General features: G+C 36.6%; 1 protein-coding gene across 2 annotated transcripts; it reads left to right on the forward strand.

The window, feature by feature from the left end:
• Nucleotides 1-1,414: 1,414 nt before the first annotated feature.
• HSDL2 (hydroxysteroid dehydrogenase like 2) lies at nt 1,415-55,682 on the forward strand. 2 transcript variants are annotated; one of them, XM_031677414.2, is made up of 11 exons: nt 1,415-1,540; nt 10,817-10,980; nt 12,313-12,411; nt 16,986-17,100; nt 21,568-21,671; nt 22,649-22,747; nt 32,128-32,322; nt 44,004-44,072; nt 45,083-45,232; nt 48,118-48,246; nt 54,549-54,740. In XM_031677414.2, the coding sequence occupies exons 1-11, from the start codon at nt 1,524-1,526 to the stop codon at nt 54,566-54,568; spliced, it is 1,161 nt and encodes a 386-aa protein (XP_031533274.1). In that variant the 5' UTR covers nt 1,415-1,523; the 3' UTR covers nt 54,569-54,740. The 2 variants fall into 2 exon arrangements, with proteins under 2 accessions (XP_031533274.1, XP_006214852.1); XM_006214790.4 differs by lacking the exon at nt 54,549-54,740 and adding an exon at nt 55,396-55,682 and having other exon boundaries at nt 1,416-1,540.
• Nucleotides 55,683-60,288: the final 4,606 nt, after the last annotated feature.

Genomic DNA, 60,288 nt, shown 5'->3' on the forward strand with positions numbered 1-60,288 from the left:
TTTCCCTAATAAGGAAGGCTGTTGGGCATCTCTTCATGTGCTTGTTAGCTGTTTGTACCCCTTCTTGGGGAAAATGTCTATTGAGGTCCTTTGCTCGTTTTTAAATTGGGAGTTGTTCATCTTTTTGTTGCTGAGTTGTGAGAGTTCTTTATATATTCCGGATACTAGACCTTATCAGATATATGATTTGCAAATATTTTCTCTCATTTTGTAGGTTGTCTTCACTTTCTTGAGTGGATTTTTTTTCATCTAATAGTCCCTATCAACACTCTTTCTATAACACCTAATATTTTTAACAGTCTAAAAAATGGTGGTTACTCCTCATTCCTCCTACGTAGGTAGAGACCTTGCCTTTTTTTTTTTTTTTTTTTTTTTGGTTCTTCTGTGTGACGAGCACACAGTTGGTGTTAATATTTCTTGAGTAAGTGAATTCCTCTGGAGTCTCTAAAGACCGTATCACAGATTGCAAATTCAGATGCCTGAGACTGGAAAGTAATAAAAATCAGTAAATGGAGACATAGGGCTTGAAATAAAAGGGAGAGTATGTACCCCATTTTCAGGCTAGTTTCATTAACTAGTCCTCACATAGCCACCTCATCATCCTGCTCTACCTCCTCAAAATAGTTTCTTCATGTCTCCCTAAAAATACGCCAGTCTTTATTTAGTTCATTAGGGTAGCTGAATTAGGTCCAAGGTATACTATCAAAACCAATTCATCTTATTCCAGCACTGAGTTTGGGAATTTCCTCGCTGAGAAACTGGCTAAGAGTTGAAAATTCAGCGTTCACCCTTTTGAGTTCTCTGGCGCGACTGTTGCAGCGCACTGATCCACAAGCTGCTCCTACCACAGAGCTACCTGTAGTTCAGATTCGGTGGGAGAGTCGAATTGCGACCCTTGACGACTTCTGGGAGAAAGTGCGTATCTGCCAAGGAAAAGCATTCCTAAGGGGAGCCTCCGAGGGCGCTCGTGCAGCGGGGCAGGCGCCCAGGTGCCACCGTGAGGGAGAGAAGACAGAGAACCAAAGCACTCCTGGCCAGAGTCGGCTGCGAAGCCCTCAAGGTTTCTAGTGCACGACTCAAACGGCCATGCCCCTGGCAAAGGGACACATCCGCTACGGCGAGGAACTCTTCACAGGCCTGCGGAAGGCGTACACAGCGGCTGACGCGCCCGGTCCTCTAGACGCTGGCAGGAGACCGATTGTCACCGCAAAGCCCCGCAAGAGGGGAGGGGCGCAGTTGTCTCTCACGGCGCTTGCGCACGGAGCCGGTTTCCAGGGGCCAGGCAGGAAGGAGGCAGAAACCGAGCGCCCGGGAGGACCACTGCGTGCGCAGGCGCACTCAGCCACCGGCTTCTTCGAGCGCCCAACTCCCCCTCAGGCCTCGGGGCGGGGCCCGGGAGGCGGGGTCTGGGGCGGGGCCCGGGAGGCGGGGTATGGGGCGGGGCTAAATGCAGAGGGGACGTCAGCCCCACAGTTTCCGCCAGTTGCGGCTGTTGTCCCCACCGACTGTGGTCTACCGAGGTCATGTTGCCCAACACCGGGTAAGGGGATGCGGGCGCCGCGGGGAAGAGACTCAGCTGGGCGGAGTGCGGGGCTAGGTGGGGCCGGAGTGGATGGCCCTCATGGCCTGGCCCCCGCGGTGGGAGGATTAATAAATCTGCCCTTTGTGATCTGGAACGTTGGTCCACACTGGACGCAGTGTTCCTAGAGTCTGCGGTAACTCGTGAAAAGTAACGCAAAGTGTGTGATTCGGGGTGGCAGCAAAGTTAAAATCTCTTCCACGGGGAAAGGATCCACAGAGTGGGTTACCCCGCCGCCTCCAAGGCGCGTTCCACCCTGGGTTTAGCTATAGCTGCGTGTCTTGCCGAAGACCTACGAGTTCTAGGTGAAAGGTCACTGGAGCACTCGGGCACCTAATAAGTCTCCACCTTTTCGGAGCTCTCAAATCTGGAAGAATAAAATAATGGGGTGTTTAAAAAGTGATTTAAAATTACTAACAAACAAGTATGAGTATCTTTGGGGGGCATTTTTTCACTTTAAAAAGACGTTTAGTTGTAAAATACAGGTAACATAAAATTTGCCATCTTAATCCTTTTTATGTGTACAGATAATTAGTGTTAAGTATGTCCGGATTGTTGTGAAGCCAATCTCTGGAACTTTTTCAACTTGAGCAGCAAGTTGTTACTAGCAATATTTGTTAAACGACTCCCTTTTCCCCGTCCCGTTCTACTTTCTGTTCCTATGCAGTATGGGAGTGTTTTGATCTCAGTGACATGTCCAAACATATAGGCACATGGGCAAAACACTTAAACAGCTGGAAAGAGTGTACGGTAAAACGTGAGTTTCCTCGTCCTTAACTTTCAGTCCCCGCACTTACTCTCTGATATGCATGGAATATCTCTGGTTTCCAAAGATATTCTACACATTTATAAACTTGTATGGTACACCACCCTAAACACACACAAACACCTCACTTTAAAAAATAGTAGCAAAGTACCTTCTGGGCCTTGCTGTTTTTACCTAATATGTCTTGGGGGACACATTTTCAGCACATGTAGATCTTCCTCCCTTTTAATAGTTACATAATATTCTATCAGCGTACCATAATTTATTTCACTAGCCCCTATCATTGGATACCAGATCATTTCTAGTTTTTTGTTATTCCATCTTTGCTGTAATGATTATCTTTGTATTCACTTGTTTGCAAATATTTGAGTGTATCTATATGGGAAATTCTTGAAAGTGGACCTTGCTGGTTCAGAGTATAAGCACTTTTGATTTTGATAGCTAATACCAACAGCCCTCCAGAGAGGTTGCCCACCCAAAAGGAAAAATGAGATTTCCTAATCCAGCATTTTGGCAAGCAGCAAAATGTGTGATATCAAAAATGCTTATTTTGGTAATAAAAATCTGACTAGAGAGAAAAATTTATGGTTATAGTTAAAATTTGCATCAAAGAGTGAGGATGAGGATCTTTTTAAATGTTTAAAGCAGTAGTCCTCATCAAGGAGCAATTTTGATGCCCATAGGACATTTGGAAATACCTGGAAACAATTTTGATTGTTACAACTGGGGTGGGGGATGCTACTGACCTCTAACAGGTGGAGTTTAGGGATTCTGATAAACATCCTATAATGCACAGAATAGCCCCCTACAAAAAAGAATCACCTTGTCCAAAATGTCAATAGAGTAGAGATTGAGAAATCCTGGTTTAAAGCCCTCTGTGTATCTTTTTCTTTGCCTGTCTTACACAGTTATGTTTTTGATTGATCTCTGAGATCTCTAGCGTAAAAACACTTGTTCTGTGGCATGTATATTACAAATGTTTTTCTCATTGCATCTTGAGTTTGATTACACTATTTGTTTATCATGTAGAAACGTGCTTTTATTGAGTCACAGTTATCAATCTGTTCTTTTAAGGCTTTTGTGTTTTTGTGACAGAGCTAAAAGGATGAGGCCATGTTAAACTAACATTTTGTTTTAATTGGTAAATATTCTTCTAGTATTTTTGTGGGGGTTTTTTTTCCACTCAGATTTTTATCTGTCTAAGATGAAGTACTATTTTCCATACGAGTCTGGAGAACCCACTTCATTTTGTTTCAGATGGCTGGCTGTGCAGTTGTCCCAGCATCACTGACTGACTAGTTATTTTTTTCTTTCTGTTAGAAGTTCGACTTCTATCATATGCTAAATTCTTGTATGTGTAGGGGTCTGTTTCTTGACTTGTTTATTCTATTATTTTGATCATGTACAAGTACCAAACTATTTTAATTGCTCTAGTTTTATAAAATATTGTAGTATCTTGAAAGGCTAGTTCCTGCCTCATTTGGCTTTTTTTTTCTTTTTCAGAATTTTCCTGGTTATTTTTTGATGTTTACTTTTCTAAATAAATTATAGCTTGTATAGTTTTTTTTTAAGTGATTTTTTTTCTTTTTTAAAAGTTTCATTACATTTACCATGATTTTGAGGTACCAGAGAATTTTGGTAAATTGTAGTGTAGGTTAGCTCTGCGTTAGCGAGTTTCAGCCATCTACCAGTGGTATGGAGAAATTTGCAACCTTTTTTCTTTCTCACCTTATATACTCTGGTTCTAATGCTTTAGAGATGGTGGAGTTCTTTAGTAGTACAGACCCGGTCTTCAGGTTAAGAGGAGAAATTGACTTCACCTTTCTTTCTGCCAATGCCTGAGGCTTTGAGCAGGAAAATGTCCTTTATCCTACTGGGAATCAATCCAACTAGACCAAAGGTAAAGGGATAGGGCTTTTTAGAGCAGTAATTGGGACATTTTCATCTAAATACTTAACATTTAAAAAATCACTTTAATACTCTGTGTATACTACCTTTTGTATAAGAAAGGGGGAAATTACACACAAACGTATTTATATGTATGTGTGTGCATATTTTTGAAAAAAGAAATATAAGAAGGATAAGCTGGAGATTAAGATATCTTGTTACCTACAGGCAAGGGATTAAAATTCTTTGAGTGTACATGTTTATAAGATTTTGACATTTAAACTATGTATGTGTTTCACACCATCCCTCATCAAAGATGAGAAAGAGGTAAAATAAAATGGATGCCAACATAAACAAAGGAACTTAACTGTTATGCCAAATTTATTACATAAACATACAGAGAAAAAGAGTTAATTTTTAGCATGGTGACTTATACGCTTTTAGAGGGATTTATCCTAAAGACAAAAAAGAATACAAAGAAATCTTGAACTTAGTAGATTGATTATTGGTAGTGGTGTTAGTGTAGTAATTCGAATACTATTATGTGTTATAGTGTATACCTACCTCTTGTTGGTTTGCTTCTTGAACAGAACAGATGAGGATCCTTACTCTCCCCTCTGCCATGGGCAAGAGTGTGTTAGTGGAGTCTTTTTTCTATCCTCTTACCTCATGAGGCCCTTTTTCTTCCAGAAAGCCATGTCTTGATCCAATTCCCATTCTTGTCCCAAAAAGTGTTAAGGTCTGGGATTTCTATTTATTGTGTTTAACGTAGAAATTTTAACATGTATGTAAATTACCAATGTCTAAAGTAAATAAAATTTTATCATTTTCCCAAACAATACAAGGACCTACAAAAGTTAAACTTCAGTCACTCCATTTTTAACTTATTATTATAGCAATATATTTTAATTCTTTTTTAATCCACAAAATTATTTGTTATATTATTTATATTATTACTAATTATCATTATAAATATTTATTTTTTAGATTTCTGTACTTAATTTACCAATATCTTTCATTTTTATTTCTCCTTGCACCTCAGATCTTCTATCTGGGAACTCTTTTCTTCTTTCTTTAGTAAATAAGGCATGAGAAAGAGAGAAAAAATACTTGGATGGGAATGAAACAGTGCTGTTGTGTTTGCAGAAGATATGATTATCTATGTAGAAAGCCAAAGTAATGTATTACTAAATTATTAGATTTAATAAGAGTTTGACAAATTTTCAGGAAATAAAAGTCAGTGAGGAAAATTAGATTTCTCCACCCAAGCAAAAATCAGTAAGAGATACAATTCAATGGCAATAAAAATGAGAAGTTCAGAATGAGTTTGGGATGTATTACAGGACAAATGATCTATATTCTTCAGCAAATAAATGGCATAAAGAAGGTGGAAGGGGAGCTGTTCTAGATTAAAAGAAACTTATGAGATATACAGACATACCTCACTTTATTGTCCGACACCTTTAGTGCACTTGGCAAATAGTGTGTTTTACAAACTGAAGATTTGTGGCAATCCTGCTTTGTCAGATGATGGTTAACATTTTTTAGCAATAGGGTATCTTTTAGTTAAGGTAAGTACATTTTTTTAAGATAGTGCTATTACACAATTAATAGACTACAGTGTAGTGTAAATATAAGTTTTACATGCACTGAGAAACTGAAAACTTTGCGTGGCTTGCTTTATTTCGATATTTACTTTAGTGTAGTAGTCTGTAATCGAATCTACAATACCCCTGAGGTATATCTGTAACAACTGAATGCAACATGAGGTCCTTATAAAGAGCCTGATTTGATCACATCAACTGTAAAAAGACATTTTTGAGATAGTTATGAAACTTTGCATATGGTTAGGTACTAGTTGATACTGAGGAATCATTGGTATTTTTCTTAGTTGTAATGATAACACTGTTATGTAAAAAGTTAGACATGCATCCTGAAGCATTTATAGGTGAAATTATATGACTTCTGAGATTAGCTTTCTGATAATCATTTTCAAAATTTTGAAATATTGAATTGTTAAGCATAAGAGCTTATTTTAATTTAAATATTTTCTCTATTTTTGAATATATTTGAACATTGCATAATAAAAATTTAAAAATGAACTTTAACTACATTTGCACTGATTGTTTGTTAGTTGCAAGGGAAAGAACAGTAATTACACAGTGGAAAAATCTGATTAGCACCATCATTGGATGGTTAAAATTAACATTAGCTTTTGATAACAGAGAGACATTGTGTGCTTCCCGGTGTGAAATAAATAGTGATACCATGTTCATGGATCAGAGCACTCAGTGTCACAAAGATGTCATTTCTTCCCATACTGAATTGTAGATTTATTACAATTTCTACCAAAATCCCGACTGGTTTTGCTTGTGCTGTTAAATAAGGTGATTCTAAAAGACATGTGGAAAAGCAAAGGGCCAGGTATAGCCAAGAAACTCTTGAGGAAGAACAGATTGGAAATATTTGCTTTATCAGTTATTAAGACTGATAAAGCTTTATAATTAGGACAGTACAATTCATGTAGCTGAATGGAAGAGTAGAGAGCAGGGAAACAGATCTATATAGTTATGGAGAGTCAGTCTATGACAAAGCTGGCATTCAAGAACTGTAGGAAATATGGGCTTTTCAGACTGGGACAGTTGGTTATACATATGGGGAAAATGTAATTGGATCCCTACCTCAATTCATACACAAAAATTAATTCTAGGTAGATTAAAGACTAAAACTTAAAGGATAAACCATAACATTTTTGAAAGGTAAAACTAATGTAATTGTGATTAGGGAAGAATTTCTTAACCCCAAAAACATTGGCTGTAAAGGAAAAGATTCATAAATTCTGCTACATGAAAATAATTTCTGCTCATCAAAATATACTGTAATGATTGTGAAAGGCAAGCCATAAATGAAAAAATACTTTAAATCTATAGAGTTTGTAGACTTTTATGAGTCATTAGGGAAAAAGTTAACTATGTAGAAAGATGAGGAAAACAAATTAATAGGAATTACACAGAAGAACATAGGGACTATTAATGTATGAAAATATATTCAGCCTTTTTAGTAATCAGGGAAATGCAAAATAATACCACACTGATATACCATATCATATTTACCAGATTGGCAGAATTTTTAAATGTCTGACAACTGTTGGGGAAGTGTGGAGCAGTGGGACTCTCATACTCAGATATTGCTGCTGGTAGTAATATTAACCACTTTTGAAAGAGGTTTGGCATTATTTGGGAAAGAACTTTGGTGTGTATTTCAGTTCTCTATTGCTGTAACAAGTTGCTCCAAAACTTAATGATTTGAAACAACAGTGGTTTATTATTATCCACAGTTCTTTGGGTTGACTGGGTTCTTCCACTCTACATATTATAAATTGAAGTCTTTCATATGGCTGCTTGTAGCTGGGTTCTTGGCTGCGGCTAAAATGTCCTAAGTGACCTCTCACCCTCTTGGGCCTCTCTCCCATGGCCTCTCATCATTTGATAATCTGTTTATCTTCTTTGCAGCATGCCACCTGTCTTCCAGGAGAAAGTGGAAGCTGCAGGCCATTTTATAGCATGGGCTTGAAAATCCCAGATTATCACTTTCATCACATTCTATTGTTCAAAACAGTCATAAGGTTAACCCAGACTCAAAGGGAAGGAGAAGGTACACTCCTCCTCTTAATGGAAGGAATGCCAAAGGATTTGTGGCCATATTTAATCTCCAGCAATGTCCTGTAATCCAGCAGTTTTACCCATATGTATATGCCCTAGAGAAACTTTTGCACATGTGATTGGAAGATGTATGCAAGATTATTTTTAGCACCATTGTTCATAATAGGAAAAAAACAACCTGGAGACCATCCCCAAAGTCCATAAACAGTAGAATGAATAAGTAATTTATAGTATGTTCATATGTGAAATATTGTATATTAATTAGTATGTTCATATGTGAAATATTGTATATTAATTAAAATAAGTGTAACTGTTTGCACCAATGTAAATCAATCTCCAAACAATCTTTGTGAAGGAAGCAAATCATATAATAACATATACTGTATGAATCTGTTATATATATAAAGTTCAGCATTAGGCAAAAATTACACAGTGTATTGTTTAGATCATGGTTAGGCAAACTTTTTCTGTAAAGGGCCAGATAGTAAATATTTTAGATTTCAGGCAAGAGGCAAAATTGGAGAGCATTTGTAGATGTAAGAGATGTATATATAACATCACCTATATGAGATGTATGTATAACAAGAGAGAAAACTAATATCCACAGTATTTTTATTGGTGCAATTCAATACTACATTTTCTGGTAATAAAGATGTACTCGTGAGAAAAATTAAACTTTTGGGGACAAGGAGAGGTGTATTTGTTTCCTAGGGCTGCTGCAACAAAGTACCAGCAATTGAGTGGCTTCAAACAGAAACTTATTTTCTTATAGTTCTGGAGGTTAGAACTGTGAAGTCAAGGTGTCAGCAGGGACATGCTTCCTCTGAAATTCTGAGTCGAATCCTTCCTTGCTTCTCCCGAGCTTCTGGTGATAGCTGGCAGTGCTTGGCATTCTTAGCTGGTAGCGCATCACTCCAGTCTCCGCCTCTGTCATCACATGGTCTTCTCCCTGTGTGTCTGTCTTCACATAGTCTTCCCTCCTCTTATAAAGACACCAGCCACATTGGATTATGGGTCCACCTCACTCCATTATGACCTCATCATAGCTAATTACATGTGCAACAACCGTTTCCAAATAAGGTCACATTCTGAGGTACTGGACGTTAGGACTTCAACATGTCCTAATATTTTGGTAGATACAGTTCAGTCCATAATAGGGATTATAGAGATAATGTTTCACTTAATTGGGATTAAAAATCAGTGTTCTTTATCATCAAATTAATCATAAATGTTAATCTGTGAAAACCATTCTTGGCTCTAGTTCTATATACAGATAGATCGAGGATTGGATTTGGCCCCTCCTTAGGCATAGATATATAGCTATTAGGAATAGTTAAAAAACAAAACAAAACAAGGGAATGAGTAATAATATTTGAAGTAGTTGTTAGTTTGTAGGGTAAGGGAGGAAGAGGCAGAACTGAGGACTAGACAGGTGACTTCTGGGGTGGGGGTAATACTCTATTTCTATTTCTTGACATTTTATTTCCTTTAAACTGTACATATTAGTTTATATCCTTTCTGTATTTTTGCCATTTTTCACTAAAAACAGTGAAAGATCACTAAAAGACCACCTCTGTCTCTTCCTTACTTTTCCACTTCCTTTTGTTTTAGAGAAACCAGTTCCTTATTTTAAAGCCCTTTTCCCACTTTTACCTCCGAACTTGCTTCTGGAGGGTAATTCTCTGATCTTGGCAAGGACCTTAGTTTTCTTTTTTTTTTTTGCTAACAAGCCTGCTTATCTATTACCCTCGTCTCTGGTTACTGTCCCTCTTTCTCTTTGTCGTTGTCACTTTTGCTGTCCTCTCATCATTCTCCTTAGACAAGCTTTTTTATTTGCTTCAAGAAGTAAACAAGAAAGTGGATTTCCTTCTTTGTTATCTGACTTTATTTCAGATCTTTTCTTCTCATCTAGCAAGTGAATAAGTAGAAAGTTTAAAGATGGATGGACATGAAAAATGAGCGGGCACAGCTTTCCTCAGTACATTTGGATCAGAGGATCTTTCGATCCATACCCTGAGTTCTTTACTAGCTTTCTAGGTTTGTTTGATTAACAGCTTTATTGAGATATAAATCATATGCCATACACCACACAATTTACTCATTTAAAATTCAGTGGCTTCTAGTATGTTCACCGAGTTGTGCAACTGTCACTACAATCAATTTTAAAAGTTTTCATTGTCCTGAAAGGAGCACCCCTCAGCTGTCAACCCCCAACCTCCCCACCCCCCTGCCCTCGGCAACCACTAATCCTTGTGTCTTATAGATTTACCTGTTCTGGACATTTCATATAAATGGAAGCGCACAATATGTGGTCCTTTCTGACTGGCTTCTTTCCCTTAGCATAATGTTTTCAAGCTTCATGCATGTAGTGCAAATTGGTACTTCATTCCTTTTTATTGCTGAATGTACCCTGTTGCATGTGTATACATTTTATTTGATGGACATTTATGTTGTTTCCACTCAGCTTTTATAAACAATGATGAGCATCCATTAAGCAGTTATTTGCTTTTAGATATTTTTAAGTGGTATGTATTCACTGTAGAAAATTTGAAAAATTTTGAAGATGATATTTATTCATAATGCAAGTACTCAAAAATAAGCTTTAACATTTTTACTGTGGGAAAAAACTTGTTTATGTATAGTTTATTCATTCCTCATTTTTCTTTAAGATTTATTTCTCATTTGAGCAGATTTACTTGCCAAATCAGCAAGACTGGCCACTGCTGTTGTGATATATAATTTGTAAATCGTTGTAAAATGGGAGTAGAGTTATTAGCTATTAGATGGGGAGGGAGAAGGGTTTAGAGAAAGTTTGACAGAGGAGGAAACATATATGTTGTGAAAATGTGTATGAATTCCTGATACTGGTAAGTAAATAAAAACACTGAGATTTCTAATAAGGTCACATTTTTTCTATTGCAGGAAGCTAGCAGGATGTACAATTTTTATAACAGGTGCCAGCCGTGGCATTGGCAAAGCTATTGCATTGAAAGCAGCAAAGGATGGAGCAAATGTTGTCATTGCTGCAAAGACAACCCAGGCACACCCCAAACTTCCAGGCACAATCTATACTGCTGCTGAAGAAAGTGAGTGTGACAATGACATTTTGTGAAATGTCCTCTCTCTGATTTCAATATACAGAGAATTTGCTGGAGAATTTAATTATATCTGTTTGAAGTCTACCCTAAAAATAATTTTGTCTGGTTAAGGAATTGTTTTATCACCTTAGAGCAGTGATTGGGAACCATTTTTCTCCCTAGCACTTTTGAACGATATGAAAGACTCACATTAAAAATCATGTCTTAAGTGGGAGGGTATAGCTCGTACATGCTTAGCATACACAAGGTCCTGGGTTCAATCCCCAGCACTTCCTCTAAAAATAAAACAAATAAGTAAACCTAATTACCACCCCTGCAAAAAACAAAATTAAAAAAAAAAAATCATGTCTCATGAGGGCAGTGGTTCTGGGATGGGAGCACCAAGTAGAAGAGTGGAAGTAGAGAAAGAATTTGAGAGGTGGGTGATGTGAACCCTTTGAAAACACTCTCCATGTTAGTTATTCTCTGCACAATTCACAAATCATTATTTTAATACTTTCAGTTCACAAATAGTTATTCAGTGCTTATGTTCAATGCATTGTGCCAGGAGGAAGGGCTTAAATATTCAACTTCAGTTCATATTACTAATTTGGCTAGTTACATTAGTTCCATTTTGTTTATGTTAGAGGGATATATATGAAGTAATTGTGAGTGCAATGATTCCTGGGATTTGCTTTAAAATACACCAGCAAAACAACAGGATTATACTGTCAAGCACAGGGAACCATAGTCAATATCTTGTAGTAACCTATGGTGAAAAAGAATACAAAAGTGAGTATATGTATGTTCCTGTGTGACTGAAGTATTGTACTATACACCAGACATTGACACAACATTGTAAACTGACTATACTTTGATAAAAATATATTTAAAAAAAAAAAACCACCAGCAAAAAACAAAACAGGATTGGGAGTACATAAATTAAACAAACAACTGGCAAAACATTAATCATTAAAGGTAGCTGATGGATTCATGGTAATTCATTGTAGTATTTTTTAATATTTTTGTAAATTTTTAGGAATTTTCCGTAATGAAGTTCTGTTAAATTTCCTTCTCTTTTTTTCCCTATTTTTAATAACATTAAAAAAATTACTGTCCTTTTTTTTTATAGAGTTGGACAAGCTAGTCTGCAGCTGGATATGGGTTTGTCAGTCTGTCCTACTGTAGGGCAGAATCACTAGCAGTTATAAGACATAGTAATTTATATTGATGTTCCGAAAATAGGATACTTTTTTCTTTTGACTCCTGTGTCAGAAGTTTGATCCTGATGAAAGGTTTAATATTTGAACGCTTTAATGCGTCTTTGTTTATCCTTTGTAGTCAAAGCAGCTGGAGGAAAGGCCTTGCCATGTGTTGTTGACGTGAGAGATGAACAGCAAATCAACAATGCAGTGGAGAAAGCAGTCGAGAAATTTGGAGGTAGTGCTTTAATTCTGAAATAATTATTGATTCTTGGTAAAATACAGGTTGTAACTATCATTTTCATTTTTAACTTTCTTTTGATTATTATTTTACTTTCTCAGTCTTTGGTGTATAACCAGAAATGAGTATTTGTTCATACACAAACACAGCTTAAAACCATCTGATGACTATTTGAATAATTGTTTAAAAATTATATTGAATAGTATTATAAATTTACCATCCAAAATAAAGTTAGGACCTTGACAATAACATACATCTAACCAAGTAGTTCCCCAGGTCCCATCCACTTGTCTCTCCCCAACTCGTGTAACCATCTTTTAATGACCTTTTTATATTTATTGGATAAAGTACAGATAAACTATTGGCATTTGAGATATTTCACATTCTGATCTTAACAGACTTTTTGATTCTGTCTTTCTACTATACCTCTATGTAAACTCTCTATACCAGCCAAAATAGTTTCCATTCATTTCCTTACCTTTAATTTTTTGTCTCAATTTTTTCTTTCCCCATTCCTGAGGCCCCTCCAGTGCCCACTCCTCCACTTCTGATCCTTCCTAAAACGCTCCCTTCTTTGTCTTTTGAAATCCTACCTTTTTGTGCTTAAACCTCATCTCCTTTATGAAGCCCAATTTTCTGACCGCACCAACTAATCAGAAGTGTACATTTTTTTTCTCTGAATTCCTAAAACATTCCTTTGATCCTTGTCTTACACGACTTTGAATCTTAGTTTTCTCCTCAATTGGTTCATAAGCTCCTTGAAGGCAGGCATTGGGTGTCGAGCTAAGGCTTTGATGGTATTATAGCAAAGCACCTAGCCATGTCCACATCCTGCCCCAGACATTACCATTCTCTCCCAATAATGTTCCAGAGACTATATGTACACGCAAAGGATATTGGCCAGTGGGAAACAAGGTAATGCTTTATTGTTAGCAAGGCTTGTGCTCATAAGTCCCAATGCAGAGTGCTGTGTTATTCTGGACTGGAACACAAAGCTTTGGCTTAAATGGGGCCTCTTCCTTTAAATTCAAAAATCTTACCCATGGCTCACAACATTTCCCAAAGTAATGTGAATGCCCATGAGAGAAAAGGAGAGAGAATGCAAAATTACTGAGTGTTTGGGGTTTTTTTTCCTTACTGATAAGGCTGCAGATATGAAAGAGGAAGGAGAGGAAGCCACATTCATGTGTAGGACCTTTTATCTAAAATGGCTTCACCTACTAGTAAAAGTGGCCAATTAGTGCCAATTAGGATTTGACCTAATTAGTATAGCCATTTGTTTTTTTAGGGAGGAATTAAGAGGGAAGGTGGATAAGGGTGGAAGACTGGAGCTTTTCCTTCCTCTGTATTCGTCCAGTTTCATTTCTTTCTGTTGATCCATTGAATCTATCAACTGAGGGTGAGTTGATCCTTCTCAGAGACTGAGGTCATCAGAATACTGGGGAGGGCTGCATTGTCTGAGCCCTTTCTCAATCTTTGTTTCTGTCATATAATTCTACTGGAAAACATCAACAAAACCTCAGTTCTTGTCTGGTGTTGTCCTAGGAAACCTCTGAAATGGATCAAGAGGATGTTAAAGATATTCATGGCTACACTGTACAGGCCCAGAATTCATCCACTTTTTTTTTCCCATCTTGAGTTCTAGGTGTGTTTCTAGTCTGGTTCACCAGACAGAGTTACACACTATGTGCTAATGACAGTGTGCCTGAGTGTCACAATGTGAAACTCCTCCACTTTCCAGTATTGGGTTCCTATAGAGTTATCGAAATCTCACAAATGGATTTTTTCTCCTTTTGTTTGCCGCAGGGAACTTAAAGACCCAAACTGAAATCTCCTTCTTGGAAGAATTAAAGCCCAGAAATCTCTCCTCTCCGATTTTCTTACTCCATTTTGTCCCAGCCAAGGAGGTTTCACTGAGATACGTGGATGGTCTAGATTTTTTTAGCCACTGTAGTTTAGGTTGTCTTCCACTGAACCTGGTATTGTTTCTTCAGCATCTTCAGTGTTGGATGAATCCAACTTTGTCTGTCTTGTGACCTGCTTTTCCCAGGAGGAGACAGAAAATGGAAGGGACAAAAGGAAATTGTGGTTTTTGTTTCTTTGGAAGCCAATTGATTTGTATTATTAATTTGGCATTCATATCCTGGAACTTAAAGCTCAATTGGTAGAAATCATCAATTAAGAGGATATACTTTCCTTATCTCTGTGGGGAAAAAAAAAGATCTAGTACATTTTGCTGTTGTTGGGATGAGCCTCTGAAACACTTCTGTCTTCTTGCTAAAGGTATAGATAGGCAGTGGAGTTACTTCTATTTTGGACTCTTTCCTAAGATTTCCTTTCCTCCTCCTCAGGACCCACTTTAATGTATTTAAAATGTTTTGCTTTCCATTTGCCCATTAACTTCTACTTTTCTGGCATAACAATGCAGAATTAAGAGTGAGCTCTGTTCAGCAACTCAGCTGCTGCTCTTCTAATCAGGAGGGATGCCACATTTGTGAGATGCTACATAGCCTGCTTTTTTTTCCCCTCTTTGTGTTCTTTTTCCACAGAGATCCTAAGCTTTTGTTTTTTGGTTTTTTGGTTTTAGTTCCATACTGTGGTTGCTGCTGATGCAGTTTTCCGGTTTGGAGTTCTGCAGGCCTTTGCATTTTGCCTTTTGGGGAAGACTGCCTTTGTCCTGATATTCCTCTCTGCTGGAGAATTGTCCTTAACAAAGTCCTGAGTTCTGATGGTGCTTTCAGACCTGTGCCCTCGGGGAGCAGGTCTGTGCCCCGTGGTACTCCTATCACCTTGCCTTCCCCTCATCTTCAGAGTTTTTCAGGCCTTGAGTAAATTATGCAGTTTCATAAGCCACAGAAACATTCTTTCCTGCCACCCTTTTTATTTTCTGCAGCAGGTATATATATATATATATATATGCTTTTTTGGTATCATTTCCCACTATTGTTCCCTGATCCATTTTAATTTAACCCATCTGAGTTTAGAAATTTTAACTTCTTAATTGGACCTTTTTTTCCTTTATCATTGGCAAGTCAAGTACAGTTTGCCCAGTCAGTATATCTTCATTCCTCATCGACTTCCTTTGCTTTTGGGCCCAGATGCTTGCTCTGCCACCATGCTTGTCACTTACTGTCCCATAGTGAGAGAGATGAAGTCAGTCAAGTCTGGATTTGCCCAAGGAATCTGTTGGTTGGATCAACACTCATTTGCTTCATCTCCCTGAGTGGGGTAATTCTACGCAGGTGGTGTACATACCCATTGGTCCAGCATCTCACCCAGACCCACACTCGATTTGCTTTGCTCCCACCTGGCTTCTCCTTTAGTGTTTATTATTTCGCTTGTCTTTTTGGCCCTAGCAGAGTGCCTTATATAGAGTAGCCACTCAGTCGTTGTCTCTTAGTGATGTGGTTAAGCAGTTCCTAGCTTTGTGAATTGAGAAGCATGTCCTGGATTTAAAAATTCTTCTCACGGATCTTTGTCACTTGTAAAGGCAACCATCATTATGTTCTTCAGGAAAGCTGGTAATCACAGGACCTGGAAATTGTCTCAGATACACAGATGACTTACTTGAGTTTGAGTTTTGTTATAAGGAAGCTATAAATGTAATGTAGTTGAATCCAAAGTTATTCTAAGGACACATTTAAAGAAAACCTTAGTAGCACAAACTCTGTACCAAAGAATATGGGAATTGGAAAATGATGATATAATCAAAATTTGATAATGTTACTAAATATGAAGAAAGGGTGCATATTCCTAAAATGTTTTAGTGAGTATAATAACCTTATTTAAACCATTTCCCACATATTGTGAGGGAGGGGCATAGCAAAGTTAAGAGGGTAAAAAAAGATGTTTATGGCAACAGTCTAACCCAGCAGCAGAAACTGTGATTTTTTTTATTTGATGGAATATTAAATGCCCTTTAAAAAGAATTACGAGGACCATGTAGAAACACAGAGATGTGTTTGAGATGCTTTTTTATTTTAGCATTTTTGCTTAGCATTATTTAACTAAGCTTATAACTATAAATAAAATGTGTGGGTAGGAACTGCTTACAATATGCAGAAATAATTGTTAAAGTAGATTTACTTTGTGTATGAGTTACCAAAACAAACTTGATGACTTTGTTTGGAATTGAAAGTCTAGGTCATTTCTCTTTTCCCAGTTCCCAGGACCAGAAAGGAGCTTTCATTTACATAAGGGCCTTAGAGGGGAGGGATTCAGATGTGCATGGAAGGAGGGAAAGCCTTGGAAAGATGATAAAGAGGAAGGAAAACTATAAGGAAGCTGACCTAAGGTTCTGGGAGACAAGCAGAGAGATAAGGATGGAAACTGTAAACCACCGAGGAGTAAGCTGCCTTGTAGTTTTTTGTGGAGCCCTGGTGATCACCAGTCACCACGGTGCCAGTGAAAATCACCTGGGTACTGAGTCTTGCATTGATGTATTGGTCAGTCAGATTATCTAAAAAGTATTTGAGAACTTAGAATTCAATGATATAAATTTTTTTTCTTTTTACTTATTTTTATTATGATATCTAAATCACATTAATAGGAAGTTGATTATTTGAAAACAGGAATTGATATTTTGGTGAATAATGCCAGTGCTATTAGCTTGACCAACACGTTGGAAACACCTACGAAGAGAGTGGACTTGATGATGAATGTCAACACCAGAGGCACCTACCTTACGTAAGTTAAAAAAAGAGTTGTGGGAGAGAATGTTGCAGTGTTTTGTGAGAGAACTACTGGTAAACAGATTTGAACCAGGTTGGCAATATGGTTTAAAAATCAGTCAATCTTAGAAAAAAAAACAAAACTGTCAATCTTACAAAAACCTGAAGGTGCTACAAGTCAGTCGATAGTATTTTAAATAGTTTTATTCAGAGCTCCTTTTTCTCTGTGAATCTGATAAAGGCTAAAGAATAGCTCAAGCATTTTCAAACATTTGCATGAATAAATACATATATGCATACCAAGTCTTCTGGTACACCAGCAGTAGCCTCTTCTTCCTCTGAAAAACACTGGGGTTTTAGTATTATATATAATAAGAAACTCATTTTAAATCCCATTTTAATGTAACTGACAAAAGGCTCATTCTATCTTGAGCAGTATCAGGCGGAAACATCAAGTACAGAATGAAAGTAAATGTAGTCCTGATGTGCTCTGGGTTGACCAGACCAATCTGTTTTATTTGTCCCTTTGTTTATCTGTTTACCCTCAGATTCTACCATTTATCATATGGATATAAGGACAGATCAGCACACAACTTTCTGGTCCGCCTTATGTGTATCTTATATATCTGCATAGAGCAGGTGGTTAGGACCTCGGGCTGTGGAGTCAGACTCCTTTGAGTAGAATTCAGATCTGAACCCCTGCCCTTCATGGCTTGTTCTCTTCATGACCTTGTGCAAGTAACTTAATCTCTTATAGAGTCCATTTCCTCATTTGTAAAAGGGGGATAATAAAGTATGTCATAGATTGGTCATGAAAGTTCAATGTAAAATCTGCCATTAATTCTGAACTTTGCCCTCCGATGTGTTTTGTTGGGTCTGCAAAACTTGGCCCTGACAGTGTTAAAAATTTTTTTTTTTTTTTTTAGATTCCGCATGTGAGTGATATCATAAAAAATAAATAAATAAAATTTGTTTTTATTAGTTACCTACATTCAGAATTTCATTAGTTGCCTACATGAAAAAAAAAATCAGGAGATTTACACAAAAATCCAGATTCCTAACTTTTCTTGAAACACTGGAAACTTTGGCCACGTAGAGACAGCATTCCCCCATGGCAACAGTTAGCTGCTATAGCTGGTGGCAGAGCATCTGCTGCCTCATTAGGTGGGGCATGAACACCATTATCTCTGGATGCTGAGGATGGGCTAAGGAGTTGCCATGTGTCATTGTGCTTGCTCTGTTGTTCTTATATTAAAGAAGAAAGTAAAGTATTTCTCATACCCATGTTTCTATCTGAAGTGGAAAAATGAAACCTATGCCAAGAAGGCCATATGGCCGAGAAAATGATTGAGAGCTTGCTTCTTTGTAGATGTGAGGAGTAATTCTATGAATTCAATGTGTAAAGTATATTTCTGTTGAATGGAAACCACAGAGAATGAAACCACACAAAGATCCATGAGAAGCATATGGAAAAGATTGTGATGGAAAACTTAATGAACTAGACAAAGGACTAACGGTTCAATAGGGTCTGTGTTTATTTTCAAACAAAATGAGCAGTGCTGCTGTGTGATGTGGTTATGTGTTACATGAAGGAATTATCTGGGCATCAAAATCTTTTGCAGCTGGTAACTTTGTGAAAGAATTTTGACCGAATGTAAACATTCACTTAAACAAGTGTTTAAAAATATAAACCCAACCAGAAATACCATTGCTCAGCATGTTGAATGAAGGCTTAGAAGGGCACAACGTGTGAAAAAGGGGAATCATTTGTGGCAGATTCTACTGTAGATGATGAAGCCACAGATATAAATATTCCACTCCCCAGTTGTATGTATTTATGGTGTCAATTCTTTTTGCCACCCAAAAGAAATTTCCCAACTCAGTTCCTAAACAAAGATTGGATCAGAGACTTGGCTTTGTTAGCTGACATTATTACTTATGTAAAGACAAATGTATGATTCTCATTGCTCATTCCTTGTGAAATTTATGTTTGGAAAACCAATTCAGCAAGAACAGTCTGGCCCCTTTCCTATTCTGAGGTTGTTTTCCAAAAATGAAAGTGGCAACCTAAACGACACTCCTACATTTGTAGACTCGAAGGTTCAGTTCAAAACAAAACAAAATCCTGGTTTCAAACTCTTAAGATAATGAGCTAACCTTTTCAGTTACCTTTATCAATTAATTTGTGTAGTTGAGGAACTACAGATGGAATATATAAACTGTAGTGCACTAAGGTACTAAAAACTAAGTATGAGTATTTTAGAATAGTAGATCTGCAGATCTCTCAGGATTAGATACTCTAAAATAAAACTCTTTTTTAAAGCGAGGATTTAGGGCACTGTTGAAAGTTTCTACATTTATTAGCAGCTGTTTTTAAAAAATTAAGTTTTGTTCCCAGTACAAGGCATACTGCAATGGCAAATGAAAGACCTGACATTGACCTTTGGACCAAAAAAAGTGTCAGGTTTTTGGCCCTCTGTGAAAGCATAAGTTATATAGAAGAGAAATTCATAATGAAACATTCTCACTTAAATTTTTTTTAAATGTAGTGACACTCATTGATTCATAGACAAAAAGTATAAATTGTTTTCTCAGGGAAGCCTGAGAAGCATGTTCAGGGAGAGAGTAAGGAAAGGCCCAAAGAACTGACCTCTTCGGAGGTTTCAGCAAGGATCTGGAACTGTTTCCTGATCCCTGGTGCCCAGGGCCCTGTAGCCTCTGACCTGTGTTTTAACGGTTCAGGGAAACAGAGTTGGAAGGCAGAGAGGAGTAGAAAGCAGATGCTTAATATGTATTTCTAATTTTAGTTAAATATATAATCTCCAATATTATATGTGTTTGTATCATGTTAGATGCTTATAGAAATTCAGTAATGAGGTTCAGATGTACATCTGAACAGCTGATCTTTCGTATACCCAGCTCACTTTATTCATTTACTCAAATACCCTATAGGCCTTTGAGCTTACAACCCTGGTTAAAACAATTCACGTGCAAGTAATAGCTAATAAGTGCAATGCCTAGCACACAGTAAGTTTCCAATAAACTTAACTATCTTATTAAGCTCAAAGTATTAGTATCTAAGCGTGGTGCTAAGGGTTTTCAGTATAATGTATAAGGGCATGTTGCTGTGAAAAATGAACATGATTAGGATTAATATGCTGAGGGCCAGGCAGTCAAAGAGCAGATGGAAAGGTTTTGCTAATAGATCAAAGGTAAAACTCATGTTTAAAATGTAAATGAAAGGAACTCTTTCATTTGGGTATAAAATATGGTCTTATTACTGGGACTAGATTGTTCCCTACTGATGCTTTAAGATGCAGTGTCACTGTTTGAATGAATTATCAGCTGTGACATTGTTTCTTCTCCCCGCCTCACCCCCGTAAAAATGAAGCACCTTTGGAATGGAAAAACAATATGCACAAAAACCCTTTAGTGATACTGATTGTATTTGGTTTGTAAACTTAAAAAGGCATTGCAGATGATAACAAGAATGTTGTACGTTGGTAATAAACTGACTTGAAAGAAGAATGGATTAGTTCAAAGTCCTAGAAGTTACTGAATGGGAAATTAAAAGGTATAAAATTAGTAAGGTACAATATGTTATTAAGCTGTATGTTATAACTTAGTAATTAAAAAATTTGGAATATTGGACCTGAATCTTGAAGTAAATTACCTACTTTTTTGAATGTTTTTTAAAAATGAAAGTAAAAATTAAAAAAAAATCTAAATATTGCTCCCAAAGACGTATTGCATTGCGTGTTGGTACAAATTAAGTTTGGTAATATACTGAGTTATGTTATTAGATTACAGTTCCAGTGTGGCAGGAATACCACACCTACTAAGATGAAAGAAATCAGCCTGTGTAATACTGAAAATAGCAGTTATTTATTTCACATTTAATATATGCACTGTTCTAAGTATCTCATATGTATCATCTCGTTTTAATCCCTTAGTCCATCCTAGATTGTAGCAGATATTACCAACATTGACAAATGAAAAAACCAAGAATTAGAATGTATATGTTTTGCCCAGCATCACACAATGAAGGGCAGACGGAGGTTTTGAATCCAAGTCTGTCTGACTTGAACACCCATGGTCTTTACCACAATGGTGACTGTGCTGGGTGACAAGTATGCTAACTTAGACTGAAAGGTGTGTGTGTGTGTGTGTGTGTGTGTATGTGTGTGTGAGGGAGAATTTGGAAGGATGAGTTGAGGATAACCTTAGCTGGGTTTTAGGCTGATGTGCCGAAGATTTGATTATTTTCATCAAGCAGATTATATTGTCAGGCCATTAAGCAAAGCTTCAAAGGATTAATTATAGTTGCTTTTCCGAAAAGTCAAACAAACAAACAAAAACAGAAGTACCCTACAGGTTACTGAGCAAGTTCAGTTGCTCTGCTCAGGTAGTAAAATACAGCTGTAAAAAGTAATGAAGCTGTTAGGAAGCTATTAACTTGACTTGTGTTTTCTTTTGCTTTCAGATCCAAAGCATGTATTCCTTATTTGAAAAAGAGTAAAATTGCACATATCCTCAACCTCAGCCCACCACTGAACCTAAATCCACTGTGGTTCAAACAGCACTGTGGTAGGTGGTAGGATGAGGGGCTGGCTTGTATGGTCAGTTTGTTTTGTATTAAATCAATGTTTCTATGATGTGATCATAATTTGTACATCGCATTCAACATTTAATTTTCTGTACAGAATCTGTAGCATTTTAGAGAGTAATCTTTTCTCTGTAATTTTAAAATCGAGATACAACTTACATTAAATAAAATGCACGAATGTTAGTGGCTCAGTTTGATGAGTTCTGACAAATGTATACACCTGTATAGCCACTACCCAAATCAAGATACGGATATCCACTATCCTAGAAAGCTCCCTTAAGTCTTGGTGTGTTTGATTGTATGTTACTTATTCTTCAATAAAGTTGGTTAAAACTATCCATGAAATACTTTACCTTTCATAACAAACTGATGATTTAAGATGAATGTGTTGAATAACAAGATTTATGTATAGGCGCCTCCTTTGAAATAGTTGTATCAGATACTTAGTCTTTGCTTCAATATAATTCAATGACATTTGGAAAGGAAGATAGTTGGAATAGGAACCCATAGAACAAAACTAAAAGAACTTCTGTTTTAATTGACTGGATTAAACAAATTTGAAACCTTTTGTTGATGTTTTACTAGCAGTAGTTTTCCTTTATATGATCACTTTCAATAAAAAAAGAAAAATAAACAGATTAAAAAACAACAATGAAACTTGTCCCCATAACATTAAGAAAAATGGAAGTTTATTACTCTTTTAATCAAATATTAAGGTGGAAATATATACACCTAGTTCATTCATGGTATATATAAAATGTTTCCACAAAACTACAGTTACTTCTGTAAAAACTGCTCTTTTAAAAACAGTACATTAAAAATTATATTTTTTATACATTATATTATTAAAGAATTCTGAAAAAATGTATCAAGGAGGACATAGTAACAGTAAGAAATTGGTTATTTATACTCACAAATTAACTTCTTTCTTAATTAAATTCTTTGTGGTTTCTTTCAGCTTATACCATTGCTAAGTATGGTATGTCTATGTGTGTGCTTGGAATGGCAGAAGAATTTAAAGGTGAAATTGCAGTCAATGCACTGTGGCCTAAAACAGGTATGTACTTATAAAGTCCCTTTATTGGATTTCTATTTATTGTCTTTAACACTCTTGAGATGCATGAATCTTGGATGGGTGGGGTGGGGTACAAGTGAGTAGACTGTCAAAGGTAACCTCAGTCTGTCTGGGAAATAAGTTCAACCTTTTATTGTACGCAAAGGGCCCTTTTCAATCGTTTTCTGGCTTTGACTTGATCTGCATGACTACGTGATTGCTAAACTAGAAACACTGAACACAGGAACACGTGAAGAGTATCATTAAAGCCAGCAGGAAGCCAGCTGCGTTTCCCTTACCTTTCTTCCATCTTTGTCTTTGGTACCTTACAGAGTTCTGCAAAATTCTCATACTTTTGTTTTCTCCTCACATATGCCAGCAAATGCTTCTTTACTTTCTTGTATTCTTACTATTTTGTCTTTTTCCTTTATGAAAAGCTGACTTTTCTATACTTTCGCATGAGTTCTGAGTTCACAGAGTGCCTCAATCTCCTTTAGGTGATGACAGTTCTACCCCAGAAAAATATGATAAGGAGAAAACATACTGGGAGTCCTTTTTCACTTCACTTTTTAAAAATTTGACAGAACTACTACTCAGCCATGAAAAAAGAATAAAATAATGCCATTTGCAGCAAAATAGATGGACCTGGAGATTGTCATACTAAGTGAAGTAAGCCAGAAAGAAGAAGAAAAATACCATATGATATGACTTATATGTGAAATCTAAAACAAACAAACAAAAGACACAGATGAACTTATTTACAAAACAGAAACAGACTCAGATGTAGAAAACAAACATGGTTACCAGGAGGTAAAGAAGGTTGGATGGGATAAATTGGGAGTTTGAGATTTGCAGATACTAACTACTATATATAAAATAGATAAACAACAAGTTTACATTGTATAATGGAGGGAACTGTATTCAACATCTTGTAGTAACCTATAATGAAAAGGATTATATGTATGTATATGTATGACTGAAACATTATGCTGTACACCAGAAATTGACACAAGATTGTAAACTGACTATACTTCAAAAAAAAAAAAAGTCAACAGAACCTTTGTTACACTAGCATCAGAATTCAAACAGGTAAGTTAGTGTGGCCTCTTTCCAGGGAAACTCCTTAAGGATCAATACTGGTGTGTCTGCTCCTGAACAGTGGCCCCCATTTGGTGGTCACTTAGGTGTTTATTGAACAAATGATAATTTTGGCTTCCTTTTGAAAGTATCTTCATATTCCTCACAACATTGCTTGAAACATACAGGCAGCAGATTGGAATATTTTCACTTATTTGAGGGTAGAGGTATTTTTGAAAAGGTGACTATTGAAACATGTCCTTGCTGTCCACCCTTTTAAACTACCAGCAGACTCCCCTCAGTGGAGCAGGTTTTTGGGTGGCAGGAAGGTAGGACTTGGAAGGAATGAGCAAGGCATTGGTTTTGTAAGAAAAGTAATTGAGAAGGTTGTGAAGAAAATTGTTCCCCTCTGGGCCAGAGGACAGAATAGGGTCAGTAGAGAGCACTGACGAGAGAAGTTCCTGGACAGAGCTTGACCCACAGAGATCGGAGGACCTCAATAGGGTCATTCTGTAGGTCAGACGAGTATTTCCTACCCTTAAGGCTGGGACAGTGAGGAGACCAGGGAGAATTCTTTAGGCTTCCAAATGGATTCAGTAACTGGTGCATCTAATGTTACCTACCCATGGGGTAAAGACTGCTGCACTTGCCCCTGCTGGCAAGGTTTCCATTGTTTAAATCATCTAAGGGTGAATAGAGGAATGAGGAGACAAAAAGTGCAGTGCAGCTAAGGAGATCCAATATCCAGACATAGAAAGAATAAACAAAACACCCAGGATAGCAGTTTCCATTGAAATAACACTGCTAAAGAAAAGAGAAAATACCTTGATTAAATACATGCAGCAATTACAAGATTGAATTATTGTACGAAAAATACTTTCTAGAACTAGAGATTGTGTTTTGAATTGAAAAAAAAAAAATAGTAGTTGAATTGAAGGATTGGCTTGTCACTGTTAACACCCGAACAAGCAGCTTGGAAGTTTAAGAGAGCTCAAAATGCAGAACAAAAAACATACTGAAGAAAAAGTAAAGAGACTTAAGGGACTTCCCATGCAAATATCTGGAGTTCCAGAAGGAGGAAAAAGAACAACCCAAGAGAATCTCAGGATTTCAAAGATAAAAGGAAAATCTTGTAAGCTTTCAGACCGAATATATACTTACTTATAAAGGAGAAGGAACCAGATTGCAGACTTTTTATTGTCAACACCAGAAACTACAAAGCAGTGGAGTAACATCTGTAGATTACAGATAGGAAGGGACCCAGTTAGGATTAACATTTGTTGACACAAGATGAAGATATGGGGACATGCAAGGATATCACATTTGAGAAAAACCTTCTAGAAGGGCTCTTAACCAAACTGCAAACCAATCAGAGCAGAGTCTTTTCCAAGATAGAGGGAAACAAAGAGAGGGAATAATGGCAAACAAAAAACTGTGTAACATATATGGTTAAATGTAAACAGATTACGATAGAATGACTGAGAATATGAAATACAAGTACCAAATAAGAACTCTTGATATAGAAGAGATGCTGTAAGAGTAAACTTTTAGATTAATCTCTAACCACAAAAGCACTAAACTCTGTTTTCAAAATCTAGAAGTTGAGGAAGAGAGAAATAAGGAAGTAATTGAATTCTAAAGGGCTCATGTGAACATGGGAAGGCTGGGGAACGAATTCTAACAGTTTTATCTTGGTCATCCATAATTCTGGATAGTATGTTTTTTAAAAATTCTATTTTCTGTTTGGTTCTAGGGTATAGAAATGCTTTTGATATTAAAATTATAGATAACTTTCTGAACTTTCTTATTCTAATTTATGTGTAGAGTTTTAAGTTTTCTTTATAGGTAATCATGTATGTAATAATATTTATTTCTTCCTTTCCAATTATTTTGCCTTTGGCTTCTTTTTTTCTTGCTTAACTGGACTGACCCTCTCCAAGGCTTTAAAAAATATATTGTTTATTTATATTTTTATTGTAATTAGGCACTCCTTTAGAGTATCTGATTCATCATATTTCCAGCAACAGACTACTCCTATCCACTTTTTATTAAATATATTACTAGATATTTTGTATTTTTATTCTTGTTCTCAATATATTTTCCATTATAGTTTCTAATTTGTTAACAAAGTGTATATAAAAACTATAATCTTTATTCTTTATAAGTGTACTAGCAAATTGAACTCTTATTAATACTAAAAAGTTTTCAGTGTATTCTATTAGATTTTTCAGATTGAAAGTCTTATCACAAAATTAATTAGAGAGGAGGCCAAAATGGCAGAGTAGAAGGACGCTCATAGCTCACCCTGTCCCACAAATACACCAAGACTCACGTCCACGGACCCACTCAACCAACCAGAGCACCTGCCGAACTCCGACAGAACATCACTCTCTTCAAAAGACAAAGACGCCAAAAATCTGGCAGGAGAAGAGGAGAAAAGAAAGAAGAAAAGGCAAAACAGTGTGGGACTGGTCCCGTGAGGAGGGAGCAGCAAAGGAGGACTAGCGCTTGTTTGCTGGGTCTCTCCTCTCCAGCGAAGAGGCCAGTGGGACAGAGAGGGAGCCTCTGAGGCTCGGATCTGTACGGAGCACCCCTTGACCAACAGAACTAAGTTAAATGGGCAGAGAGTGTCCCTGCGACACCCAACCGGAGATGCAAGCCGACAGCTGGGAGACTGGACAGGCTGCCCGAGCTGGGTGGAGGACGGGGATGGCTGCACTGAGGCAGCTCCCTGGGACTGCAGGGTGCTGCGCACTGTGGATGAGTGGGTGCACAGGGCAGAACAACCTGGGCCCTCCATAAAACAACATGGCTGATTTGCCCTGAGGGGAAGGGTGCATACCCCCATCTCTGAAAACCCGCGGAAGGTTTTCCAGCGAAGAGAGGAGGGGCTCAGGCACAGCTGTCATATCGTCCGGCGTTTAGCACCCAGGCTGGGGCAGGGGGGGGGGGCATGAAACCTCAATCCATTCCTAAGGGCTTAGCAGCCTGAAAGGCAAGATGGAGACTTGTTTACAGCCTGAGGCAGATAGAATCCTTCCGCCCTAGTACCTCAGAAAACTCATGCTGCCAAGACAAAAAAGAAGCTGAGTTTGGGCACTGAGCAGGGGTGGGGCTGTTCCGTGATCTTCCGCAAGCCTGCCTATAGAGCACGGATCAGAGGCAGAGCGGGCAGTGGCACAGAGCAGTGGAGATTAAAAAACAAAATAGAAAAAATCAATCAAACCAAAAGCTGTTTTTTTGAAAAAGTGAATAAAATCGACAAACCGCTGGCCAAACTCACGAAGAAAAAATAGAGCACAAATAAGCAAAATAAGAAAGGAAAATGGAGAAATTAACAAAAAATAACTTAGAAATACAGAATATCATATGAGAATATTATGAAACACTATATGGAACCAAAATGGATAACCTAGAGGAGATGGACAAATTTCTGGAAACATACAGTCCACCAAGACTGAACTAAGAAGAAACTGACCACTTGAACAAACCAATCACTAGAAATGAAATTGAATTAGCAATAAAAAAAAAACCTCCCTACAAATAAAAGTCCAGGACTGGACGACTTCACTGGGGAATTCTATCAAACATACAAGGAAGAACTCATACGAGTCCTTCTCAAACTCTTCCAGAAGATTGAAAAGGAGGGAATACTCCCAAACTCATTCTATGAAGCCACCATCACCCTGATACCAAAACCAGGCAAAGACACTACTAAAAAAGAATTATAGACCAATATCACTGATGAACATAGATGCAAAAATCCTCACCAAAATATTAGCAAATAGAATCCAATAGCATATAAAAAAGATTATACATCATGACCAAGTGGGGTTCATCCCAGGGGCATAAGGGTGGTTCAACATATGCAAATCAATCAGTGTAATACATCACATCAACAAGAGAAAGGACAAAAACCACATGATCATCTCAATCGATGCAGAAAAAGCATTTAATAAAATTCAACACCCATTTATGATAAAAACTCTCACCAAAGTGGGTATAGAGGGAACATATCTCAACATAATAAAAGCTATATATGACAAACCTACAGCCAGCATAATACTCAACGGTGAAAAACTCAAAATCTTCCCACTAAAATCTGGGACAAGACAAGACTGTCCAGTATCACCACTCCTAGTCAACATAGTCTTGGAAGTCCTAGCCACAGCAATCAGTCAAGAGAGAGAAATAAAAGGGGTCCAAATTGGAAAAGAAGAGGTAAAAGTCACTATATGCTGATGACATGTTACTATATATAGAAAACCGTAAAAGATCCACACAAAAACTACTAGAGCTGATCAAAGAATTCAGCAAGGGAGCAGGTTACAAAATTAACGTTCAAATATCAGTTGCATTTCTTTGCACTAATGATGAATCAACAGAAAAAGAAAGTAAAGAAACAATCCCCTTTAAAATAGCACCCAAAGTAATAAAATACCTAGGAATAAATCTAACCAAGGAGGTGAAAGAATTATACACAGAAAACTATAAACCATTGATGAAGGAAATTAAAGAAGACTTTAAAAAATGGAAAGATATCCCATGCTCTTGGACTGAAAAAATCAATATTGTTAAAATGGTCACGCTGCCCAAGGCAATCTACAGATTCAATGCAGTCCCTATCAAATTACCAAGGACATTTCACAGAACTAGAACAAATCATAATAAAATTTATATGGAACCACAAAAGACCCAGAATTGCCAAAGCATTACTGAAGAAAAAGAAAGAGACTGGAGGAGTAACTCTCCCAGACTTCAGACAATACTATAGAGCTGCAGTCATCAAGACAGCATGATATTGGTACAAAAACAGACATATAGACCAATGGAACAGAATAGAGAGCCCTGAAATGAACCCACAAACTTTTGGTCAACTAATTTTCAACAAAGGAGGCAAGAGTATACAATGGAATAAAGACAGTCTCTTCAGCAAATGGTGTTGGGAAAACTGGACAGCAGCATGTAAAGCAATGAAGCTAGAACAGTCCCTTACACCATATACAAAAATCAACTCAAAATGGATCAAAGACTTAAAACATAAGACAAGATACAATAAACCTCCTGGAAGAAAATATAGGCAAAACATTATCTGACATACATCTTAAAAATGTTCTCCTAGGGCAGTCTACCCAAGCAATAGAAATAAAAGCAATAAACAAATGGGACCTAATGAAACTTACAAGCTTCTGCACAGCAAAGGAAACCATAAGTAAAACAAAACAACAACCTACAGAATGGGAGAAAATTTTTGCAAATGAAACCGACAAAGGCTTGATCTCCAGAATATGTAAGCAGCTCATATGACTTAATAAGAAAAAAACAAACCCATCCACAAATGGGCAAAAGACCTAAACAAGCAATTCTCCAAGGAAGAAATACAAATGATCAATAGGCACATGAAAAAATGCTCAGTATCACTAATTATCAGAGAAATGCAAATCAAAACTACAATGAGGTATCACCTCACACCAGTCAGAATGGCCATCATTCAAAAACCCACAAATGACAAATGCTGGAGAGGCTGTGAAGAAAAGGGAACCCTCCTGCACTTCTGGTGGGAATGTAGTTTGGTACAGCCACTATAGAAAACAGTTTGGAGATTCCTCTAAAGAGTACAAATAGAATTACCATATGACCCAGGAATCCCGCTCCCAGGCATATATCCAGAAGAAACCCTAATTCAAAATGACACCTGCACCCCGATGTTCATAGCAGCACTATTTACAATAGCCAAGACATGGAAACAGCCTAAATGTCCATCAACAGATGACGGGTAAAGAAGATGTGGTGTGTTTATACAATGGAATACTATTCAGCCTTAAAAACTGACAACATAATGCCATTTGCAGCAACATGGATGCTCCTGGAGAATGTCGTTCTAAGTGAAGTAAGCCAGAAAGAAAGAAAAACACCATATGAGATAGGTGTAAGGGACTGTTCTAGCTTCATTGCTTTACATGCTGCTGTCCAGTTTTCCCAACACCATATATGGGGTCTAAAACAAAACAAAACAAAACATAAATACAGATCAGAAAAGGACTCATGGACATTGAATACAAACTTGTGGTTGCCAAGGGGGTGGGGGTGGAAAGGGACAGATTGAGATTTCAAAATGCAGAATAGATAATCTGTGATTGATTTTAAGACTTACCGTTTTGTTGAGCAAGCTATAATCAGGAGAAGCACTCAGAAGCTATTAGATGCTTTTCCAATTATTCTTTGGTAAGACTTAAGCTTTAGGGTCACTTTAGAATTCTTGTGATCCAGGGCATATTAACTTTCATTGCAAACCTTACTTATTTTCTTTCCCAGAAATCATCAGTGAGTTTCACTTGATTGACCTTGTTGTTAACCTGTTTCTATGTTAGTTTTATAACCTCTTAGGTTTACCCGTTAAAATTGCAAAACCTTTGTTGAGAGTAACTCCATGGCTCACTTCCTGATTTGGGGCGGGATGGTCTATATGTGCCTTCTTTATATCTTCTATAGAAAGGTCATTTTTAACAATCGGTTGTTTGGGAAAACCATTCTTTGTCCTTTTGTATACACATATATGTACTTACATGACACATTCTTAATTAAGAATTTTTAAGAATTTGCATGCCATTCAATGTAGACTACAGTCTGCAGTGAGACTGGAGTGTGTATATGTGTGTGTGTAGTCTTGGTGTAGACTATATTGACATGTTTACAGAAAAATTCTGCAGTTTATAAGAGTAAGATGATAACTGAATTCTTAAAAAGTTAGTTAACAAAGTATGACCCATTAGTCACATGATGACTAAGAGCCTGGCTCTGGAGTCAAGCTGCAAGGTGTTTGAATTCTAGCTTCTGCAATCTTGGACAAGTTACTTAACCCTCCTGTGCCTGAGGGCTGTCATCTGTGTAATGGGGATACTAACAGGACCTACCTCGTAGAAGTAATTCAGATAATATGTGTAAAGTATGTTCCACCATACCCAGCACAGGGCACACTTAATAAATGTTAGCTACTCTTTTTTATTAGTAAGTTACCACTTCATGAGTGAGACCAGAGACCTTGAATTATTGGTTAAGTAAAAAAATTTCTTCCTAGTAAATGATTTTGAGGTATAGTATGGAGAAGTATCTTCTAATTCATTGCTTTTAAGACGTCCCCCAGGTTAATATGGACTCTTTGAAAGAGGAATGCGTGCTAAGATGTAATTGCCATGAAAGCAGGAAATTACTTTTTGTCTGTTTTGTCTACTCATCTATTATAATACCTCCAGTAGTGCCTGACTTTTTACTAAGGCTCAATAACTATTTGTTGAATGAGTGAAAAAGGATCAGTGACTCTTAAAAGCTACAAACTTTTCATCTCATGGACTGAATTATGTGAGTGACTCCACTATGTAATGATTTTAAATGACGGTTTAGCAGTTTTATGGAGAGGAGTTTATCTAAGTCACTAGAAACTCTGAAACGTAAAGTACAATTAAACAAACTGACTTTCATTGCTTTAGATGTAAGCTAAGATATATATGTAAATTGAGATAAGTCCCTGTTCACAACTTTGACAGTGTTTAATTAAGAAGTTTCAAGTTACTTCATTAAAAAACAGAATTTAAAAATTATGTGCACCTAAAACAATGAAAATTATATGCAAATATTAACAGTAATTATCTGCAGGTAGGAGGATTATAGATAATATAAAAATTCTTCCTTTTGCTTCTCTTTATTTTCTAGCATTTCATAAATGATAGTCGTATCTGAAATTATAAGGGACTCTCAAATCCAGGCAGTATTTATTGAGTGTTTATGGTTTATCTGTCATTGTCTTAGGTACTGGGGCTACAGTGATGAACAAGAAAAACAAGTCTCTATATTCTAGTAGAGGGGAAGGAGAAAATAAGCTTGGGAAAGGAGATTAGTATTTTATAGACAGGGAACTGAGGCTAAAGGATGTTCAAGGGACTTGCCAAAGTCATGGCATAGTTGGCATAAAAATGTCACTTGCCTAATTTACAGCTCAGAGCTCTTGCTATTATGCCTTACTGGCTTTATTGACTCTGGAGAGTGGTATGCAAATTCTTGAGCATTCTAAATCAGAAGTCTAATGGAATTTTGCTATGAGTCTCATGAAGGAGTTCTTTACGAGGCAGTGTTATGTTGGGTAAGGAACATGTATGTGCTTTCTACCCAATTACGTCAACAAAACATTCAGCAAATCCTTTACACTCATCAGCTGAACTAGCGAGAGATTAGCTGTCTTGCTTGTTACTTCCATAGTCCTGTTATTTGATTTGGAGTTACATATATATGTGTTCGGTTTTTTTCTACAGCCATACACACTGCTGCTATGGATATGCTGGGAGGATCTGGTGTCGAAAGACAATGCAGAAAAGTTGATATCATTGCAGATGCCGCATACTGCATTTTCAAAAAGCCAAAAAATTTTACTGGCAACTTTATTATTGATGAAAATATCTTAAAAGAAGAAGGAATAAAAAATTTTGATGTCTATGCCATTGCACCAGGTACTGCTTATAGTTTTCAAAAGTAATGATGTGTTTTTCCATATTTTCTGCATGGATATACATTTTGTGTGTGTACATGTTTTTATATAATTATAAAATGAATGTGCTATTTTAAAAGCTGAAATGAGTTGAAGGCTTTTTAAGTGATATGCAGATTCAGAAGTTCACATCAGCTTTTAGCCATTTCCAAATCTTAAAACCAAAAAGGAAAATTAATTTTTTAAGTTGATCTTAAAATCACCCAGTAAAGATTTTATTCAAGGATATGGTAAAAGATGATACAGTGGTGAGTTTTTCACAAAAAACTTTGTAAGATTACGTGCTCTTTCCAAATATTTATCTTTTAAGTGCAGTCTCTGAGAGTAACTTCCTGATAGATGGTGAAGCTGAATGAGCACAATCTGTCCCACATACAAGGGTGTGATTCAAGTTCTCAGAAGGCCCCTTGTTCAAAAATAATTCTTCCTGTTGTAATTGCAGATGATGATGATGGTGATGAAACTGCATTTTTACTTAATGTATCAACTATAATATATACTATATAACAAGACAGTGTAGCCAAAATGAAAGTTATGTTTATTTGTGCAAAAGTGTATTTTAAATATTATTAATTAGGTTGAACTTCTAGGTGACAGAAACCGCGTTTGTATTTTTATCATCCCTGCCTCCTCAGTTTGAACTGAATTGAATTAAATAGCTCTTTACAGGACACTTTTATATACAGTATCTGTTTATCCTTCATAGCAATCCTGTGAAGGAAGCAATATTGTACACTGATTAGGAACATGGAGTTTGGGAGAAGATAACCCAGTTCAGATTCTGGTTCAGCTGCTCATTAGCTGGACAACCTTGGGTATGTCACCTGCTGTCTCTGAGCCTCACTTTCCTTATTGGTAAAAATAAGGGAATGATACCTTTTACACAGGATTTTTCAAAGAACTAAATGCAATAATGTATACACTGTTCTTGTCACAGTGCCTGGCATGTAATACAATCATAGTATTTAGTAGTTAATATTTACAGTAGAAAAACAGGCTTAAAGAGATTAAGCTTTGCCTAAGAGCTGTCAGGTAATAAGTGGCAGAACTTGAACCAGACCTAGGTCATGTCTTCTGGCTCTGGGTACAATGTAATTACCACTTTACATTTAACTTCCTTTTTTCTTTTAATTGAAATATAGTTGACTTACAATGTTATGTTAGTTTCAGGTGTACAGCAAAGTGATTCAGATATGCATGTGAGTGTATCTATATATTTTTTCATTCATTTTCAGATTCTTTTCCATTATAGGTTATTACAAGATTTTGAGTAGTTCTCTGTGCTATACAGTAGGTCCTTCTTGGTTATCTGTTTTATATATAGTCCTGTGTATATGTTAATCCCAAACTCCTAATTTATCCCTCATCCTCTTTTCCCCTTTGATAGCCATATTTGTTTTCTATGTCTGTAAGTCTATTTTTGTTTTGTAAATAAGTTCATTTGTGTCACTTTTTAGATTCCACATAAAAGCAATATCATATGATAATTGTCTTTCTCTGACTTAACTTCACTTAGTATGATAATCTCTAGGTCCATCCATATTGCTGGAAATGGCATTATTTCATTCATTTTTATGGCTGAGAAATATTCCATTACACACACACACCACATCTTCTTTATCTGTTCATCTGTCAATGGAAATTTAGGTTGCTTCCATGTCTTCCAGGCGATTTATGTCAAAGAGTGTTCTGCATATGTTTTCCTTTAATTTTAGAGTACCTGGTCTTACATTTAGGTCTTCAATCCATTTTGAGTTTATTTTTGTATATGGTGTTAGAGAATGTTTTAATTTCATTCTTTTACACATAGCTGTCCAGTTTTCCCAGCACCACTTATAGAAGAGACTGATTTTTCTCCATTGTATATTCTGGCCTCCTTTGTCACAGATAAATCGACCATAGGTGTGAGGATTTATTTCTGGACTGTCTATTCTGTTTCATTGATATGTATGTCTGTTTTTGTGCTGGTACCATACTGTTCTGATTACTATAGCTTTGTAGTATAGCCTGAAGTCAGGGAGCCTGATTCCTTCGGTTCTGGTCTTTCTTAAGATTGCTTTGGATATTTGTGGTCTTTGTGTTTCCATACAAATCTTAAATTTTTTTGTTCTAGTTCTGTAAAAAATGCCATTGGTAGTTTGATACAAATTGCATTGAATCTGTATGTTGCCTTGGGTAGTGTGATCATTTTAACAATATTGATTCTTACAATCCAAGAAAAAGCTATTTCTCTCCATATGTTTGTGTCACCTTTTATTTTTCATCAGTGTCTTATAGTTTTTGGAGTACACGTCTTTTGCCTCCATAGGAAGGTTTATTCCTGGGTATTTTATTCCTTTTGATGTGATGGTAAATGGGATTGTTTTCTTAATTTCTCATTCTGATATTTTGTTGTTGGTATATAGAAATCCAACAGATTTCTGTGTATTAGTTTTGTATCCTGCAACTTTACCAAATTCATTGATGAGCTCTAGTAGTTTTCTGGTAGTTGCTTTAGGATTTCTATGTATAGTATCATGTCATCTGCAAACGGTGAAAGTTTTACTACTTCTTTTCCAATTTGGATTTCATTTATTTTCTTTTTCTTCTCTGATTGCTGTGGCTAAGACATCTAAGACAATGTTGAATAAAAGTGGCAATAGTGGGCATGCTCGTATTCTTCCTGATCTTAGAAGAAATGCTTTCAGCTTTTTACCATTGAGTATAATGTTAGCTGTGGGTTTGTCATATATGGTTATTATGTTGAGGTATGTTCCCTCTCTGCCCACTTTTTGGAGAGTTTTTATCAAATGGATATTGAGTTTTATCACAAGCTTTTTCTGCATCAATTAAGATGATCATATGGCCTTTTTTCTTCAGTTTCTTAATGTGGTATGTCACTTTGATTTGCAGATATTGAAAAATCCTTGCATCCCTGGGATAAATCCCACTTGATCATGGTATAATCTTTTATACCTTTTAATGTATTGTTGGATTTGATTTGCTAGTATTTTGTTGAGGATTTTTGCATCCTTGTTCATCAGTGATACTGGCCTGTAATTTTCTTTCTTTCTTTCTTCTTCTTTTTTTTTTTTTTTTTTTTTTTTTTGTGGTATCTTTGTCTGATTTTGCTATCAGGGTGATGATGGCCTCATAGACTAAGTTCAGAAGTGTTCCTTCCTTTGCAATTTTTTCGAATAGTTTCAGAAGGATAGGTGTTAAGTCTTCTCTGAATGTTTGGTAGAATGCACTTGTGAAGCTGTCTTGTCCTGGATTTTCGTTTGTTGAGAGTTTTTAAATTACTGATTCACTATCAGTACTGGTAATTGGTGTGTTCATATTTTCTGGTTCAGTCTTGAGGATATTACCTTTCTAAGAATTTGTCCTATCTTCTAAGTTGTACATTTGATTATTGCATGGTTGCTTGTAGTAGTCTCTTATGGTCCTTTGCATTTCTGTGGTGTCAGTTGTAACTTCTTTTTTATTTCTGATTTTATTGATTTGAGCCCTCTCCCTTTTTTTCCCTTTCTATCAGTGTATTTATCTTTTCCAAGAACCAGCTCTTAGGTTCATTGATCTTCTTTGTTATTTTTTTGTGTGTGTGGTTGGAAGAGATGCTTGATATAATTTCAACTTTCTTCAATTTATAGCAGCTTGCTTTGTGGCCCACATGTGATCTATCCTGGAGAATGTTTCATTTGCACTTGAAATGAAAGTGTATTCTGCTACTTTGGGATGAGAAACGCTATAATTATCAATTAAGTCCATCTGGTCTGATGTGTCTGATTTAAGGCCTGTGTTTCTGTATTGATTTTCTGTCTAGATCATCTGTCTTTTGATGTAAGTGGAGTGTTAAAGTCCCCAACTGTTATTGTTGTTCCTATCAATTTCTCTTTTTATGTCCGTTAACATTTATCTTATATATTGAGGTGTTCCTATGTTGGGTGCATATATATTTATAATTTGTTATATCTTCTTCTTGGATTGATCCCTTGATCTTTATATAGTGTCCTTTTTCTCTAATAGTCTTTATGGTCTGTTTCTCTTTGGGTTAATCTTGTATGGGATTCTACACTTCCTGGACTTAGGTGACCATTTCCTTTCCCAGGTCAGGGAATTTTTCAGCTGTTATCTTTCCAAATATTTTCTCAGACCCTTTCTCTCTCTCCTCCTTCTAGGACCCCTATAATATGAATGTTAGTGCACTTGATGTTGTCCCAGAGGTCTCTTAAACTGTCTTCATGTATTTCATTCTTTTTCCTTCATTCTGTTCTGCAGTAATGATTTCCACTACTCTGTCTTCCAGCTCATTGATTCATTCTTCTGCCTTATTTATTCTACTATTAATTCCTCCTAATGTATTTCTCATTTCACTTACTGTATTCTTCAACTCTGTTTTGTTGTTCTTTATATTTCCTAACTCTGTTAAAAACGTCTAACCCTCTCCTACCATCTCAAAGATCTTTTTTTGGTAGCATCAGTGAAAAATTAATCAGTTGATCTAAGAAAGAAATGGAAAATTTTACTCAAGCCAAATTTGAGGATTATAGCCTGAGAAGAGCATCTCAGAAAGCTCTGAGAACTGTTCCACCTATTAGAAATCAAGGTACAGTTATGTAAGTTTTTTGAGACACATGTATTATTGAAGTTTACATAGTGCAGATCTAAGCGTCATTCTATTGGGTCATGTGACCCCTTACAAGATCGAGAAGGAATCTTATCTTTTAAGGTGTTGCCTTGTTGATGCTAGGAGAATGTTACTCTTTATGGTTGAGCAGGTTTTCCTGCTAATGGGAGAACTTTGGTAGATGCATAATGCAGACACAGAATCCACAGTGCAGGAGGGAGGAGGCCAAAGGACAGAGAAGAATTTTTTTGTTTAAAAATTTCTTGTCTTACTATAAAAATATGAACTTTGTTTTACAGTTTCCCTCTATTAATCATTAATATTTCAATAGAAAGCATTAGGTGATCAAATATTTGGTCCCTTAAGCTTGGGTGGCTGCTTGCCTGCCAGTGTCCATCATGTTCCTTGATGCCAGGTCCTAATAGCCCAGTTCTCTCCTTTTGGGGGTTATACTAGCAGAATGTTCTGCCAGGATTGACAGACAATTCTAGGTTGTTTAATAAGGGACTTAAGCCAGTTTTCCACATGTGCATTGCATATCCCCATTATTTTGTGGAGAACTATAGAGGAGATCTATAGTTTCAAGTCGTTTAGACATCATTAATCTTGTGTGAACAGATGACACACAGTGTGAAAGGCAAGAAACTATGACCTTATAAGTTCCACAAACTGTAATTTAAGTTGGTAGTAGGGACAATGTCATTAGCAAAGATTTAAGCCAAAATCCTCCTGAACCAAACTATTTTCTTAGTATTTCCCCTAAACTGGGAAATGGATTGTTCAGAGCAGAAATTTGACTCTTCATGGGTCATGAGTTAACAAATGTCATGGCCAAATGGTCATACCATTGGAAAACTGATAGAAACCAGTGTGACTGCACTAAAGGCAGATTGACAGATTGGCAGGGGCTGTTTCCAAGGCTGTCTGTAAGTGACCTTGAACCCAAGAGAAACCATTTGTGCATCTCCCTGACCAACCTGGGGAGAGCCACAGTCATAAACTTGTTCCATAAATCCAGTGGGTCCTGTTAGGAACTACCCAGTATTCAACATCTAATGTAAAGAACTACCTATGGCCAGAACAGTCATCAATTGGCCAAGGAGAAGGAATCTCATTTAGTGATAACGGTGGTAACATTAGCTTGCATGGTGCTAAGCATTCCTTCTTTTATCCAACATGGCAGAGTCCTTTATCTGATGTCTTTTCCGGTATGAATAATCTTCTGGTTGCAGATCCTGGCAAATCCAATCTTAATCCAAAATTAGATTAGTGCGATAAACTTCAGAAACAAACTTAAGAGTGTCCTTTTAATAACTGAGCTTTACAAGGAACTATCTGGGAGGTCTCTTAGCCACTAAATACAGATCTCAGTTAACTAAACTAGAATTTAATATTCACTGAAACATAATCTTTTTCTCTCTAAAATTACCCTCATTTCTACCAAATACCTGGATAATTTACCATATAGACTTTTTAAAATTGGCTGTGCTGGAACTTTTCATGAAGAATCTCAGATTAAACTTTAAAAGGCCAGGAGAGCCATACTATGCACAAAAATCTCTGTTCTTCCTCCATAAACCTTCTACAGCTTTCTGTATCCATAATAATCTGTCCCTCACTTTCTTTTCCATTCAGAAACAGAAACCAGCTCTACAATAAAACCACCTTTTTCCTTTAACAAAGTGCATTTTCATTCCGCATACCTTCTTTGCTGAAAAGACACATCCTACTTTCCTTGTGTACTGAAATGTTCCCTTATTCTTAACCTTAAAACGTTAATCTCTAGTGAAAACCAAGAAGCAAATAATAGTAAACTGTTTGTCATACCAGCATTTCCTGATTGACAAGCTTTAGTCTTCAGTCTTCCTCTCCTAAGAAGGCAAAGGTAGGTAAAGTTAGACCTGCCCAGCAGTTAATGCCCTAGTGTTTTATTCTATTTGAAGTGACCTGGATAGTGAATGAATTCTTGTTTTAACTTGATTTAGTTTCAAGTTACCAAAATCTAGAGATACTGTCCTTAAAGCAGACATTCCCAAAACCCAATTATTTCTAAAGAGTTTACCTAAAAGCTCTTCTCATTTACCTCTATTTTATTTACTTAAAAGTTTTGTCATATCATTATTTTTCTTGGTGGTAAACTTTGTAACAGGAATAATGTCTTATTTGATTTCTAATAAATTAGGTGCAATGAAAGTAGTATACCTAATATTGATAGCTCTAAAGACATATCTGTATTAATCAAAGTATTAAGTTTAAGCTAGCTTCAATACCAGGTATCGATTCAGGACTGAATATTTTCTAGGTCACGTAAACCCGATTTTCATTCTGGCCAGTTTCTTTTATATTTTTATTTATTTAAGAATTAATTTCCTTTAAGTCAATTAAATAGAGCTCTTTTACAAATTAATTTTGGCAATACCATACATCTATGATACACATATAGATATGTACACACAAACACAGAGACCTCATAGTTCTGTTGCCGGAAAAACCTCAGTACCCTGATAGCTGAATTGAGTCGGAGGCAGTTTGAGGAGGATAGAAAAGAATGGCTTAATTGCTTTGCCCACAAAGGGAGTCACAGCAAACTAATGCCTTAAAGACTGTGAGCCAGTCAGGGGGTTGGGGCCTTGAGATTTTATAGAAAAGGTGATAACAATCAGGGCATTTTGCAGGTTGCTAGATTCCTCTTAACCTCAATGAATCTTCAGGAGGAACTCTGGAGGGTCTGTCCATTCAAGTGAGATTATCAGCCTGTTATCTCCTCCCCGGAGCATAGCCTCTGGGTTAAAGTTATTTGCAAAAAAAGAATGAATCGGCAAACGGTTTTTGCATCAGGGAAGTCAGTTTGTTAGTTCTCTTTCTATTCCTTCAATAACTGAATTGAGAGTTCGAGGCAAAGTTTTGGGAGGATAGAAAAGAACAGCTTTATTGCTTTGCCAGGCAAACAGAGTCACAGAAGGCTAATGCCTTAAAGATTGGGACCCCATCTTGGGGTTAGGATCTTGCGGTTTTATGGAAAAAAATGGATAATGGAAAAAAAAAGTGGTAACAGTCAGGGAGTTTAACAGGGGCTACATTCTTTTCATCTTGATAGGCACTTACTGCTGTTATGGAGGAATTTAAGAGGGTCTGCCCATTTCCCTGAGGTTCGGTCCATGACCTTTCAAGACCTCTAGGGTAAAAGGATAAGTTATTCTAAGAAAAGAATGCATAGGGTGGGGTGCATGTTAGTCATAAAATCAGTTTAGCTGGAAGTACAGGCCTGAACAACTCCATACCCATCTTGCTGGTTTCCTGCTCTTTCAGTTCCCATTCCAAAATTTCAGCCATAAATCAGGTACAACAATGTAAAACCCATCAATTACAAAAGACATTGGATTCAAATTGGGTTTCCAGCGGATAGAACAAATCAAGGTCACCTGGCTAGATGGTTAAACATTTTTACTAATGTCTGTGGAAGACATTTAAGATTTCTATTTGTTCTGACAAGTCAAGCTCCAGGTTACCTACCCCCTTTCCCAAAATTTGCATTTTAAAAAGATGGCAGAGAAAGAGGTTCTTGGAGAATACCAGGTAGCATATTTGCATCTCAAAGGCATGGAAGAAGAAAGGCAAATTCCTCCTAGGATGACTTTGCTCCCTAAGGCTAGGAAAAACAATTTTTTTCCCTCAATACTTACAGGCCTCTTAAGATAAACAGGGGCATTTTGGGAATGGTAAAAGGATTGGTGGGTTTTGCATTATTTCTGGAGCCGCAACTCTGATCGTATAAAGACTAGATTTATAAGACTAAGATTTTTTTTCCTCAAAGAATTGGGTGGCCACCTCAGTGATATTAAAGGGCTGACACACCCATTCACCTGTGTTGGATTGTTTTACTTTCATTTATCTTATGGGAGAAGTCCTCCCCACGAAATTCCTCGCAGGCCCCAAATACTAGCTATGGCCAGTTTAGAAAGACCTCCCATTTTGGCAATCTATTTACAAACACTTTTGGGGATCCTCCCTGGGTTGAAGAAGTTTTCTAACTATGATCCTCAGTTTCAGGTCTTTGACCCAAAGAATTTTGCCTACAGCCTCATGTTGTCCCATTATTAAATACAGGAAATAGTGATACAGGAAAAACAAATGTGGAGCAAGAGGAGGGCCATGTTTCAGGTCTCAGTGGAGCCCCTGGGACATGCCAAGTGTGGGTCCTTGACTTCACACAGGGAAGAATTCAAAAGTGAGCCACAGTTGAGTAAAGGTAGATTTATTTAGAGAGATACATACTACATAGATTGTAGGCTGTTTCAGAAGGCAAGAGAAAGGCCACAAGGTGTGGGAGTTGGGTGCTCAGGTTAAAGTAAAAGTAGATACACACTCCATAGATAGACAGAGTGCGGGGATGAGCGAGAGAGGCAGCCAAGAGACATGATGTTGCCGGTTTTTATGGGCTCGCTAGCTTTATATGCTAACAAGTAGGAGGAACTATGCTGGGAAAGGGACTGGGATTCCTGGGAATTGGCTTGACCTTTTATGTTTAGCCTTGGAACTGTCATGGCACCTGTGGGCATGTTATTTATCTTGTTAATATATTACAATGAGCGTATAATGAAGCGCAAGTTCTTCTGGAAGTCAAATCTCCTGCCATGTTGATCCTCAAGGCCTACTGGGAGTTAAATCTTCCACCATTTTAGTGTTAATTGCTGTATCATTCCTTGAATGGCTGTGCCCTGCCCCCTTCCCTCCTGTCTCAGTAGTGCCTTCTGAGTGGAAAGGCAATTCAGGAGATTACTAGAATGAGTACTCAAATAAATGGTAGAGGGGAGCAGTAGTTAAAATTTTAGGTACTTTTTATATCATTACTTTCATTATCCTTCTGCAGCAAATATTTCAATGAGGGTATTTTGGAATTTTTAAGTCTTTTGGGGCTTCTGCATACCAATTAAAATAGGTACAATAGTTTAAGATGAAAGCTGTGTAGAATATTAACAATTTAGATATTTCTCCAATTAAAAGGATCCATAGGGCTAGCCCTACAAATACTTTTCCCTGCTAATCTAATTTTAGGAAAGAGAACAATACCACTGTTGTTTTCAGTAGACCCTGCAGGCATAGAAAACTGTTTTAACTGTGCACTCAAAATTCAGTTTTGGAGTGTCAGAAGAACCCCAACTTGGCCATTTCAGGTCCCAATTTCCTTTAGTTCCCAATTAAGTTATTTGCAAGCATATGTAAACCCAGCCGGTATTCCCATAGGTGGCTGTTTGCATGGGAGGTGTTTGGCCTTTGAGGCACCATTTCCCAGTATTAATTTTGTAGCCTAATTGAGATATTATTATAAAAGTTTGTGTGCCTGATGCACAGTGAGGCCAAACAAACGAAAATATCAGAGTTTGGAGCAAAACAAGGTTTATTGCAGGGCCAAGCAAGGAGAGCATGTGGCTCATGCTCAAAAACCTTGAAATCCCCAGTAGTTTTTAGGGAGAAGTTTTAAAGGGCAAAATTTGGGGCGAGGGCTGCAGAGTGTACAACTTTCTTCTGATTGGCTGGTGGTGAGGTCACAGGGCAGTGCTCCAGGAATCTTAGGCTCAGTCTGAATTACCATCCTCCACCCGGGTGGGAGCCCTAGCCCCTGCAGAACTCAAAGATTTTGCTAAGTATAATCCTTGAGGAACCAGGAACCAGGCCCCTGCCCCAAGGCTGCACTGTTGTTTCTGGACTATCCCTCCCTTTTCTCTGCATCCCTCCCATCCCTGATTATTAATGTTTAAATCTGCTCTTTGGCACTCAGGGAAGGTCAGGGAGGCTGAATGAAGCCTATTTCCTACAAACAAGAAATGAGGGACACGGAGAGGATTTGTACTGGAGAGGGCCCCACAGGGTCCTGCTCCGTTTCAATATGAGATATGATCTGAACAACTTTGATGACGGTGTGGTGGATCATGTGTGCTGCTTCTGAGCCTTGGGTTGGTTTGACTTCTTTAACGTGGCTTGGTTTCTCCCCAAGACAGCCTAAAACCATCATGGGTGCTCAGAAAGCTAGGCGATTGGCCTTTGTCACACCCTCAGACACAGTATTTACTTCATGGTCGTGGTGAGGTTCCCATATGGGACCACTGCATGTCTCAAGGATTGATCCTAAGACACTTGAGGACGCCATGCGGCCAGGAGGAGCAAAATACCCCTTTATCCTTCAGAGCTCAATAGTTAAGTCTCATTTCACTAGCAAAAGTTTGTTCAGACCATATATCAACTCATTTTCTTTCAGTTGAAGCCAAATTTAACAAACACCCAGCCACTTATGTTTCCCTCTTGCCCAGACCCCCTGGGTCCAGGCCTAGGAAATGCACTGGTGTGCCACTTAAGACTCCAGGTTTTAAGTGAAAACCAGCTCAAATAAAATCTTGAGGATCATCACCCGCACAGTGAGATCCTGAGATCCCAACATCAGGAGAACTCACTAGAACATGTAAGGAGTACCGAGAAGCTCAGTGGGGCTCAGTGGGCCTGCCTTATCTTTAATTTAAAGTAAAATTCCTATCAAGTGTTAGGTACTATGATTAAGTGTTAGGATATAAAAAAGACCAGCATTCCTGCCCTCCAGTTTTTTTAATTTTCTAAGAGGGAAAGACAGACACACATTGACAGAGATGGGAAACAAGTTCTTCTTTTTGAGGAACCCCCCTTTCTCAGGGGGGGGGCAGGTAAGAAATAGGTCCTGAGCTGTAGGACAGAAGGGTTGCATGGACGGGTGAGAAGGGGCCAGGGCTCTTGGGAGAGCAGTTAAGGCCTTGATGTCACAGGTGTCTCTTTGGTTGGATCTTAAAGATGAAATTTGCCATAGTAAAGGAGGATAACTGGGTTACAGGAAAAGTATTTTAGCTTAATGAAGATCAGATAGTTTGATAGTTCTCATGAGGGTCTTTTCCACAGCATCAGAATTGATCAATAAAGTAAAAGCAGATGTAATGTTTATTAAACAGTTGTTAAAATCTTACTATATTGAAGTTGTTACATTAACCTGATTATTTTGGGGGTCAATTTTTCAGGCCATCCTTTGATACCAGATTTCTTCTTGGATGAACAGCCAGATACTACTAAGAAAATGGAATCACATGGTAAGATGTAGACCATATTTTACATAGGAAAATAAAGCTACTAGCTTGTGTATTTTTTCTAAAATATAGAATTGGACATTTCTGCCTTCTGCTTTTAAGCAATTCTGTAATTTAAACTAGACAAGTAGTGTCTTAAGTTAATTCTAGCAAAGAAAGTTTCCTTTTCTGTCTACCGAAGTTCTTGGTATATTCTTTTCATTTGATTTTTTTTTAAGTTGTTTTTTAAAAGAAAAATCTTTGTAGAGGTTTTATTTCTTTTCCTTGGCACCATTTTTACGTGTTTTGTGTTAATACTTTATTTTGAGGAAAAACGTGTCTCATCAAAGTACATCTAACACCATTCTCAGTGATTATGCTATATATATGCTATACATAAAGTGACTACTTTATGGGAGACATTAACTTCAAAGGAGGTCTTGGTTTTACTTTGTTTTGTTTTTGTAATTTAGAAACGATAGCCCCCTTGAATTATTGGTCCATTTTAATTTTAATCTTTGTGACAAGGTAGATAAGTTTAATTTAGAGGTAAATTTATTGGGAAGTTCACTTGGCTGTTGATTCAAACTACAATCTCTGATTCATCTTCACTAATTTACACAGTTGATATTCTGATCATCTTTCTGACTCCAGGGTCTTCTTTTCTCATTTGTTTTTTTCAGAGGTGATGATAAAGGAGTGATTAATTGTTACCACTTAAAACTCTTAATAGTTTGTCTGGATCTTTTTATTATAAACATTGTATAGTTTAGTGGTTTTTTTCTTTTTAACCTAATCTGAGTTAGTCTTTTACTTGAAGAGTATAAATCATTTACATTTACAATGATAACTAATGTGTTTGGCTGTTATTCCATCAATTTGATTATGCTTTTAGATGCCACTAAATGTATTTAAGGTCAGTTTGATCAAATGGGTCTAATTGGTAGCAAGTCTGTTCTGCTAGTTAATTAATTCTGTGTGTGACCATACATTGCCTAGGTTTTAAAGCCACTTATATCCATAATATTTTATAGGTGCTATTCCAGAATTGAAAGAAGAGACGCTGCAGCCACCACCAAAACCACGTTCTGGAGCTGTGGAAGAAACGTTCAGAATTGTTAAGGACTGTCTCAGTGATGACATCGTTAAAGCCACACAAGCAGTCTATCAGTTTGAACTCTCAGGTAAGGATGACTTCTGGGAATCTGGAGCTTTTACGAAACAAAGTCGGATCTTTCCCTTAGAAGAACATCAGCCTCCAGTAGTAATCACCTGGATAGTTGGCTATATCCAGAACCCTTACCCTAGAATGTAGACATTCAAGAAGAACAAATAACTACCCGTTTGTATTTTTGGGTTCATTCCTTTTTGGTTTTTGTGTATCATAGGTTTTTGATTTGTGGTTACCATGGGGTTCATATATGTTGACCCATAATTATATCTACTTATTTTAAACTGGTCATTCCACATATAAATAATATACTTGATTTCTAGTTGTTTTTGTAGTTCTCTCTTCTACTGATTTATATTTTAAAGTTAATATCAGTACATATGGACAGATACATAAAATAAAATTTCACTATAGATATTTCCAGTGTTAAATAACTCCTTGGCAAATGTAATTGAGAGACTATCCCATTTAGAAGGGTATATGGATCATGACAGTAAGTTACCATCAACCATGGGTACTTGCCATTTTTATCTTTGAGATTATTCAGGTCAGTCTGAATGTGGTCAGCTTTTAAAACCTCTTAATATTGTTCTCTCAATATAGTATTAATACATGGTAATGATAGTTTCAAGAATTAGCTACCACAGTCCCATTGTACAAAAACTTTGATATTAATCAGTTTTTTAATCTGTTGTCTCCTCTCCTTTATCTTAATCTATCTGCACCTTCCTGTTTTTACTTCCTTCCCTTAGAATCCATGGTCCACTGCTTCAATCACTCTCTTACCTGTACCCTGAACTTGACCTTGTGCTTATGTCACCAACTGTCAAAATCCTAGTCCTGGATAAATCAAACTATTTGGTTGCCCCATACTTGCATCCAGGCTGCTACGTCTTGCTAGAGAAACGGGGGGGGGGGGGGGGAAATCACACCACCCAGTGAATCTGTACCAGTAAAAATTAATCATTGCCCCTTTCTAACTGGGGTCTAAGCAGCACATCAGAATTCTGTTTCTGTGGACAGCTCATAGCCTCATTTTCCACAGTGACTATTTTAAATCTCTCAGTCTTCCTCAAATCCCCCATCTCTCCCTCCACCACTTTCCTGTCAGTTTCTGCAGGTAATCCCACCTCCTCTTGCCCAGAGATAAGGGAAGTCTACAGACAGAAATTGCTTCAACTTTCTGTCATCTAATATCAAACTGTTGTAGTCATTGACCTCTCTTCCTCCTCTCCCAGCAGACAGAGAGCTCAACTCCAGATCCATGTGTCCTAAGCTTTAATGTCCACACTGATCATCGGGGGTCATGCTAAAATGTAGAATCTGATTCAGTAGATGTGGGGTAGGGTCTGAAGTCTGCATTTCTGACAGTGATGACAGTACTGCAGTTCATGGGTCCCACTCTGAGTAGCAAAGTTCTAGATCCCATTTCCTCTGACCTCCTCCAGGACTCGGTATTATTAATTATGCCCTCTCTTCCACCCGTTCCTCCTGAAGCCTCCTTCCCAGTAGTAGTTTAACATTCTCAAAGTCTGTTCTATCTTTAAAACAAAACATGACAACAGTAGCAACCTTCTCAATCATACCTCCCACCCCCATCTTTCTTCTTCAGAGCCAAACTCATTTTCATCTACAGTGCACTTTGCTTCGGTGTCATTTTTCTCCATTCCACTGAATTTGCCCTCACCAAGGTCCTTGGTGACTTCTGTGTGTTTGTCATTCTTACCTTGTCATCTCTCTGCAACATTTGATGCTGTTGACCACTTTTTCCTTCTGTAAATGCCCCTTTGCTTTTCTTCTCTGTCTGTAATCATGGCTTGTGAGCCTGCTGTGCTAGATGCTTTTCTGTCCTTTCCTTAAATGTTGGTATTCTTCAGGCCCCTGTCTTAGCACTCTTTTACTGTAGGTTACTCTACAGACTTTCTCCAGGAAACCCAACCAATCACATGGCTTCAGTGACCATCCAGGCTGCTTGCTTTTGTATCCATCTTCCTAGCCTAGTCAGACTTCATTTGACATTTTCCCTTTGTCTGTCACAAAGATGCCTCAATCTGAAAATGTCCATAATAAGTCACCATTCCCGATACCTGTCTTTGGCACTACTTAGTAAATCTGCTCTTCTTCAATAGTCCTTTCTTAGTAAAAAACACACCAGTATTTCCCAGCTTCCCAAGCTAAAAACTAGCAAAGCAAATCATTCTTACGTACCCTCCCTACCTTTTCATCTTCATATCCAATCAGTTACCTAGTAGTTTTGTAGTAATTCTTTGAAGTTATCTCTCAAATAAGTCTGCTTTTCTCCATTCCCACTGCCACAGTTCTAATCCAGGCATACAAAGCCAAACTCCTGAACACCCACAGAACCATCCTAAACTGTCCTCTGCATCCTCTTCATCCCTCTCCAATATATTCTTTGTACTGCTTTTAGGGTGGTCTGTTTAAAACACAAACCTATTGTTATTCTCCTTCCACAGCATATCCCTTAGGATGAAGTCAGGGAATCCTTTACCGGCTCACTGCGCTCTGTGTCTGGACCGCCTTACGAGCTCACCTGAGCCCACTGTCCACTCTCTTTCTACCTTCCAGTCCTACTGTACTTTTTCAATTCCTCATCTACTTAATTTTTAGTTAACTTTTAAATCTCAGCTTCATCTGGGCTTTCCTGACTCCACATCACCCTCCACCTCCTCTTCTGTAAGAATCATGTTGTTGCAGAGTCTTCAGAACCCAGCCTAATGCCTTAACAAGTAGTTAATGAATATTGGCTGCAATTCATAAAGGCCTGGGGATCTTAACCAGGGAAACAGCATTATACAAGATTCTAACTGTATTCTAATTAAGTTTAAGAAGTATAGAGCTTCTTTGGCATTTATTTCTATATCTTTATCTTCTGTGTAGGTGAAGATGGTGGAACATGGTTTCTTGATCTTAAAAGCAAGGGTGGGAATGTCGGATATGGAGAGCCCTCTGATCGGGCAGATGTGGTGATGAGTATGTCTACTGACGATTTTGTAAAAATGTTTTCAGGTGAGTTTTCAATTTTCTTAGTTTATTTTATTTTTTTTAAACATTTTTTATTGATTTTTAATCATTTTACAATGTTGTGTCAAATTCCAGTGTAGAGCACAATTTTTCAGTTATACATGAACATACATATATTCATTGTCACATTTTTTTCTCTGTGAGCTACCGTAAGATCTTGTGTATATTTCCCTGTGCTATACAGTATAATCTTATTTATCTATTCTACAATTTTGAAATCCTGTCTATCCCTTCCCACCCTCCACCCCCAATTTTCTTAGTTTATTGATTGTTCAAGGAAAGTTTTGTTCCAACAGTTTGCCTTTTTTCTTTCCAAATGATCAAGACTCCTAAGTGTTTGTGGCAGTGTAATCTTAGCAGCTCTTGATGCTGACGAGCACGTAGTTTTTACTGGTACCTCCACTGCCCCTTCTACTTCAGCCAAGTGGGGAGTAGGTGTCAGAATTTCCTTTTTGCATGACTGAGAAGCTAAAAAGATAATATTGGGAACAGAGAGATAATTCAAAAGAACTCCTAGGTAGACTTCATTTCTACTAGTTGGACTAAGATCTCATTTCCAAAATTACCTTGGTCACCAGAGGTTCTGAACTCAGCTGCCCCTCATACACTGAGAGTTTGGTCATACTTCAGTCTTGCCAGTTATTATAATAGGAAACAGCAGCCCTCTCCTGTGGCGCAGTGACCCCGCTTTCTGTGGAACCCATGAACAAGAGAAGCTTTTGCATAATTTTCTGTTCTGCTCATGTCCCTGTAACTGTGCCAGAAAAAATTCCAAGGGTAATTTTTTTCTATTTTTCACTCTTTGAACACTACTCCAAATGGTAAGTTAATTAACACATGGTTTTATTAGAGGCAGCACTTTAGGCTTTTAAGAAACCATAGCCATTTCTATGACCTAATCTATATAGTGGATACATTATAAATATAAAAACTTGAAACAAGTAATAACCACCTAATCAAAAAAATCTCTCCTTTTGGCCAGCAGAGGCCACTGTATGGCAAAGCATTAGAACAGAAAATAAACTGTACAAGATTACCTGATTAATATACTAGGAGGAGGGAGATAGATATAGATATATGATGTTATACTTAATTAGCAGTTTCTTTAGTTATTTTTAAAAGCAGTTTTGTTGAAATATTTATATACCATAAAATCTGCCCATTAGAAATATATGATTTTTTACTAAATTTATAGGGTTGTACAATCATCACTTATAATCTAGTTTAAGAACATTTTTATCACCTTCCCAAAAGGGTGTCTCTTTGCACTGAGTCTCCCATTTTACTGCCCAGCCAGCCAAACACTAATTTGCTTTCTGTCTCTATAGATTTTCTATTTCTGGACATTTCATATAAATGGAATTGAACAGAATTTAGTCTTTTGTATCTGGCTTCTTTCACTTAGCAAAAGGCTTTCGAGATTTAGCCATCTGTGTTGTAGCATTATCAATAGTACAGTTCCTTTTTATCATGGAATAGTATTCCATTATGTGGATATATCACATACTTATCCACTCACCAGCTGGTGGACATTTGGGTTATTTCAAGTTTGCTGCCTGCTATGAATGTTTTCATTCACATATTTGGGTGGATGTATATTTTCATTTCTCTTGGGTAGATGCCTAAGAGTGGAATTGCTGGGTTATGTGGTAAGTTGATATATAACTTTTTAATAAACCACCAAACTTTGCTAAGGTGTTTGCACTAATTTTCTATTCTCATCAGCATTGTATAAAGGTTCAGATTTCTCCAAGTCCTCTCTAATACTTAATGGTGTCTTTTTTTAATAGCACTAATAATAATAATTATTGATTGATAAATTAAAATTTTACATATTTAAGATAATTGATAAATAAAAATTGTGTATATTTAAGATATATAACATGATGACTTGGTATTTGTATACACTGGGAAATTACTATAGTCAAGCTAATTAACACATCCATCACCTCATATGGTTACCTTTCTGTTGTTGTTGTAAGAACACTTAAGATTTACTCTCAGCAAGTTTCAAGTATACAGTACAGCATTATTAACTATAGTTACCATGCTTGCTGAACATTAGATCTCTAGAACTTATTCATCTTATAACTGAAAGTGTATACCCTGTGACCCAGCATCTCCCCATTTCTCCGACTCCCCAACCCCTGGCAAACAACATTCCACTCTGCCTTTGTGAGTTTGACTATTTTAGATTCTACATGTAAGTGAGATCATACAGTTTTTGCCTTTCCATGTCTTGCTCATTTCACGTAGCATAATGTCCTCCAGGTTCATCCATGTTCTCGCAAATGGCAGTGCCTTTGTCGTCATAGCCATTCTAGTGGGTGTGTGGTGGTATCTCATTGTGGTTTTAATTTGCATTTTCTAAATTATTGATGTTGAGCATCTTTCCATGTGCCCAATAGCTATTTGTATTTGATCAACTGTCTTTTGAGATGTTTTCCTCTTTTTTAAATTGACTTGTTTGTCTTTTTATTACTAAGTTGTTAGACTTCTTTATAAATTCTAGATGCATGTGACTTGCAAATAGATATTTTCTCTTAGTCTGTGATTTATCTTTTCATTTTCTTACTGGTATCTTTTGAGTTACAGAAGTTTTTAGGTTTGATAGCCTAATCTTGTCATTTTTTTTCTTTTATGGTTCATGCTTTTTCCCCTAAGTATTTGTATTTCATTCTTTTTTATGCTATTGTGAATGGAATTATTGTCTTAATTTTATTTTTTTAATTATTTGTTGCTGGTATACATAAATACATTTGATTTTTATGTATTGATTTTGTATCCTACAAATTAACCAGTGAAAGAAACCATTTGGGCCTGGGATTTTTTTGTGGGAAAATTTTAAATTACTTTCAATTTATTGGTATATGTCAATAGCTTCTATTTTTTTGACAAAAATGTTTTATTGGTATATAATTCACGTACTATATAATTCATCCATTTAAAGTATACAGTTCACAAGTTTTTTTTAGCATATTCATAGGTATTTGCAGGCATCACCATAATTGCTTTCAGAACATTTTCATCACCCCAAAAAGAGAAACCCCCTACCCATTAGCTATTTATCCCATATCCCCCATCTTTCCGCCCATAGCCCTAAGCAAACACTAATCTACTTCCTGTGTCTCTAAATTTCCCTATTCCAGATTTGCTATGAACAGAATCATATAATACGCGATTTTTTGTGTGACTGGCTTTTTACAGCATGTTTCTTCTTTTAGTTTGTTTTCAGGTTTCATTCTTGATATAGCATGTATCAGTATTTAATTCCCATCTATAAAAATGGACATGAAATTCACATAACATACAACTAACCATTTAAAGTACATAATTCAGTAGCATTTAATTTAGTGCATTCACAGTGTTATGCAACCACCACTTCTCTTTAGTTTCACAATTTTTTTATCACCCCAGAAGAACACACTATACCATTTAAGCAACACCCATTCCAGCCTCCCCCATCCCATGGCAACTCTAATATGCTTTTTTTCTCTATGGATTTGCCTATTCTGGATAGTTCATATAAATGGAATCATACAGTATGTGACCTTTTTATGTGGCTCCTTTCACTTAGTATAATGTATCCAAGGTTCATATCTAGCATATATCCATACTTCATTTCTTTTTATGACTGGATAATTCATCACACAGATATACCATAATTTATCTGTTCACCTGTTGAAAGATATTTTGTTTGGCTGTTAAAAATAAGGCAGCTATAAACATTTGTGTCCAAGTTTCTGTGTAGATATCCAGTTGTCCTTGCACCATTTCTCTTGTATTGCTGGATCATATGGTAATTCTACGTTTAACCCTGAAGAACTGCCAAACTGTTTTCCACAGCAGCTGAACATTTACATTCCTACTAGCGGTGTGTGAGGGTTTCTATTTATCCATATCCTTGCCCTCACCAATATTTGTTATTTTCATTTTTTTAAAGAAAAGCAACCCTTGTGGGTGTGAAGTAATCCTCGTTGTGGTTTTGATTTGCATTTCTGTAATGACTAATGCTCTTCAGCATTTTTTCATGTGCTTATTGGCCACATGCATATCTTCCTTGTAGACATAACTATGGGGGGTCCTTTGCCCATTTTAATTGGATATTCTTTTAATTTTTAAGGTGGTTTTTTTTTTTTGAGTTTTAAGAATTCTTTATATACCCCAGATATAAAGAAGATATTGCTTATCAGGTATGTTTTGCAAATATGTTCTCCCGTTTTTTTTGTGGGCTGTATTTTCACTTTTTTGATGATATACTTTTAATTTTGGCGAAGTCCAGTTTATCTGTTTTTTTATTTAGTTGCTTGTGCTTTTGGTGCCATATCTAAGAATCCTTTGCCAAACCTGAGTTTTGAAGACTTACCCCTGTATTTTCTTTTAAGAGTTTTTAGTTTTAGCTCTTACATTTAGGCCTTGACCCATTTTAAGTTAATATTTGTATATGGTGTAAGGTACAGGTCCACCTTCATTTGTTTGCATGTTGATATCCAGTTGTCCTTGCACCATTAATTGAATTAACTATTCTCCCATTGAATGCAGCAGACCATAGGCATAGGGTTTAGTTAAACATTGAATTGCTATATGATCCAGCATTTCCACTCCTAAATATATACTCAAAAGAACTGAAACAGATACTCAAACAAATACACTTATACGTATGTTAATAGTAGCACTTACTCACAATATCCAAAAAGCTGGACACAACCCAAATGTCCATCAGCAGATGAATGGATAAAAAAATTATGGTGTACCCATACACAGTGAACTATTATTCAGGCATGGAAAGAAATGAAGTACTGATTCATGGTACAAAATGGGTGAACCTTGAAAACATGCTAAGTGAAAGAAGGTAGACACAAAAGACCACATATATTATATTGGACACATATTGTATGAACCTTTTATTTGAAGAACTGGAATAGGTAAATCCATAGAGACAGAAGGCAGACTGGTAGTTGCCAGGGTCTGGAGGAAGTGAGAACTGCTCGTGTTTAACGAGTGTAGGGTTTCCTTTTCGGGTGATGAAAATGTTTTGGGACTAGACAGAGGTGGTGGTAGCACAACACTGGGGCTGCACTTAAATGCTACTGAATTATTCACTTTAAAATGGTTAATTTTATGTCATGTGAATTTTATATCAATTTTTAGAAGTATCTATTTTTAAAAAGTGTTCTTTGACCCTTTCCCCTTCCATTCCCCAGAGGTAATCTCCGTCAGGTCTTTTTGGTATTTCTTTCAATATTTTACTCCATGTTTTTCAGTCATGATATTTCTCAATGTTATATTTATACATATATTGTTTTCTTTAGATTCACTAGACTGATATATGAGATTTAAGTTCTCTTACAGCACCTTGACTCTGCTTCACCTCCCCCTTTCCCATCCTACCAATATAGTTATCGCACCATTTTTGCTTAAATCAATACTCTTATGTTTAAGTAATTATAATTATGGTGTAATTTGCTGCTGAGTCAAGGAGTACTCTATTAATATGTTTCCTCTCAGAGAGAACCCTGGACATAAATAATGTTTCCTCCCCACTAGAATACATAAAAGGAAACTACACAATATCTTCCTATACTCTTCCCATTACCTCCTGATACAAGTCTGCTACACAGCTCTGATCTTAGAAATATCTTTAACTCTCTCCTGCATTGAGTCTCCTGTTTCCTGTATCCCTTTCTTCTTTCGTGGTTTACAGCCTCATTTTGGTGGCACACATTCTCCAGGAGCTTCATTAGAAAGGATACACAAACAGTAATTTTCCTGAGTATCTAAAACTGCTTGTATTCTCCTAGCATATTGATTATTTGGGTAGAGATTTCTGGGTTGAAATTCATTTTCACTCAGAATTTTGGAGTCATTGCTGTCTTCTAAGGTTAACATGGAGAATTTGATGCTATTCTTATTCTTTCTCTTTCCCCTACCTCTTTTTATTTCTTTTCCTCTCTCTTTCCTCTGCTTCTCTGCCTCCCCCTTTTTCCTCCAGCACCCTGTTCTTAATACATTGTTGTTAGAGCTTCTCTTATCAATGTGAAATGAATTGCACAACTTTTAATTTGTTCATTTACTTTGCTTCAGCTTTCTTCTGTGCCTGCACTCTCTGCTTCCTCTGAATTGCTTTTAACTGTTTTTGTTTTTTGGGTTGTTGTTGTTTTGGTTTCCATTTAATCTATAATGCTTTGCTATATAACCTCTATATAGAATAATTTAAAGGTGTTTAGTATCTCAGTATATACACACAATATATTAACCCACAGACTTTTTTTTTCTTTTTTTTACAGAGAGCTTGTGTGTGTCCTAGTGAAGGTTTACTAATACAGCAGACACATATTGTGCCTTTTGGAGACATGCCCTATATATAAATTTGGCATAATATAGGTCAGAAAACTATAAATGAGAATCAGACACACCTGGCTTTGGATTGCAGCACTGTTACATATAAGCTGTGTGATCTTATAAATGTAAAAATCCTCTCTGAGCCTCATTTTCCTCATTAATTCCACTGTGTGCCAGACCCTGTACCAGCACTGGAATGAGAGTAGCAAATAAAAAGAAAGTTTCCTCTCTCCATGGAGCTTCTTTTTATTATATGTTGTTATTAGCTACAATTCTATTTTAATGTTCACTGTATTATATCTGGGCATTTCTGTGGTTAAAATAATGCTAACACATACTTTTGTGTTCATACATTATACTTTTGATGATCATTTCCTTTACACCATTATGACTTTTTGAATCTAAACTTGGAATGTTAAGAGTTTAGTGAACCATAATAGAGTGCAAAATTAACTAAAAAGGATAGTATATGTTTACCACAATTCATTTGAGGGCCATCTATTCTTTATTGTACTTTAACTAGTATATAAATGTTGCATCTTCAGCTTTTTGGTATAATCTTTTGTTGATTGTTATTTTTACATTATCTCTCATATAATAAAATATTGTTAGCATCTAAGTCTAGGAATTGGGATTCCCAAGATACTGATAAAAATATGCTGTAAAAGAAATTTCTGTGCTTTAGAGGTCTATAGAACTCAAAGGGATTCTTTCTACAATTCATGTTCTTGAAGCAGTGTATCCCTGAGGGCACTAATGGCTGCTTTTTCCTCTCTCATTGTATCATTTTAGGGAAACTAAAACCAACAATGGCATTCATGTCAGGAAAATTGAAGGTAAAAGGAAACATGGCCCTAGCAATCAAACTGGAGAAGCTAATGAGTCAGTTGAATGCCAAGCTGTGAAGAAAGAGAAAAAAAAAAGTTGACCACTAAGCTCAAAAAGTAAAAGGGTTCAACAGATAAAATTGAATGTTTGTTTTCTTCCCTATTATAAGGATATGAATGTTTGTCCTGGAAAAAATAGAATTTCTGTATCTGTAAGACTTGAAATTGTAATTAAAACAGCTAGCCAGTCAAGCATAAGTGTCATTAAGTGGATTCTAAGACATTCTGTTTTTAAATTTTGTGAGTTTTGTCCTGTATCTCATTCGGCATCATCTTCTAGGAAAAGTATTATCAGTTAATCAGGGTCAAACAGTAACATTATCTTTTCAAATCTTCCCATGTAAAATGAGGCTAGCCTGTATTAAAATTTTCAGTGTTGGACTGTATGCTAGTGAAATCTTTATGATACTTTAAATTTTTATATATTTGTTTTAAAGAATATCTTCAATGATGCATTTTCACAGAAATCACATAATAAACTGCTTAATAAATAACTGTGAAGACTAATTAAATAAAAACAGAGTTTTTCATTTTAACTATCTTTCCAGGTATAAGTTACTTACAGGAAAATATTATTAATTTAATTCAACTAATTGCAGTATGTATCCTATTTTAAAGTATGTGAAAATGTCCTAAAATAATTTCTCCCCTAAAGTATGCAATTGGTCACAGTGTTTTGAAATGAAAATTTTAAAACAGATGGTTGTTATGGGCTGAATTGTATGCCTCCTTCATATGTTGAAGACCTAACCCCCAAAATCTCAGAATGACTGTATTTGGAGATAAGGCCTTTAAAGAGGCCGTTAACTTAAACCAGGCTTTTAGGGTGGACCTTAATCCAGTATGGCTGGCATCCTTATAAGAAGAGGAAATCTGGATACAAAAGAGAGACCAAGGGTGCACACACACAGGAATGACCACGTGAGTACCAGCTCAAGAAGGCAGTCATTTGCTAGCCAAGGAAAGAGGCCTCAGAAGAAACCAGATCTACTGACACCTTCATCTTAGACTCTTCTCCAGAACTGTAAGAAATTTCTCTTGCTCTAGCCACCCAGTCTGTGTTACTTTGTTATGGCAGTCCTAGCAAAGTAATGCAATTGTTTGTATTTCTTTAAAAAAAAAAAAAGCTAGAGTTATTTTTAAAAAACCACTACCTTTCATTTTAATCGGTTAGAAATACTTGCTCGATCAAGTTCTTTTACTTCTCATCTTCCACTCTCCAATATTGTACAGTTAAGCAACTAGCTAATTCTGAAACTTTGTATAATCATAATGTTAGGAGCACTTAATCCGTACTTTGTAAATGAGGAAACAGAAGATCAGAGATGGGAAAGGAGTAGCCCAAGGCCAAAACTAACAAGCCCATTCCAAAAACAACCCCTCCCAGTACACTGGCCTTGCTTAGAACTTGAAGACCCCACCTTCCCCTCCATGAAGCCCAGATGGATTGACTTTGGGGTGGCAGCCTCACAACTCCCTTGGCATCTCCCAGTCCTTTCCAGCCATGTTAGGATACTGGTCAGATTTTGACAGCAGACTCCTTTTCTACTGAAGTTTTCTAAAGATTTCTCTCCTTTCTCTGCTTTTTCCATACGGTTTCAAAGCTTTGGGAAAATATTGTGAGGCAGGAGTTCTGGGTTTTGGTCACTAAAACATGAACTTGCTAATTTAAAAAAGGCTTTAGGATAACAGAAAAAAAATCTTTCCACAGGGCCCTGGTTTTCACATCAGTAATGACACAGTTGGATGAGGTCATCTGCAGCCTCTTTGTGCTCATTATCACTAAGAAGTACTGAGCAATCTGCAGTATTCTAGCAGACATTTCTAAAGCTTTCTTTCTGGCCACATCCCCCAGTTGTCTTAACTAATTCACATGTGTTCCCTTTTCTTAGATCTTACCCGTTAACTGCACTGAGGTTGTGGAGTCTCCTAGAAGTTCTGAAGTGCCCTTTTGTGTGTTGTTCAGTATCCAGCTGAGCCCTGTTTCTGAAATGAAATTGTATGGAGGGAAATCATGCTATTGTGCCCTTTAGTGTTTGAGTGAAGTTATTCAGACATTTTTTAAGACGGTTTGTTGTAGTAATCCTGTATTTCAACAAATCCTCTTAAAATATTGCTTCTTAAATAATCCTCAAATAAAAGGGAAAAAAAGTCTTTTTCCTCTACCTATCTTAAGTTCTCAGTTTGGACCCTATAAATAAAGACTAACAAAAGATAGATTAACAAGAGGAAAACAAACAGAAGTTTATTAACATGTAAGCATTCAGACACAAGTAACAAAGGGGTGGTTAGAACTTGAGCTTATGTAGCAATAATAATTTTTTTGCAAAGTAACAAGACAGAAAAAGAACTTTGAGTTTCTAGGATGGCAAATTGTAGAAAGAAAAATACACAGATTGTTTAGTAAGAGTATATTAAATTTTGTAAGGAACTGCCAAATTGTCTTCCAAAGTGGCTGTACCATTTTGTATTTCCACCAGCAATGAATGAGTGTTCCTGTTGCTCCTTGTCAGCACTTGGTATTGTCAGTTTGGGGGATTTTGGTCACTGTAACTGGTGTGTAGTGGTATCTCATTGTTGCTTTAATTTGCAATTCCCTCATGATGTGTGATGTTGAACATACCTTCATATGCTTAATTTCTTCTGTATCTTCTTTACTGAGATGTTGTTCAGATCATTGGCCCATTCTTTTTAAAATTGATGTTACAATGTGTCAATTTCTGGTATACAGCATGATGTCCCAGTCATGTATATATAATATATACATATATTCATTTTCACATTCTTTTTCATTAAAGGTTATTAAAAGACATTGAATATAGTTCCCTGACCTATACAGAAGAAAAATTTTAATTTACTTTTATATATACTCTCAAACTCCCAAATTTATCCCTTCCCACTCCCTTTCCCCCAGTAACCATAAGATTGTTTACTATGTCTGCAAATCCTGTTTCTGTTTTGTAGTTGAGTTCATTAGTGTCCTCCTTTTTTCTTTTTTAAAATTACACATATGAGTGATACCATATGGTATTTTTCTTTCACTTTCTGGCTTACTTCACTTAGAATGACGATCTTCAGGTCCATCCATGTTGTTACAAATGGCATTACTTTATTCTTTTTTATCACTGAGTAGTATTCCATTGTATAAATATACCACAACTTCTTTATCCAGTCATCTCTCAAGAGGCATTTAGGTTGCTTCCATTTCTTGGCTATTGTATACAGTGCTGCTATGAATTTGGCCCATTTTAAAATCAAGTTGTTTGTTTTCTCATTGTACATTTTAAGAGTTCGTTGTATGTTTTGATTAAGAAATTTTGTTTTGTTTTTTGAGGAGAGGGGAGGTAATTAGGTTTATTTATTTATTTTTAATGGAGGTACTGGGGATGGCATGTACTTTATCACTGAGCTATGTACCCTCCCCTTTTGTATAATTTGGATAACAATCCTTTATCAGATGTTTCTTTTGCAAATATTTTTTCCCAGTCTGTGACTTGTTTTCTTATTTTTTGGACATTGTCTTTTGCAGAGCAGAAGTTTTTCATTTTGATAATACGTCCAGCTTATCAATCATTTCTTTCATGGGTCATGCCTTTGTGTTGTATCCAAAAAGTCCCTGCCATACCCAAGGCCATCTAGGTTTTCTAGGAGGTTTATAGTTTTGCATTTTACATTTAGATCTGTATTCCACTTTGAGTAATTTTTGTGAAAGGTATAAAATCTTTATTTATTTATTATTTGCATGTGGATGTCCACTTATGCCAGCATCATTTGTTGAAAAGACTGTTTCTTTTCTTCTTTATTAAAGATCAGTTGACTATATTCATGTGGGTCTATTTCTGGGCTCTCTATTCTGTTCCACTGATCTATTTATTTATTCTTTCATCAATACCACACTATATGATTACTTTAGTCTGATCACTTTAGTCTTGAAGTCAGGTAATGTCAATCCTCTAACTTCATTCTTCTTCATATTCAGTTGGCTATTCTAGGTATTTTGCCTCTCCACATAAACTTTAGAATCAGTTTGTTGACATCCATAAAATAACTTGGTGGGATTTTAATTGGCGTTGAGTTGAATCTATATATCAATGTGAGATAACCTGATGTCTTGAAAATATTGAGTCTTCCTAATCCATAAATAGGAAGTATCTTATCTATTAAGTTATTCTTTGATATCTTTAATCAGTTTTATAGGTTTTCTCATATAGATTTTATACATAGTTTATTAGATTTGTACCTGCATATTTAATTTTTTGAGTGCTAATATAAACAGTAATGTGTTTTAAATTTCAAATTTCATTTCTTCATTGCTGGTATGTAGGAAAGTGATTGACTTCTGTATATAAACCATGTATCCTACAACCTTGCTATAATCATTTATTAGTTCCCAGAGGTTTTTTTTTGGGGGGGGTGTCAATTTTTACAGATTTTCTGTATCGATAATTGATGTCACCTGTGAGCACAGTTTTATTTCTTCCTTCCCAATCTGTATACTTTTTATTTCCTTTTCTTGTGTTATTGCATTAGCTAGGTCTTCAAGTATGATGTTGAAAAGCAGCGGTGAAAGGGGACATCCTTGTCTTGTTCATGACCGTAGTGTGAAAGCTTCTAGTTTCTCACCATTAAGTGTGATGTTAGGTGTAGGGTTTTTGTGGATATTCAATTTGTCAATTTTTTCCTTTAATGGAACATGCTTTTGGTATCATAATTAAGAAATCTTTGCCTCACTGAAAGCTTCTGGAAGTTTTACAGTTTCATGTTTTGCATTTAGGCCTACTATCTATTTCAAGTTAAT

This window comes from Vicugna pacos, chromosome 4, assembly GCF_048564905.1.
Source record: "Vicugna pacos chromosome 4, VicPac4, whole genome shotgun sequence".
Lineage (NCBI taxonomy): Eukaryota > Metazoa > Chordata > Mammalia > Artiodactyla > Camelidae > Vicugna > Vicugna pacos.

Excerpts from the sequence above, each read along its gene's own strand:
- HSDL2 (XM_006214790.4), top strand. Across the intron at positions 10,981-12,312 it reads CTATACTGCTGCTGAAGAAA|TCAAAGCAGCTGGAGGAAAG; the intron begins GTGAGTGTGACA and ends TATCCTTTGTAG. Across the intron at positions 17,101-21,567 it reads ACCAGAGGCACCTACCTTAC|ATCCAAAGCATGTATTCCTT; the intron begins GTAAGTTAAAAA and ends TTTTGCTTTCAG.